We start from the raw sequence: 72,089 nt of genomic DNA on the forward strand, positions 1-72,089 counted from the left end.
AGATAGAGAAGTTGAAATTTCAAGATACTAAGTTGAAATTTCAAGATACTAAGTTGAAATTTCAAGATAGAGAAGTTGAAATTTCAAGATACTATCTTGAAATTTCAAGATAGTATCTTGAAATTTCAACTTAGTATCTTGAAATTTCAAGATAGTATCTTGAAATTTCAACTTCTCTATCTTGAAATTTCAACTTAGTATCTTGAAATTTCAACTTCTCTATCTTGAAATTTCAACTTAATATCTTGAAATTTCAAGATAGTATCGAAAAAAATTAAAAAAACAAATGGCCCTAAAAGGCTTCCGTACTATCCACTGACCGGAGTAATAATAAAATCTATCATAGTCTAAAGGCATTTGAGCAGTTCTTGTAAAGTAATATAATAATTATATAATACTATATTTTGTTTCTAAAACTGTTAGATTATCATGATTATAAACATGTTTACAGAGGACAATTTTAGACTTCAGGATCTATACAAGGAAAGGCCTTAGGCCACGGTAAGATAATTGTGAGTTAGTGAGTTGGGTTTAACGCCACTTTTGACAGTGAATCGCGGTGCCTTAGATGAGTGGGCCACCTGTGCCCCCTTAGGATAATGGGACAAGTAATGTGTTTAGGTATGTGTTGAGGATCGAGATACATTATATACACCGCAGTGATGGAGGTTTTAAATGTTTTACTCAATCAATGATACAGTTCTGACAAAAAATGAATAATTATTAGCAGGAATCTGGGATCCGAAGCCTAAACATGTAAAAGATAAACCTCATATTCTTAATGTCACTCTCAGATAAAACATTTCGATTTTCAAAAAAACGATGAATAGAACTTTCATTAAACAATACACATTGATATATATATTAGATATAGATGTAGATATAGATATATAAATCATTTGTACAAATTTGACAAAAACAAACATCTGCTCTAACAACCCTGTAGCTTCAGCTTGAAACATTAATCAGACCAAGCATAATAATTAACTTTCATCATACAAATTTCAGTGACCAGTGACTTATATTCTAACAGATCTGCAGGTGTTTTCTTTAACATCATAACACACATGATCTTGATGTTATCACCAGCTGTTTATGAACATCAACAGTCCTACTTTAATGATTCTTACTAGGAAATTCAGCCCTTGACAACTGATAAATAATGATGTGCACAAACAGTCACAATACAATTGTTTCATAATTTTTACAAATAAACTGGTAAAAATCACTTTTCATGCATAAAGTGTATCAATGTATATTAATGAAGGATTTAGATGCAAAACAACAATTGGACATTCAAGGATGTAAAGCTAAAAATAATAGTCTTGGTTCTCAGGCACCACCCACATCATCATAAAGTCTGCCCCACGTTTTGTTTTATTTCCATTTTAAAAAAATTATGAAAATCCTAATACTTGAACACAATGTTCAATAAAAAATTGAAAATGGAAACAAAAACAAAATGTGCAATGAACTTTATGATGATGTGGGCAGTGCCTGAGAACCAAGACTATTATTTTTTTCGCCAAAGAAGGGACACAACTCTGTACAGCAAAATAATGCACCTAAGATGACAGGCCACCCATACCCTCCATCCCCCAATTGTATCAAATAATGTTTCACAGGCTACTGGACCATTAAATAATAAGTTGATATTTGAATCATAAATAAAAAACGTTTCATATCATTGGCAGCCAAACATTTAATGGAGACATTGTCACCGATTTTCTACTCAAATATCAAACAATAACCACAAATATTGTCGGATAAATGATTATTCTACCCTGAATTTGGGAAATAGTTGATTCTGATTGGTCACACAGTGGTATCAAATCACAATAATCCCCCTCTGACTGAAACATCCAATTTTATGTCCATATCACTGCTGAAGCTTATATTTTGAGAATAGCACATCTTTTACAGTCATTTTCGGTTGGCAAATTATGGGCTACAAAATGTAAAGTTGTGGTTCCTGCAATATTCAAAGGATGGGTGACAAAACACATCGTGCAGAAAACATGATACAATCTACAAAAAGAATGTATTTCAAGGTTCGAGGAAAACAGAGCTTGCCATTTGGCGCTTTTCTACATACGACTGTGACGTCCTATCTTTTACATCACAATGAGTGATGTGACATGATAATGGTGATGTGTAGTATAGGATGAAAACTTGATTAGTTTTCTTTTTAAGTTGCCGAGCTACTTTTTTCAGCGCCTGTCATAAGTTCGAGTGAAGAATTACGGTGTAAACAAACTGCTTGAGCATATTTGGTTGAAAGCCTGTTGTCGGTGATTCCATAAATTCTCATCGGCAACCCACTCAGAACACTGAAATCAACAAATGCTGCTTCATTCAATATACCAAGTCATACGCGTTTTATTTGGTCATGGTAGAATGGACACCCTGTGTTTTCAATGTAGAGCTAGGTTACCGGTAGATTTAACCACGCTAAGTTGAACATATGAAAAACTGGCGCTGCATGTTCAGTACCAAATTCAACATGGTTAAATCTACAGTTAACCTAGCTCTACATTGTAAACACTGTATGTTTATTTCCTAAGCATGCATTGTGTACAATGTCATGAACACCTTGAGTGAGTGAGTTTGGTTCAACATCGCTTTGAACAGCATTTCAGTTACATGAACATGATGAAGGGCATCTGATTAATTTGGAAGGATGGACTGATGTAATGCAGGTCTAAGTGAGTGAGTTGGGTTTTACGCCGCCGCTTTTAACAGTATTCCAGTTATATCACGGCGTGTCAGCTTAATGTGGGAGGAAAGCCCGAAATGATGCAGGTCTCAGACGTTTACCACTTCGGTGAAACCCACGAGCACGGGTATGGTGCTGACAAATCTAGAAACATAACCAGGGCGAACCGGGATTCGAACCCACAATCATAGGTTTCTGGCGTGCCCAAGGGACGCAACTCTGCACAGTGAATCACGGCACCTTAGACGACTGGGCCACCCGTGCCCCTAATGCAGGTCTAAAGACATTTACCCCTTTGTGAAACCCATGAACAAACCTGAAAATATAATCAGCTCAAATCTGGCATTCAAACCCATGATCATAGGTTTCCGGCATGCCAAACATTTGCCTAAGGGACGCAACTCTGCACAAAAAATTATATTACCTTATATGATTTGACCATGAACATGAGTTTATTTTTGGATATAAATGACCTATGAAAAACATGGCATGTCAATTGTTTTAAACAGCAATCTCATTAAAATCAGATCTATGTTCTTTGTTGCCGCTAAATAAAGATCTGAGGACATCCCATTACGGGTCACGTCAGAACGACCTTTTACGAACTTTGACCGACCACTGAAATGACAAAGAAGAAGTTGACATCAGCCAATTAAAAAGCAGCTTTCTCGAGCTTTACGGCACTCGGTTCAACCTAGCGACATCCATTTCAGACTACGCTTGAAAAATATGTTGACACAGTTCTCGATTAAAATTTTGAAAACTGAACAAATGAACATTCCGGAATGTCTAATATATGGTTGCGATTGTATGGCAGTGCTTAGCATGTACTGTGCAACGCCTCCTCCGTTCAAATATTTATCCAACGAAAGCGAGAGATAGACGATAATTTTGACGGAATCAGTCGTACTGGCCGTAACTGTCGTTCGGAATACCCCATGTTAACGTTTTTGAGGCTGCATGATTAGAAAACACATTCTGACTGTCACTTTCATGATCTGGTAAGCGACGCTTTGATTGGTTGGATGAACGTGTCCTTCTGACGTGACCCATAATGGGATGACCTCAGATCTTTGTTTAGCGACAGCAAGAACTAAGATCTGATTATAATGAGATTGTTTAAACAGAGGCGCCTATCTCTAACATGTTGAGGAGAAAGGTTTTCATTACTTCACAACCAGTTGCAACCAAACCATGAGAATCACAGCAAATTTAGATTATCAGGCTGAAAACTGGACCCACACTCAAAAATACTCCTGCTACGTGACGGCAGTCAGTAAATATCCAATTCTTGACCAGACAATCCAGTGAATGACATCATTAGCATTGATGTAAGCAATGGGAATACAATGACTTACATCAACCAAGTCAGACAGCCTGATCACCCAATCATGTTAGTCGCATCCTACAACAAGCATGGGTTTCTGAAGACCAATTCTAACCTGAATCTTCACAGCATGGGACAAGCATGGGTTGGTGAAGACCAATTCTAACCTGGATCTTCACGGGGGACAAGCATGGGTTGGTGAAGACCAATTCTAACATTTTGTCTAACCTGGATCTTCACAGGGGACAAGCATGGGTTGGTGAAGACCAATTCTAACCTGGATCTTCACAAGGGTAATGTTCAGCTGATCATTTATGCCAAGGTGAGCACTGTCAGACCAACATACATTTTGTTCACAGACATTTTCATAAAGGTGCTATTTGTTTGAAATACCGTAAATGGTGTAATTCTTGTCCCAACTGTCGAGACAAAAGCCACATCTACAACACTGCAGGATACATTTCAAGTCACCATGGCTACACTCATCAACTATGACAAACAACACATTGAACATGGTTTTCAATAAAATATAACATGTAAGAAAAACTCACATTTGATTTTCTGCTTAACAAACAAAACCCTCACAAACAAACCATCCTGTCAGGTACTCATCGTTTGATACCCCAGGGTGGTGGTGGAGGCATCTGGGATTTTGTAAGGAGACTAGATATGTTTTCAGCTACAGATACAAAATCAGATATTTTTCGCATAATAACTAGGAGCCTAAATATATATAGTTTTTTAAATCTTTTGCAACAATGTATTTTTAGTGGCAGACAACAATCTGAAGCACAAATTTTATCCAAGGATTTTCTGGGACAATTTATTTTTTCGCTAAAATCACAGCCCAATCTCAAATTACCAACATTGCCCAAATGAGCATGATGAGATTATTGTTATAATATGATCATAACCAACTTGTTTTGTTTTTTCAAATGTGACTAGTATTTCTCCGGCAACAGACCTGATAAATATGAGAAATGGCTGTTTACTTCACCATGATTAACAAGGTTACTGAATGATCACAAAACTGTGGACAAAATAATGCATTTTCCCAATTTAAGTCTTAGCTTATCAACTGACGTTACAGACCAACTCAAGTGACTGAGTGAGTGAGTGAGGTATAACGCCGCTTTTAACAGTATTCCAGTTATATCACGGCATGTCAGCTTAGACGTTTATCACATTAGTGAAACCCACAAGCACGGGTATGATGCTGAAAATATTGAAACATAATCGAACTTAACCGGGATTCCAACCCTAAATCCTAGGTTACTGGCATGCCCAAGGGACACAACTCTGCAGTGACACATGTACACTGTAATACACTGGGTAAGCAAGGGCATATTGAGCTTTCTAGATCAAACAGAGCATGATTAGGCTTGCGCTTCTGACTAGTGGCGGAATCACAGACTGGATTTGGCTGTAGTTGGTTTTATTATTTTATTCTAATTAAAAATTGTTAAGGACATTCTAAAAGAAAAAAAGACTCTTTCAAACAAAAAAGTTTCATTCTGCACTTCTTCAATATTCATCGGCAGATCAGTGAATACCAAATATTATAAAAATGTCTACATTTAGTGGACAATGTTTTGATGGCGTTTCAACCTGTCTGAAATTCTTTGGCATTTCTTCATATTTACAAAACAAAGGAATGCCCAGCACTGAAAAAGGAATACCCTTCCTTAACCTTCCTAACATCCTGTTCCACAGGGAGACCCGCTCTGCAACAGGAATGCCCTACCCTAACAGTCTGGTCCACAGGGAGACAGGGCTCTGCAACAGGAATGCCCTACCCTAACCTTGCTAACAGTCTGTTCCACAGGGAGACCCGCTCTGCAACAGGCATGCCCTACCCTAACCTTGCTAACATCCTGTTCCACAGGGAGACAGGGCTCTGCAACAGGAATGCCCTACCCTAACCTTGCTAACAGTCTGTTCCACAGGGAGACCCGCTCTGCAACAGGAATGCCCTACCCTAACCTTGCTAACATCCTGTTCCACAGGGAGACCCGCTCTGCAACAGGAATGCCCTACCCTAACCTTGCTAACAGTCTGTTCCACAGGGAGACATGGCTCTGCAACAGGAATGCCCTACCTTAACAGTCTGTTCCAGAGGGAGACAGGGCTCTGCAACAGGAATGCCCTACCCTAACCTTGCTAACATCCTGTTCCACAGGGAGACCCGCTCTGCAACAGGAATGCCCTACCCTAACCTTGCTAACACCCTGTTCCACAGGGTGACATGGCTCTGCAACAGGAATGCCCTACCCTAACAGTCTGGTCCACAGGGAGACAGGGCTCTGCAACAGGAATGCCCTACCCTAACCTCGCTAACAGTCTGTTCCACAGGGAGACATGGCTCTGCAACAGGCATGCCCTACCCTAACCTCGCTAACATCCTGTTCCACAGGGAGACCCGCTCTGCAACAGGAATGCCCTACCCTAACCTTCCTAACAGTTTGTTCCACAGGGAGACCCGCTCTGCAACAGGAATGCCCTACCCTAACCTTGCTAACAGTCTGTTCCACAGGGAGACATGGCTCTGCAACAGGAATGCCCTACCCTAACCTTGCTAACAGTCTGTTCCACAGGGAGACATGGCTCTGCAACAGGAATGCCCTACCCTAACCTTGCTAACAGTCTGTTCCACAGGGAGACATGGCTCTGCAACAGGAATGCCCTACCCTAACAGTCTGTTCCACAGGGAGACAGGGCTCTGCAACAGGAATGCCCTACCCTAACCTTGCTAACAGTCTGTTCCACAGGGAGACATGGCTCTGCAACAGGAATGCCCTACCCTAACCTTGCTAACATCCTGTTCCACAGGGAGACCCGCTCTGCAACAGGAATGCCCTACCCTAACCTTGCTAACACGCTGTTCCACAGGGTGACATGGCTCTGCAACAGGAATGCCCTACCCTAACCTTGCTAACATCCTGTTCCACAGGGAGACCCGCTCTGCAACAGGAATGCCCTACCCTAACCTTGCTAACAGTCTGTTCCACAGGGAGACAGGGCTCTGCAACAGGAATGCCCTACCCTAACAGTCTGTTCCACAGGGAGACCCGCTCTGCAACAGGAATGCCCTACCCTAACCTTGCTAACAGTCTGTTCCACAGGGAGACATAGTTCTGTAACATGAATGACCTATCCTCTCCCTTCCTAACAGTCTGTTCAACATGGAGACCATCTCTGAAACAGGAATGCCCTACCATTCCTTTGTTAACAGTCTGTTTCCAAGACCGACAAAACACTGAAACACTGTTCCCAAGACAGACCAAACACTGCAACAGAAATGCTGCACCCCTACACAGCCTGTTCTTCATCATCGTCTTGATCATCGTCTAGGACAGATGTTTCGGGTTCTAAAGCCCAAGCGTGAGGAGCGCTGTCTGGATCGTAACCCTCATCTTCCTCTGTTTGGAAGTTTGCCTCTGATGGATCTGTTTCCAGGGATGCTGCAGCTGCATGTATCTCCTGGACATGCTGTAGGAGATTCAGACTGCCCAAACACCTCAACCCACAGATGTCACACTTCAACACCACATTAGTCCCATCTTTAGAGCTCCTGTTAACCTCAGTGTGGGTGTCAGGGGTGGGGTCCTCATCCATCTCAGCTATTTTCACCTTCAGTCTTTCCGTTTGTTCTTCAATCTGTTTTTGGTACTCTTCCTTGTGGACAGTCCGCATGTGTCGCTTCAGGCCGTGAGACCCCTTGAACTCCCTCTGACAAAGGGCACAGCTGAACACCTGATCTGTGTGGAGGATCATGTGCTTCTGTAGGTTTGACTTGTCAGAACAACCCTTCCCACACACTCCACATTTAAATGGTGTATTCCCGGTATGGATTATCATATGGCGATTTAGACGAGCTGGTTCAGTAAAACAACGCCCACATACGTCACACTTGAATGGGATAAAGCCTGTATGGGCAATCATATGATTTTTCAATGAAACCGCTGCTGCATACTCTTTCCCACAGAGGTCACACTTAAACTGCTTTGAGCCGTAATGTGCGTCTACATGTTTTTTGAGAGCTTGTGCTCCGGACATAACTTTACCACAAAGATCACAGGAATAATCTTTTCCACCTGAATGTACTTTATTTGTGTGATAATTCAAATCCGATCTGTCAATGAACTCCTTTCCACATTGCACACATTTAAAATCACGTTTCCCCGTGTGTGTGACCATGTGTCTTTGAAGATGGTCTGATCTTGTGAACTGCCGGCCACACTCGGAACATGTATGGGTCTTCTCCCCAGTGTGGTTCTTCACATGCCTTTGCAGGTGTGACGGACAGACGAATGCACGACCACAGTACTGGCACTTGTGCGAGCGCTCACCGGAGTGTATAAGCTGATGGGTTTTCAGGTGGGTTGGTGTCCGAAACCATTTTTCACAAACGTTGCACTGGAAAGGTCGTTCATCAGTGTGGATTTTCAGATGCATCTTCAAGGCATGATCTCGACTGAAATACTTCCCACAAAGTTCGCACTGATGATCTGTCTTATCTGCATGAACACACATATGCCGCTTCAACTCTGTCTTGTCGACAAAGCCCTTACCACAGATTCCACAGATGAATTCCTTCTCGGCCATATGGATCTTCTTGTGAACCTTTAGGCGCCAACTGAGAGCGAAATGTTTTCCGCATACATCACATTCCAGGTTGTCTCCCCCTGTGTGGCTCTTCCGATGAGCTTTTAGGTTCGATCGGTGACCAAATGTACGATCACAGATCTCACACGTGAAGGGTTTTTCACCTGTGTGGACCCTTAGATGAATCTTTAGATACTGAGCAGAATGCAGGACTTTTGCACATATACCACATTTATATACGCGCTCTTTCTTGGGATGAATGTTCATGTGCTTCTGCAAGGCTCTGAAACCTGGGAAGGATATATTGCAGTCACCACACATAAAAAGCACACGCTCAATCTGCTGGGTACTTGATCGAGACGTACCTTTCCGTCTTTGGCTAATTTTTGATTCAACGCTTGGCTCAACTTCAGCAAGTTCAGTTGCTGGTTTTGAGACGCAATCATTAACTTTCTCAGTCTTAATCGTAGAATCTGAAGAGTCAGAATCATTTCTTGTCACCACAATACTGTCATCATTGGACATAATGGCAGTAAAGTTAGCTCCATTGTCAGGAAAATCCAAATTGATACAAGCCCCATCTGTTTCGTCAGTTTCTTTCATGTTGACGGAAGTGCCTTCCATACTGTTAGAATCAGTGCTGTCAGTGGTGTCACTCTGGTTATCCTCCATATTGCCAGCCTACCTCCTTACCATAGACACGCCCATGCCATGAACAGAGTTGGACTCAGCAGGAAGCACCCTCATCCTAAAACACAAAGTATTCAACATAAACGCTGGGTTTGCGATGAACTCATTTTCTAGGACACTGGCAATCTCATTAAAATCAGATCTTAGTTCTCGCTACCACTAAACAAAGATCTGAAGACATCCCATTAGGGCTCACATCAGAACGACCTTTCATCCGACCAATCAGAGCGTCACTTACCAGATCATGAAAGTGATAGTCGGAATGTGATTTCAATCATACAACCTCGAAAACATTAACACGGGATATTCCGGATGATAGTTACGGGTTTAACGACTGAATCCGTACAATTTAGACCATCTATTAGGCATTTCAGAATGTTCTTTTGTTCTGGTTTCAAATATGTAATCGAGAATTTGTCTAAATATGTTTCAAAGCGTAGTTGCCAATTTGAAATTAGTGCCGTAAAGCACGAGAAAGCTGCCTTCTGATTGGTCATTCCATTGGTTGGTAAAAGTTTGCGCAAGGTCGGTCTGACGTGACCTGAAATGGGATGTCCTCAGATCTTTGTTTAGTGGTAGCGCGAACTAAGGTCTGATTTTATTGAGATTGGGACACTGGCTGATTAACGGAAGATTTTGTCTCAAATTTGGTATTTAAATGAGTGAGTACAGTTATATGCTGCTTTCAGCAATCTTCCAGCAATATCACAGCAAGGGTCAGCAGAAATGGGCTTCACACATTGTACAAATGTGGGGAATCGAACACAGTCTTCAGTGTGGTGAGCGAACACTTCAACCACTAGACTACCCCATCATCCCTAAATAGAAGGATGTCTTTTAAAAAATTGATAATATCAGTGTAAATGATCAGGTAACATGGGTAACCACTGGTAACAACATCTACGGTTACCTCATCCTCTCATTCATCATGAGTTGTTCTACCAAACAAACACTTCCGTCTTTTTTATTCGAGCTGGACTACTTATTTAAAGTTCACTTTTCAGGGATGCAACTTTACCCGAAACAATTCCTTGACTGAATAGTTAAAGTGTAGGGACACCCTCAAAATTTCACTTGGTTCCTGCTAGGATACCTTTTGACACTGATTTTGATTGTTTGGGTTTATTGGGGGGTTAGCTTGTACCAAGTTTCATGAGTGAGGTATATTTGAAGGTAAATGATTAAGATGATTGAGAATGGGATTGGTATTCAGGTTTTACAAATATTTTAGGATGTGCAGCCAGTTTGTTTATAGCTAAATCCTCAGCAAAACATCAACAAGCAAAAATGGCACCAACTGGCGAAAACAGAATCTCGCCTAAGCCAAACTGGCCACTATTGCTAGGCGAAAACGGCACCTTGTTATCTTATTTCAATTTCACTTTGTTTTTAAAAATAAGCAATAAATGAAATTAAACTCAAAGGTTACAAGGCAAACACAAATTGGTTATGAAACTGCGAAATGTTAATCGCCTTAAAACACATTTGCATTAAAAATTAGGCTCTACTCCAATTTACTCGCCAACACTTATTGGGAGGCGGAACTAAACATAATGCGAAAAACATCCCATACTTTGAAGTTTTAAATAGCTTCACTAAATTTTATGAACAGTAACTCAACGTGACGTCAAACTGAAACTGAATGTAAGACGAATGACAGTGCGCAGTGAGGTCACCATTCTTCGCAAAGTCATTAATTGTGTAATATCATGAATATGAGAGGGGACAGCCATAAAATGTTTGGTGAGAATGCAGTGAGAGAATCTGAGAAATGGCTTTATAACAGTAGTGTTGACAGTAGTATAGTGACAATGATAGACTTCAGCCATGCTGTCACTGCTGTGACAATGACAGAAATATGGTGACAATGATAGACTTCAGTCGTGCTGTCACTGCTGTGACAATGACAGAAATATGGTGACAATGATAGACTTCAGTCATGGTGTCACTGCTGTGACAATGACAGAAATATGGTGACAATGATAGACTTCAGTCGTGCTGTCACTGCTGTGACAATGACAGAAATATGGTGACAATGATAGACTTCAGTCGTGCTGTCACTGCTGTGACAATGACAGAAATATGGTGACAATGATAGACTTCAGTCGTGCTGTCACAGCTGTGACAATGATAGAAATATGGTGACAATGATAGACTTCAGTCGTGCTGTCACTGCTGTGACAATGACATAAATATGGTGACAATGATAGACTTCAGTCGTGCTGTCACTGCTGTGACAATGACAGAAATATGGTGACAATGATAGACTTCAGTCGTGCTGTCACTGCTGTGACAATGACAGAAATATGGTGACAATGATTGAGGCATATACTGCAACAAATCCTATCATTATTGCCAACATAAAGTGCCCTTTTTGCATGACCAGATGAAATGGTGCTCTTTTCACCAGATAATCGGTGACGCTTTGGTGAGGTGTTATTTTAGCCTTAGCCTAGTCAGTCAGGGTTGTAGAAGTATGTCTGTTTCTTGGTTGGTTAATGCTCCACTCAGCAATATTCCAGCTATATGACGGTGGTTTGTAAATAATTGAGTCTGGAACAGACAATCCAGTGACTGACATCATGAGCATTGACCTACGTCATTGGGATACGATAACATGCATCAACCAAGTCAGCAAGCCTGATCACCTGATCTCTTAGGTGCCTTTTACCACAAACAGAGTCGCCTCTTACTACAAGTAATTCTAACTAGAAGTGGCACACTTTTCTACAGGTGTATTTCTCCAAGGTTGTATAAGTCTGATGTATTTCTAAGGGGTTAGTGGTTGCTCCCAGTAGCCCACCTGCATGTGGATATTATGTGTGGTTTACCTCCTGGGTTAATGAGGCAACAAATGAACAATGTACTTTACCGGGCACAGCCCGAACTCTTCCATTCAGTCAATAACTGCGCTATAGTGCTACCGCTGTCTTGCTATACCGTTACTGTACCTCACGCTCCGGTGATTCTCGCTTCACAATCCAACACCCATTTTAGGTCTTAGGGAAACTTACACGTCTTTACGATCCAACACCCCTTTTCAGTCCTTAGGGTTAGCTTGCTTTGGGCAAGGGTTAGCCATAATTTCTTACCTTTTCAAGCATTAATCCAGTTAATCCGATTGGTCGGTCATGTTGACATAAACAATGGCGGGTGTGGTTTCAAGAATAAATGAATGGGAGAGCGGACAGTGACGTCCCACGCATGCGCAATTCATTGTTTTCTGAATTACGCATGCTTGTTAATGGGGTGCTAATGACCCGTGGAACGAGCACTGATTACATGTGATATCGCTCGTAGTCCAGTTGTAGAGAGTTTGCTAATTAACGCATTAATTAGTCAAGCCGGTGAGCCGGCGAAGCGCGTTCGACCCCCCACAGCGCTCATTGGATCTGAAAAAGTGCACCAGGTAAATGGCACTACTCCCGTTAATTACACAAATAATAAGCAACCACTGCGATTATCTTGTCAACATGAGCAAGTGTTACCAGTTTGTTACGTCTATATATACGATTGGGTATTGTTTTTCATTGGAAACTATTATAAATTACCAAATAGTCAGCGTATTTACCTCAAAAAGCTTCCTGAAATGGTTGAGATAATATATATATATGTACATTGAGATATATCAACGATACTGCGTGATCTTAATGCCCCCACCACTAACATCAACTAATATCAATATCGTAGCTATCACCATCATTGGCCTAATCATAACAAGGTTGCAACGGCCAGACAATGCACCGTATCTTTAACTACGTTATAAACAAGAGTATATGCAGTGCATAACAGCAAAGCAACAACTAAAATACCACGATCTAAATATATCATACCTCCAAAATGTTATGCATCCTGTTCAATAAATAGCTTTTATTGTGCGAGAAGATCGAGACTTTTATGGACGATTTCAGCAATCGGAGTTACTTCCCTTTACTGGTGGAAGTGTATAAAACTGTAACTCTTTTATTGTTCCCGTAAACGAATAATGATTAAGATTGATTGATTTTAGGTCTTTCTTGTCTTCCATTTAACGTAAGCATGCTGATTATGTTTACAATTATGTATATAGTTCTGTCAGAGAATGCCTCGCTACCTCTATTGTGTGAGTGTGTATGGATTTACAATGCTTTTAACAATATCCCAGCAATATCACGGCTGGGATCACCAGAATTTGGTTTTTCATATTGTATCCATGTGGGAAACGAACACGGGTCCTCGGAGTGACGAGCCAACACTTTAACCACTAGACTACCCCACATCCCCTGTTAAATTTGCTGTGGCATGAGACTATGTACACAGAATTTGATCTAATATCATTCTGAACCACTTAAAATAAGTTGACAACGGTCGTTCGAATCTGTAAAGAGGAAAATAATGAAGTGTCGCCTCCGTTCATTATAGATGAATCTCTCTCTCTCTCTCTCTCTCTCTCTCTCTCTCTCTCTCTCTCTCTCTCTCTCTCTCTCTGGCCTCACAGATTGGAGTACAGAAAACAACACTGTCTAATTTGCAACAATATATTTACTTATAAACAACCTTTGTTACACAAACATCCAACCAAATCAACAACATTGTCCTATCTACAACAATACATTTAGTTTTTAACAACATATGTCATGCAAAAATCCAACCAATCTCAACTACGATGTCTTATTAAGAACAGTACATTTATTTTTTAACAACATATATCATGCAAACATCCAACCAAATCAATAACAATGTCCTATCTACAACAATACATTAAGTTTTTAACAACATATGTCATGCAAACATCCAACCAAACTCTACAAAAATGTCATACTTATAAACAACATGTATTATGCAGACAAGGAAAAACTCAACAAGGAAAGAACGAGACGCAGTATATTGATTGCAGTATATTGTTCCCCTTCATGACCATCGCCAGGCTGGTGGTAACAAGAAGTGTCATCTTTTATCGTCTATGGTAAGACGCGGATGGGGATCGAACCACCGACCGACCGCTCTCCGGGCAGACTTTCTATACACTAGACCAGCAAGCGGTCACACAAACCGCAGTGATTCCTTTTGGTTCTTTTAACGGCTCTAATATTCATACAAATGGTGACATATATATTGGTCAAGATAAATGACACAATGGCATATATGCAGAAAAATCTGTTTGACTCGAAAGAGAGGGGGCACGGGTGGCCCAGTCGTCTAAGGCGCCGCGATTCGCTGTGCAGAGTTGCGTCCCTTGGGCACGCCAGAAACCTATGATTTCTAGGTTTGTCAGCACCATGAGACCTGCATCACTTCGGGCTTTCCTCCCACATTAAGCTGATACGCCGTGATATAACTGGAATACTGTTAAAAGCGGCGTTAAACCCAACTCACTCACTCATTCGAAAGAGAACATTTACAATGACCAATATCTAAAACTACGATAACAAGTGAAGGGATTCAATGAGGATGAATGTTCTTTCGGGTAACAAACAATTTTTATACTTTACTACTACTAAGTAAGTGAATGAGTGATGATGGGTTTACGCCGCTTTTAGCAATATGCGGGGAACACCGGAAAATGGGCTTCACACATTGTACCCATGTGGGTATCGAACCCGGGTCTTCGACGTGACGAGCCGACGCTTAAACCACTAGGCTACCCCACCGCACCACTTTACAAGTCTTGATCACAATGTACATTTACATTGATATCATGAACCGTGGCTTCAGTGATGTTTTAAAGACTCTTATTTTGGACCAAATTAGAAACTGGTCGAGAACAGTCTCTGATAACAGCCATTGCCTGTCAGGGTATAGGCAACATCTGAAGAGTCAATCTCGAAGACCAGCGAGAAGGTTCGCCCAGAACGCGTCTATGTTGACTAAGTCTGCAGACCACGTGAACACAGTCGTGCTCTGAAGGAAGAAGGACATTGTCGGGGACATGTACCTGTCTTCGATGTCCTCGAGGAGGACCACAACCAGAGAGTGAGGTTGGTCCTCGAAACGTTTCTGAACCAAGGACAGCTCAAACCGACACCCTCGGTTCTTACAGAAGCTGTTGGATATAACCACAAGGACTTTCTTACACCGATTGAGACTGTCCACAATGCTGTTGACAACGTGGTTCTTCTGAAAGAAGTCTCGTTGCCTGATAATGAGCCGGAGGGAGCCGTACTCCTCCATGTTTGGCATCACTTCATATCTAACCCAGGCATAATCCTCATCACAGTACACAACGTAAGCGTCTGTGTTAAGCAAAGGCGTACGTTCGCCTAAAGAGGAAGACATTCTTGTTTGTCTTTTCATGTAGTTGTAACGGATAGTCCATCTCCATCTGTACAACAAAGCCAAAATGATTAAGGAGCCGAACACGGAACATACTATACAGACAACGGCAATGAATGGAGAGTGTTTAAAGAGACATTCCTTATCAGTTAAATCACTCGTATCAACTATCCTCTTCCCTCTGTATTTATCCGGACCGCTACATGTGTAGTTCACCTCCTGGCCACTGAAAATCTTTTTGTCATCAAGGATCCAGTACTTGAGCCAGAGTAATTCACAACTACAATCAAAAGGGTTCTCTGCCAAGTTGACGAATGTCAGGTCATATCTTATTGAGCGACTGATACTGTTACTGTTAATGCTTCTAAGCCTATTCCTGTACAGAGAAATATTTCTTAAGTTTATGCTTTTGTCAAATGTATGATCAGGGATATCATCAATTTCATTTTTCCCAAGATCCAGACTGACAAGACTTGGCATCATGGATACAAAAGTTGGCATGGTTGTGAATCCACACATATTACAACGGAAGCTTTTTAATGTTAAGCCATGCACTAAAGAATTTAGATATGTCATGTATGACTCTTTCTGGGTGGTATTGGAGAGATCAAGATGTTTTAATGACGTACAGTTGTGAAATGATTTTTTGTCGACAAATGACAATTCGGAGGACGAAAGATTCAAATACATGAGTGTCGGGTTTTGGAATGTATGTCCATGGAGACTTAAATTACGCGCATTTCTTGAAATGTCTAAACTTTGTAAGTTGCTCAGGGTAGAAAAGGTTTCACTCCAAATATCAGAAAAAATGTTCCCTGAAAGATGCAGATATCGGAGTTCTGTGAGACAGTTGACATTACTGGAATTCAGAGAAGTAATTTTATTGTCCTGCAAACCAAGGGTCCATAATTGGGGGAACATGGCCTTGTTTCGGGGACACAAGTCTGGGAAGCTTGTCAAATTATTGGATGTTAACCACAGAACTCCGAGTTGACCCAGTGGAACCACTTCCAAACTACGGATATCATTAAATTTCAATGTGATAGTGGAGATATGTTTCAGCTGCTTGAACGGTGCCATGCTGACCTCTGTCAGTCTGTTGGAGGACAAGTGTATGCCCATGACCATGGTGAACTTAAGACCACTGAACAGAGTCGATGAGATGTTATACAGGTTCATGTGGTTTAAATACAAGTAGCTGAACTGACCTGGCAGTTGCCGCAAGGCAGTCTCGAGTGTCTTTGGAGGGATTGTGTTGTTACTGAGGTGAAGGGTCGTCATTCGTTTCAATGGAGAGAATCCGTTTTGGGCGATTGACCGAATCTCATTACCGCTTAAATCTAGTAATGTGATATGAAACTTCTTGACGGGTACAAATGTTTTTACGGTAATGCGAGGCAGGTAGTTATGGGTGAAGTAGAACCTGTGGATGTCTTTTGTGTTTATGTTCGGTATTATTTTAAGTAACCTTCCATTATCGCTACAGTTAGCGATCAAGTCTTGGCACCAACACATCTTTTCAAAGCATGGCCTGTATCTGTGTTCACACTGTGCATATAAACACGTGGAACTGATCACCGTTAGAAGAAGCAAACGCTCTATGGGTGACATGTTGAATTAAGTCTACTGTCAATCTCACTATGCACGGGAAGGCAGTTCGCGCTTCTCTTAATGAACGTATCCTAACCACTGGGGTACGGACAGTGTTAAAAGCTGTATCTTAAAGCCAGCGTTGTTGATATTTGTAAACATATCATAAGTAACGGGTGTATGCGATATGAAACAATCCTTCTTTAACTTCTCTCCACACGTAAGCACTCACAGTGTCCACTACTGAACTAGCAGATAATGCTGTGCCGTTGCGGGTTGGCCAAGGCGATAGCAGCTGTATACATTTTCAAAAACGATAAGATACTGAAAGGCATGCATTTGTCAAAGGTGAAAAGATCCACTATGTTACTGATGCTTTGCACCTAGGTCAAAGGGTGTCTACTTTTCAAAAGGATTAATTGTCATGCAAATGTTCAAAGCTTACTTAAAAGTAGGCCTTTTCTGTTACCGTTTTCTGTTACGTGTCCACGGCGATCCGTTGTCTTATACACGCGAAACAAACACAAACACAAACTTGTATGTAATCTGTCAATCGGGTGACAAGGCACAGCATGGGGTTACAAATATGGTGTTGTGGTCTAGCATCATCTAGGAGTCAACAGTTGTATTTTTATAACACCAACAAGTCAATCCACCTTTGACAGCAAGAGGAGGGCACGAATGACTCAGTCGTGTAAGGCGCCGGAATTCGCTGTGATGAGTTGCGTCTCCTAGTTGTACCAGGATCCTGTGAACGGCGGTTTATTTTATGATACCTATTTTGAGGACTAACACCTGTTCATGTTTCGTTCACATGGTAACAGGAAAGAAGCGGCGTTCAGGTGACGAGAATACTTGGACGTGTTTGTTGGCGGTGTTCAGGTGATGAGTATCCTTGAACGTGTTTGTTAGCGGTGTTCGGGTGATGAGAATCCTTGAACGTGTTTGTTGGCGGCGTTCAGGTGATGAGAATCCTTGAACGTGTTTGTTGGCGGCGTTCAGGTGATGAGAATCCTTGAACGTGTTTGTTGGCGGCGTTCAGTTGATGAGATTCATTGAACGTGTTTGTTGGCGGCGTTCAGGTGATGAGAATCTTTGAACGTGTTTGTTGGCGGTGTTCAAGTGATGAGAATCCTTGAACGTGCTTAGTGGCGGTGTTCAGGTGATGAGAATCCTTGAACGTGTTTGTTGGCGGCGTTCAGGTGATGAGAATCCTTGAACGTGTTTGTTGGCAGTGTTCAGGTCATGAGAATCCTTGAACGTGTTTGTTGGCGGTGTTCAGGGTATGAGAATCCTTGAACGTGTTTGTTGGCGGCGTTCAGGTGATTAGAATCCTTGAACGTGTTTGTTGGCGGTGTTCAGGTGATGAGAATCCTTGAACGTGTTTGTTGGCGGCGTTCAGGTGATGAGAATCCTTGAACGTGTTTGTTGGCGGCGTTCAGGTGATGAGAATCCTTGAACGTGTTTGTTGGCGGCGTTCAGGTGATGAGATTCCTTGAACGTGTTTGTTGGCGGCGTTCAGGTGATGAGAATCTTTGAACGTGTTTGTTGGCGGTGTTCAAGTGATGAGAATCCTTGAACGTGCTTAGTGGCGGTGTTCAGGTGATGAGAATCCTTGAACGTGTTTGTTGGCGGCGTTCAGGTGATGAGAATCCTTGAACGTGTTTGTTGGCGGCGTTCAGGTGATGAGAATCCTTGAACGTGTTTGTTGGCGGCGTTCAGGTGATGAGAATCCTTGAACGTGTTTGTTGGCGGCGTTCAGGTGATGAGAATCCTTGAACGTGTTTGTTGGCGGCGGTCAGGTGATGAGAATCATTGAACGTGTTTGTTGGCGGCGTTCAGGTGATGAGAATCCTTGAACGTATTTGTTGGCGGCGTTCAGGTGATGAGAATCCTTGAACGTGTTTGGCAGAAAACCTTACAAATCCATGAAGTCCAATGAGTAGCTGGCACACAGACGCTGACTGCCAATATGGACTAGAACGGCCAGTGAAGCATCTCAGGTAATTACAACGAAGAATGCAGAACATCGGTTGGATGATGCAGAACAGTGTAGGGGAATAACGCGGAACAGTTCACAGGTATAAAGTTGAACAGTTCACAGGTATAACGTTGAACAGTTCACAGGTATAAAGCTGAACAGTTCACAGGACTAAAGTTGATCAGTTCACAGGTATAAAGTTGATCAGTTCACAGGTATAAAGTTGAACAATTCACAGGTATAAAGTAGAACAGTTCACAGGTATAACATTGAACAGTTCACAGGTATAAAGTTGAACAGTTCACAGATATAACGTTGAACAATTCACAGGTATAAAGTAGAACAGTTCACAGGTATAACATTGAACAGTTCACAGGTATAAAGTTGAACAGTTCACAGGTATAAAGTTGAACTGTTCACAGGTATAACGTTGAACAGTTCACGGGAATGAAGCTGTTTAAGTCATGCGACTAATTCACAACTTTCCACGGGATTAACGCTGAACATCTCACAGGAATAACACTGAACAGTTCACAGAAATAACGCTGAGTAGTTCACGGGAATAACACTGAACATCTCACAGGAATAACACTGAACAGTTCACAGAAATAACGCTTAGTGGTTCACGGGAATAATGCTGAATAGACCACATAAATAACACTTAACAGTTGGCAGGTTAACACTTGAAGGCAGACCGAGTATGAAGCGAACTATTATCCAGGCTCGGCCGACCAGACATGGCAGTGCTGGGATGTGTGTAACAGAGTCGGGTAATAAAGTTCATGGTCTAGCTAGGACGAGTCACGAGCGTGGGACACTTGACATGTGCGCCAGTGTAAATAGTTGAAACACTTCCTCGTACGTACAATCTTCCTCCTTGCTTGCCGCACCACTATCACCGCTTTAGCGCTGTCTGGACGGTCACGTTACCACAGAGGATGTTTCGTTTGCCTGACTAATCAATTCAATATCCATCCATATTATTCTTGTTATATGGTCCAATTGGTCACGTTACTTTGAGTTGCCTGTGGGGGAATGTCCAACTACGTACTACAGTATCTAACATGGTTAACATGCAATTATATACGGTATCACAAATAATGGGTATTTCGTAAGTTCTCCATAGACCACATGGTTCCATGTTGATAATTTAACACCTCCAAAAATCGTTTACAAGCATAGACAGGAACAACCTCTTTCACATCCGACCCGTGAAGATCCGGGGGAGGACAGGTCTCCAGCAACCCATGCTTGCCTTAAAGGGCGACCATGCCTGTCAGGCTCGCTGACTTGGTTGATACATGTCATTGTATCCCAACAACGTGGATCGATGCTCATGATGTCAATCACTGGATTATCTGGTCCAGACTGGATTATTTACAGACCGCCGTCATATGGCTGGAATATTGCTGAGTGCGGCGTTAAATAACAAACAAACAAACAAACAATCTGTATTAAAATGATCTGTGACCCGTAAAACCACTCTCTAGATATCTAGAGTTGATGTCAATAACAAAACATACGATAATTATGCACCAGTGAAGAAAACGATGATTCTGAATTTATGAATTATTTGTTGTCCGCTGAAGAAACAATGCAAGGAATTGGAAAGGGCAATGGGCTGGGAGCGGTTACTGTAACACATTCAGCAGGAAATGATATTGAGTGATTGCGAAGTGACAATTCCGGTATTTAACCATAACCCGTGTTGTATTTAAAATGTAAGGCCACAAAATGTTATTGACGATTACAGTAAAATCAAACAATAAAGTAGCGACTACAGTATTAATCATTTTACAGAACACACAAACTTCTAATCATCGGGTTCATATCATTTCCATCTCAATTCGACGCCAGAGAATGAATAAATATATTTAAATGACAGACAGACAGGCAGACAGACAGACACGCATATTGTTTTCAGTATTTTTAGGTCACCGGCCTAAAATACATATTACAGTAGCTTAGTATGCATGCTTGGTAATGAAACAGCTATTATGGATTCGGTTTTATTTTTTACAAATTACAATCATGATAGTAATAATAGACGTTTGAATAAACATGCCATTTACAGAGATAATGGAAAAAATTGTATCTTTTGTACCTAACAAAGGCAACGCCCAAGACACAGCACCATGTCAATATCAGTTCAGCACCTTATTTGAATAGATGTTTTTTAATGTACGATATAACATACATAATACGGGAAGCAATCAAGTGGTACAGTTTCATACAGCTTACATGCCATTAAAACACGGAAGTTATCATCCTCGTGACATATGACACCAGCCGCGGCAGTTTATCAGTCATCCACGTGACGTCATTCGTCACCACTCGACCGTTTCCGTAACCTGCAAGAAGCTTGTCCCGGAATAACACGAGTTGGTCACGAATGACGTGACGTCTTAGTGGTTATCTCCCCTGGTAGTTCTAATCCGGGTACAATTCATGCCCCGTGTATTTTTCTTTATATATTTTATTGTCCAAAAAGACAAAGGGATTAGGCACAAGTGCACCACTGATTGCACGCTTGCCCTGTATAACAAATAAGACCATCCAATGGCTGTGAGAATGATGGCAAATCCCGTATCGCGAGGAAGAAAACTTACGCATTTTGGATAGTATACAGGTTTGAGTAACCAAGATGAATCCTTAACGGGTTGACTTATGTTTTTGTTTTTTAGTTAATTTGTGCTAATAAACATAACTATTCTCAATAATTTCTTTCAAGTTCACAAGCGACTCCACAAACATATAATTCGTGAAAAGTGGCCTACAAGGAAAAAGTTACTGTCATAACATCCAGGCAATGACAGACACAATCAATAACCAGTTTTGCACACGATACTCCTAATATTTTTCAACAACTTGACAAGCATGACAGTAATCAAAAGGCATGCATGCGTGAACCACGCCGATACGTGAAATCTATTTAGATAAAGCAGCTGTTTTGAAATGTTTGAACATTATAATCAGTAAATAAAAGTGTCTTGATATCACTCATTTACAGGAAGTTTCCTCTTGACCGATACATGGCAAGGTACTGATCCATGATTCAATGACACAATGATATCAATTCGCTCAATGTTTTCCTCCAGTCTGGTATCTACCGCAAGCTTAAGGTTCCGAGTGAGAATAGGTCTTCAGCAACCCATGCTTGTATAAGAGGCGACTAGCGGGATTGGTTGGTCAGGCTCGCTAACTTAATTGATACATGTCATTGTATCCCAATTGCGGAGATCAATGGGCATGGTATAAATCACTGAATTGTCTGGTCCAGATTTGATTTTTTACAGACCGCCGTCATACAGCAGGGATATTGCTAAATGCGGCGTTAAACAACAAATAAACAATTAAAAAATTTGTACCCATTGTCTCGTTTTTATAATAATTTGGTTTTATTAGCAACAAAGGATGGGTTGATAAAAAGTATAAGGAAATATTATTGTTTGTAAACTGAGCCCTTATAAATATTGTCGGTCACGTTTTGTTTGTTTGGTTGTTATTTATAACGTGAGGGGGCCGCTCTTAGCAATATTCCAGCTATAAGACGGCGGTCTGTATATAATCGAGTCTGGACCTGACAATCTAGTGTTTGAGATCTTGAGCATCAACGGAAGTATTTGTCACTATCATAAACGTGTCACTGTATTAAATTATATTGCGTTAGGTTCCTGACAACCTCGGATAAATGGAAGTATATCATTAACAAGCTCATCTTCAGGCGTCGGTTTTGAAATGGGTCACGTCTAAACCTGCTTTGAGGTTTTACATTTCAATAGTAATTTTGAGGTTTTACAATTGACGTTTTTTTCAACTGGCATTTTGATGGGAATATAATTATTTTTGATTGGTTAAACGTCCCATTTTATACATGAAACTTCCACGTGAATCGAACCTGCAATACCCACACATATCGTCAGTAGATTTGTAACCCATTATTATCCCCACTGAGCCACGGAGTAGGTGGTTAAAGGTTGTTCAATTTGACATGTCATGACTCCAGTTGGTCCATGCTGCACGTGTTGTTTTTTTTCTCTCGCACGGTTTATTGAATTCTTTCATACCGCGACACACCACATGTATTGTTCACTATGAGCTATCTCGATGTTTTCTTATTTTTTATGGTATTTCTTGCATTTGGACGGTTCATAAGTTGGATAAAACATTCCTGTGTTTTGGTTGAAAATGCAAAACCTCCCTTGCGGTTTTACATTTTCAACCAAAACCTCGGAGTCACGTTTAATCCTTTACATATAAAATTACAGTCGATGGGCAGAAAAATAACTATATTAATGTTACTCCACATTTTCTTAAATTTTGTGGTCGGCAGATCCCTAAATCAAGTTATTGAAAATATGACGGTTACAAAATGACCAGAAAGATATAATATTTTCGGCTGATTTATATTTGCTGCAAACGAAATTAATATTTAATTCAGTTTCGTGCTTTTACCTTTCCAATAGTCCAATAATTATCTATGCACCAATAAACAACACAATAATTAAACAATCTCCAAAATATGTACACAAAAAAGCAAAAAAACAATTGTCAAGCTTGGTGCCATTTTCAATGCCTAAATATTACTTCCGGATTTTTTAGTTTTAGGTACTCAAGGCATTATACGAAATTTTCTGTTTGGTTCGAGTTACGAACTCCTGGGGTTACGACGAGACTCGTGTATCGCGTCAAGCCTCCGTTCACACACAATGACGACGGTATACCTACAGGCCAACCACCATCTAAGGGTATGGGCTAGCAGTTTAGAGCGGTGATAGCAGTGGCGAGCTAAAGCCTCTCCCCGACCCTCCACACCACACTGGGGAACGCGCATAGCTTATGCAAGGGCGGTAACTCCTACAGCGCTAACCCAGCACAAAGCAACGGATTTCGCTATCGATTCCATATCCAGGCCACAATCAAAGCCCGGGGGTTGTCTCAGAGGGTTCAACTGTGCATATATTTCGGAGCGCTGGGTCATCTGATAACCGCTACAGATAGGAATATTCATGCTCTGACTATTAATATTATGTTAATATTAATTTATCATATCAACCAAGTAAAACTCTATATTCAGAAAACGCATTTATGAAAAAAACCCAACTTGTGCGGTGATCTAGGCTCAAGTGTGTGAAAATATCAGAACAGCGGTCCGCGCAGACTGATATAGATTACCTTTGCAGGTGTGGGCCTTCGATTTTCGACAGTCGATTGTTTGAAAATCAATTAGTTTATGGATACTAAATTAGCAGTCATCGTTGTCTTGCGTACAAGACTAGAATAAAGTCTACATCATCTGTTTTTACGCAATAATTATCGCTCTTCTAATTGTTTTTCTTCTAACGCCGATTTCATTTATGTGAAATACACCTAACCAGACTTGCCCTTTTTATAAGAAAATATGGTTTTGATGAAAATAAATACTGATACTCTAGAGACATGATGCAGGATTAGGGATATACAATTCATATTATGTAAATATTTCGTTGATATTGGCCATGTTGAAACGGTTTTATCTATATATGTATATTCTAAATATTACCCTGGCGTAGTATTTGTGAAGCAGTACGGTAGAGAACAGTCTTGCTTCTCTGGTGTTTTTTAATTTTAAAAAGTAGTTACTAATTAACTTTTTATTGTTGGAACTGGCCGATTTTGTTGATCCACACGCATAGTTTGAAGGATATGCCTGGCAGAGCGAACTTCTTTGTTAAAGAAATAAAAAAAATATATTTTATTAAGAAATCACCAACACATTAGATAATGTCGTCTACTGTTTCAAATGAATGATTCTAATCATCCGGAACAAGACATTAACATTCGAGATACAAGATGCAATGTTTATTTGTTCAACCGTTCAATGGCATGTCCCGAAGTAAGACATCATGTTGACCTCATTGTTCAATCTGATTAATCAATATTGAAATGTTGAGACGATCCCTGGAGTCATCAAGGGAGGTAACTCTCATACTCGTAGGTTACCGCCATGACGTTCTGAAACAGGTTCTGTAACTCGCTACTATCAATCACCGAATAGAAGCCTGATTGTGTAGTGTGTGGTATGTATGAACCCCTATCTCAGCCAAAGATTATAGGTATTCATTAGGAATGTGTCCTTGTTAACGCCGTTTCTTAAAAAACATATGCGAAGCGAAGTAAACACCACCAAAACGAATCATTCATGGCGGAAGCAAAATGAAACCGAGGCTGTAGACGCTCTAACATGTGTGTTGTAATGTTGGGTCAAAATCACAAGTTGTAGGCCTACATGTGTTTAGGTTTTCTTTTTAACCAGTAAGGGACACCAGTTGAGTTAAAACCTTGTCAGAAATATTTTAATATATTTGTGCTCCCATTTGTGAACAAAATGAATAACCTTTAGCTCATGACATTAAAAATTATTTGTTTTTTATCAGTGGATCATATTGCTCTTGTTCACTGAAATTGTACCATTTCTAATATTTATGATTGATGCTCATTACTTTGGTGATTGTAACTCAGTGATCATGAGATATTTCTTTACATTTCAATGGACATTTATAAGTACAGTCAACTACGTTTATAACGAACCGGCTTGAAACGAACTGACAGATATAATGAACTTTTTTGTGTCCTTGCTATTTGCTGTATATATGCTTATACAGCGGTAGAAACTAACAGTTTTAGTCCACGAGTCCTTATAATGATAACATATTGCAAAACCCTTAAAAAGGGCAAATTTCTACTACCAGTAGTCCTCATGATACCTTCCCCTATTGGCCACTTTGGCAAGGACTACAGGACTAGTGCCAATTTTTAACGCTGGCTTATAATGAACTTCGGTTATAATGAACTAAAATAAGCAGTCCCTTTTAGTTCATTTAGAACCGTAGTATACTGTATAAAGGTACAGCATATTGAAACAAATATGGTCATTTGTTTGGCAACAGGACACGCAACACTATAATCAGAAGGTGAAATTTAAGTTAATGGGGTCGTTGTTGCCCCACTCCTTTGTACCTGTCTCAAAACTTAACTGTACATGGCAATAACTTCTCACGAGATTTTTTAAAGGGGCACTGATCTAAAGCAATTCCCCGGGACTGGTTGTTGCCTTTGTTATTGTTTTTTCCCCTGTGAGTACCCGGATGATATAGCAAAAATGTAGACTAGTTCGCGACCTGTGCTGCGCAATTCGTAAGCGCATTTGTCACTTTTATTGATAGTATATGGGCGTATGGTCAAATTGATCAACAAAATGAAATACAGTTTTGGAAATAATAAGGAAATGAAGGTATCTATGTGGGTAGCATCAGTAATGGTGACAAAGTTTTAATAAGTCACTTGCTTGGTATTTGTGCAGTTTTTGGTTTTCACTATTTTGACTTGCAACACCAAGTAAATATTTCACCTGAGCATTGCTTATTTTATTGTGTATATTTTTACAGTCAAAATGTGTAAAAAAAAATTCAGTAAGAAATTTATTAAACACCTAGTTATTGTGACTGAAAATGTTAGGATTAAAAGTACATTTCTATATTGTTTGGCTTCTAATCCTAACATTAAATCTATTGTGATGTTTTTAAGCCCTATAGAACGTCTTAATCAATGGTGCTACCACTAATTATACCTGTAATAAATTCAGTAACTGAGCATCAAGTGAATGATAAAAAATACACAAGTGTAGGGGTTACACCAGAAAACATGGATGACTACAAGGGAGTAGTAATTGTATTATCCACGCAATCCGAAAATGCTTTCACTGCTGGGATGCTTTTTTTTAATTATTAAACTATAACCATATGGGATATTTCCAAATTGTTTAGGCTGAAGAAATTAATTAACATGCGCCCTTAGTCGAAGTTTTCATAGATCACGGGTAACCAATCAGTGTTCAAAAATGCGTAAAACAAATATTGCCTCCAAGTTTATGTAGCTGTCCTTGCAGACGGTATCCCAGTCTCTTGTCACGCTCAGTTGCGTTAGCGAACTAATCGACTCAGGCAGCTAGTGAACCCTAGCAGGCAGTGTTAGACAGCCGAGAAGAAGCCAGAGATTAGTGCCTCTTTTAGACATCACGAGGGAGTACAGTTAAAGGGGCACTGATCTACAGGAATCCCCCGTGACTGGGTGTTGCCCTTGTTATTGTTTTTTTTCCTGTGAGAACCCACATGATATCCCACGTATCTCAACTAGTTTGCGACCTGTACTGCACCAACAGTAAGCGAATTTGTCGCTTTTATTGACAGTATAAGGGTGTATCTTTAAATTGATCCACAAAATGTAATACTGTTTTGTCTTGGAAATACTAAGGAAATGAAGGTATCTTTTGGGGTAGCATCTGTAATAGTGATGAAGTTTTGATAAGTCACTTGCTTGGTATTGTGCGATTTTCGTTTACACAATTTTGACTTACATTTTTCACCTGAGCATTGTTTATGCCATTGTGTGTATACATATGTTATTGTCAATGTGTAAAATGACTAAAATTTTCACTTAGGCAATTTATTAAACTCCTAAATATTCAGTTATTTTACAAATTGACTGAAAAATCTGTCCATTTATTTTATTATGATAACAAATTCGAAATTTTTTATGTAGAATTTCATCACCCTGCGACTGAAAATGAATGAATGCGAAAGTGAAAATTATCCAAGCATAATAAGTCTATTGTGATGTATCCTTTTGAATGTCTTAAAAATGTTTAGTCAATCTGTAAAATGAATGGACAGATTTGTCTGTCATTTTATTAAATGACTGAAATATTTCAACATTTTATAAATTGCCTGGGTGAATCACATTTTACACATTAACTGTAATGTATACATGCCTACAACGAAAATGCTTGTGAAAACAACAACTTAATGTTAACTGTCTTGCATTGAAGAACTTCCTAACAAAAACGTAGAGGAACAAGACTTATTCTGTTCAATGCTACAGCAAATGAATGAAAACAAAATGCAAATATCTGAATTACAGCTGACCAAAGCTATATGTTTAATATTAGGCAATTACCTTGTTCGAGGAATGCATCAAGGAATATCCACATAAAGGGAAATATCCCGTACGTTTGCTTCTGTATAAAGACACTTGGTTTTTATATCACATTTAAACTTGGATTTAGATTGTAAATTTGAATAATTACCCCAGACACAAGAAATGCCAAATGGGAACCTTTATCAGGTAATCTGAGTGGTTCTACCACTAATTATACCTGTATTAAATTCATTAACGGAGCAAGTGAATGACGACAAATGCAGAGGTGTAGGGTTATACCAAAAAACATGGATGACAAGAAGGGAGTAGTAATCGTATTACCCACGCAATTCTAAATCCGAAAATGTTTTCACTGTATGGATACTTATTTTTATTAACCATCAGGGGTATTTCCAAATAACAACATCCGATGAACTTCCACTGTTCTTTTTGTCTGTTTAGGTTGAAGAAAATAATTAGCATGTGCCCTTTCTAATATCAAAATCATCATAGATCTAGGGTAACCAATCAGTGTTCAGAAATGCGTATAAATATTGCCTCAAAGTTTATTTTAGCTGTCCTTACAGACGGTAGCCCAGTCTCTTGTCATGCTCAGTGAGCAAATCGGCTCACGGCAGCTAGTGAGCCCTTGTAGGCAGTGTCAGACAACTGAGAAGAAGCCTGAGATTAGTGCCCCTTTAAGTGTGAAGGGATAGTTTTGAGACTATGGGTACGTTTGAGTATACTCCAAAACGTTGCTCTGGACATGGGACTTCTGGGGGTGGTTAACTGACACAGCTCAGGGGATGAACAATTAAGGCAATAAATGTCATACTATAAATAACAGTAATTAGCGGGAAGTGATATAGTAGCCAAGGTTGGCTGACAGTCAATATACAATGAAATGTGGGTGAGGATTAACTATGGGGATTAGCATCTCATAAATAATGGCAATTAAGTTATAGAGACATATACATGTCATGGCAGCAGGTTAATTAGCCTTTAGAATCAAATGTTCTTCAGACAATGGTTGCCCCAAATCAGTCGCTATGACACATTAAAAAAAATCAGCCCTAGACAATCAAGTGTATTTCTTGCCAGAATAGATGTAAAATGGATTTTATTGAATGTCATATCAGTGCACATGCTCAAATGCCAATTAAGAGTATTTCTTGCCAGAATAGAATTGTAATATTTAACATGCAGTCTTGTATTAATTATTCAAACAGCCATGCCTTTTAACTTCTCTCAGGACTCACAGTTTTAAGAGGGCACTGGTGGCCCAGTTGTCTCAGGGGCCTCGATTAGCTGTGCAGAGTTGCATCCCTTTTGGCACACCAGAAACCTATGATTGTGGGTTGGAATCCCGGTTCGCCCTGATTATGTTTCTAGGTTTGTCGGCACCATACCCGTGCTCGTGGGTTTCACTGAAGTGTTAAACGTCTGAGACCTGTATCACTTTGGGCTTTCCTCCGCATAAAGCTGACACGCCGCGATATAACTTGAATTTGTTATACCCAAATCTCACTTACTCACTCACCATGCTCACTCACTCACCATGCTCACTCACTCACTCACAGTTTTAATTATTTGCATCCATCCTCAATTTTTATGGTCTTATGGCTTAGTATCGATACACCACATAGGGATTCCAGATTAGAATAATTCCCCAGCCCTGGTCAAAACAGCCGACTAATTGGAATGGGGGGTCGGGCTTTTCAGGCTAACCTGATAATGTGGGATGTTGATTAAAACAATCACTGGTTTGTCTGGTCCAGATTCGATTAGTTACAGCCTGCCGTCCTTAATAGTGGTAGAAATTGGCACTAGTCCTGTAGTCCTTGCCAAACTTCCCAATAGTTAAGGTATCATAAGGACTAGTAGAAATTTGCCATTTTTAAGGGTTTTTCTATATGTTATCATTATAAGGTCTTGTGGACTGAGGGGGCACGGGTGGCCCAGTCGTCTAATGCACCGTGATTCGCTGTGCAGAGTTGCGTCCCTTTGGCACGCCAGAAACCTATGATTGTGGGTTCAAATCCCGGTTCGCCCCGATTATGTTTCTAGGTTTGTCAGCACCATACCCATGCTCGTGGGTTTCACCGAAGTGGTAAACGTCTGAGACCTGCATCACTTCGGGCTTTCCTCCCACATTAAGCTGACACGCCATGATATAACTGGAATACTGTTAAAAGTGGTGTTAAACCCAACTCACTCACTCACTCTTGTGGACTGAAACTTAGTTTCTACCACTGATTAAGCTTCAATAGTGTGGAGTGCATCATTAAACAACAAACATTGCTGCAGGATAAGATTCCAATAATCATGATTAGCTGTCTGATACTTTGTTAAATCATTACAGTACTTGTTTAATCTGTGACCGCCTCTGTGGTCTTGTGGATAGAGTGTTTGCTCGGAGAGTGGCAGGTCTGTGGTTCGAACCCCCAGGCCTTGTCATACCAAATGATGTGAAAAGTTGGTACATGTCAGTACTGTTTCTGGGGTGGGGTACTGAGTGGGGTATTAATGTTAAGCTGTGGCATAGTGTCTCAGAGGGCTAGCACTTTAAACTGGCATTAGTCATGCACTTGGTCATATAAATGCAATATTCTTGAATGCAACATGTCGTCTCACCTCATTAAATGAGCAGACCCGTAAAGATTCCGGGGTAAAATAGGTCTTCAGCAACCCATGCTTTCTGTAAAAGGTGACTCTGCTTGTCGTAAAAGGCGACTATCGGGAACGGGTGGTCAGGCTCGCTGACTTGGTTGATGCATGTCATCAATCCCAATCGCGTGGATCGATGCTCATGATATTAATCACTGGATTGTCTGGTCCAGACTCGATTATTAACAGACCGCCGTCATATAGCTGGAATATTGCTGAGTGCGGTGTTAACCAACAAACAAACAAACAAACAAACATTAAATGAGCAAAACTTTTCACTCATGTTATTGTATGTTCTAGGTGTCAAACTGAGGCAGTGGAGATGGAGAAAGTAAAGATCAAGCTGGAACCAGGATTGACGGACACCGGTCAAGATGCCAGCCAGTCAGGTGGGCCTTACGCCATGAAGCTGGAGACTGAAGAAGGGGAGGTAATTATTGTTAAGCAGGAAGAAGAAGATGACGAACTTGATGACATAAGCGAATCTCGGACAAGCTCATTAAACAAATCTGGCTTTGGCGGAAGTCGGGTCAAAATCAAGTCGGAAAAAGATGCAGGATCTTTACTCAGGTCCGCTTTGATTGGACTGTGTGATGAGGATGATGATGCTGAGACTTCTGAAAAATGTCACAGTTCCAAAGCTGTACCCCAAAAATTCTCTCTCAAGGTTAAGATTAAGGAGGAGAAAATTGCAGAAGGTGACAGTAGACCTACAACAGTAAGTGCTGGAGAAAGCACTAACAATGATTCTGAACAGATCCCTATCAAGGTAGAGAATTCAAGCAATTCTGATGAACCTGTTTCCAATGCCTCTGATAGGGTTGTCAGTAAAACTACGAATGGAAATGCGGATGAGGATCGTGAGAGGGCAAAGAACTTGGTGGTGTCTTCTGATGCTGCTAAAGCTTTGTTCAAAGCTGCAGCAGATATTGGCACCAAAGCAAAGGCAGAGAAATCAAGTACCATCAAGATAGTCTTCGATGTGGCGGGGAAACTGAAAGAGTGGCGGGTTGAATCCAAGTCGGCTGAAGGTGCCTTGCCAGCGTCAAATCTTGGTAAAATATTAATGTTTGCAAATATGATGAAAAATGGAGAGAGTTCGTCAGAGCAAGTGGCTAAAAGTGTGGAAGGGAAAAAAGATCAGGTTGAGAAAGTGGGAAAAGAAGTTGTAAAACCAAAAGAAAAGGTAGTTGCGGGTAAATCACAGCCTTCACTACCAAAAAACAGTGCACAGTCTGAGAGTGCTGAGCCCCCTGCAAAAAAGATCCGAATTTGTGAAGATGGCACATCAGGTATTGTTGATGCCGATTTTGAAGGCTTCAAGTGCAAGATGTGTGGCAAGGAGTATCTCCACAAGCATGCTCTGACAACTCACCTGAAGCTCCATCACCTGTCCCTCAGTGGGCTGCCTGGTAGCAGTGCTGATTATTCATCGCCCCAGGCTTCAGTAGTTAAAGTCAAACTCCCAGCTTCAGCCTTTGTTGCCACACCATCACGAACAAAATCAGCTAAGCCTGCAGCACCTTCGACGTCATCAGCTAAATCCCCATCATCTTCTACGTCATCAACATCTACATCAACATTTACTGCATCATCAAAGTCTACATTTTCCTCATCAGCAGCCACTCCACCATCCTCCAGAACTCGTTCTTCCAGTGAGAAAAATATTAAGTATGACACGACTTCTCCACCAAGACCTGTCACAATGGTGTCTGCCTCAACAATGTCAAAACTTGGCCCTGCAGTCCCCCAGTCCAAAACAATTCAGATCAAGCAGTTTGTTGCAGTGAACAAACCAGTCTTCACTGACAAACCAACAAATGCTCTGACTCTAGTTCCTGCTCCAGAGAAGACTGGTCAGGCATCTGAAGCTGCTTCTCAAACCAGTGTGAAGGTGGAAAGATCATCTTCCAAGTCCTCATCTACTCTCAGTCCCCCCAACGATGGACCCTACAGGTGCGACTTATGCCATGAGGAGTTTTCTCGCCAAGCTAGTTTACAGGGTCACGTAAAGTCCCACCACAAAGAGAAGCCTTTCATGTGTGGAATCTGTGACAACTCGTATCTTCGGTACACAGATTTGGAGTGCCACCTGCTCAACCACTCCGATCCAAATCCAAAGACCCAGGTGCTCTTCACTTGTAGCTTCTGTGAGGAAGAGTTTAAGGATGACAAAGGTCTAAAAGAACATCTCAAAACACATGGCGACATTGAGGCGGACACGGTGTTTGAATGTGGAATGTGTGGCGAAGAACTCAAAAGTCAAATTGAACTCGGACACCACATGAAAAGACATATGGGTGATCCCTTTGAGCCGTGCAAGTGTGGCATCTGTTTGTGTTCATTTTCTAAAGTTGCTGAGCTGAAGGTTCACCTTGCAGATAAGCATTTCACTAATGCCCAGTTTGTCTGCGACTTCTGTAAATGCCGTTTCCTGACAGCGCAAGCACTGAAAGCTCACATGCCTGTGCATGACAAACTGAAAGAGGCAAAGATCAAGATCGTCCATAGATGGAAGTGTAGGCAGTGTGCAAAAAGATATGAATACAAAGTAGATCTGGTCAATCACATGAAATATGAACACAAAGAGAAAGCCTCATTTGACTGTAGTTTCTGTGAGTCATCCTTCATAACAAAGGACGATCTCCTAGCCCATGTCAAAACACACAGTGTTGTGGCACATTTCTTGTAGATATACGGGGGCACGGGTGGCCCAGTCATCTAAGGTGCTGCGATTTGCTGTGCAGAGTTGCGTCCCTTGGGCATGCCAGTAACCTATGATTGTGGGTTCGAATCCCGGTTCGCCCCGATTATGTTTCTAGGTTTGTCAGCACCATACCCCTGCTCGTGGGTTTCACCGAAGTGGTAAACGTCTGAGACCTGCATCACTTCGGGCCGTGATATAACTGGAATACTGTTAAAAGTGGCGTTGAACCCAACTCACTCACTCTTGTAGATATACAGAGAGACACATTTCATAAATGCTTTACAAATCATAGGACTGTTATGATCCCTTTATTAAGAACTTACTTCAATAGTTTTTGCATTTATTGAGGTCTCAATGTAACAATTGGGGTGCACACTGTAAATATGCATAGCGGATTCACTCAAAATGTGCACTGAAAAAGAACTTTTGCAATTGACATGCATTCTTTCTTCAGAGGGGCATATAATACACGAGTGCATATAATAGACAAATAAATAAGTCGTGTGTACATTGATCAATCAGAAGGGGTGCTAATTAGGATTGTTCACTAGCCAATATATTAGCAAATATCTCTGTGGGCGCTTATTACGTCGAGTACGGTAGGTGCAATATATAGAAAATCTCATCCAAGTGTTATTTGATATCAAATATATCAACGAGTGTTGATATATTTGATATCAAAAGACATGAGGGTGAGATTTTATTTATCATCCAACCTTATCCTTCAAACCTTTACGGGGGGCAGCATTAGAAATTGGCACTAGTCCTGTAGTCCTTGCCAAACTGCCCAATAGTTAAGGTATCATAAGGACTAGAGGTAATTGGCCATTTTTAAGTTTTTTGAAAGATGGCATCATCATATAAACTAGTGGACTAAAAATGTTAGAAGACCCGGGTTCGATTCCCGACATGGGTACAATGTGTGAAGCCCATTTCTGGTGTCCCCTGCCATGATATTGCTGGAATATTGCTAAAAGCGGCGTAAAACCATACTCACTCACTCTTTCTTCAGATGAAACTGATGTGGTCTGTGCTGATGTAATATCATACCTACCAAAGAAAACAAGCAGAGAGTTACCAAACTTTTGTATATGTGCACACTAATAATAGAAATAGCTGCACAAATTGCAAAGACACAATTCCCGTAAAGATCTGATCCAGAACTTGCTGGATGTCAATAAACTTCTAGAAGGAACGAATACAGTGAGTGTCATTTATGACATTATTTTATAAGGTATGTTGAACTTGTGATAAATAACTGGGAAAAAAAACCCATCCACTGCATTTTTTTCTTCCAGATGCTTGTTGACAGCCAGCAAGTTCTGTAGCAGGTCTATGCATGAGTGGGGCCGTTGGGTAGCCTAGTGGTTAAAGCGTTCGCTCGTCACGCTGAAGACCCGGGTTCGATTCCTGACATGGGTACAATGTGTGAAGCCCATTTCTGGTGTTCCCCGCCGTAATATTGCTGGAATATTGCTTAAAGCGGCGTAAATCCACACTCACTCACTCACTCACTCATTCACTCACTCACTCACTCACTCACTCACTCACTCACTCGAGGCATGAGTAAGAAGTTTGTTGTGGTCTGCATAATTTACTGTGTTTGGTACCATTGAAAATGTGCTGGGTTCTGATCGTTACAATGCAAACTACGATGGGGATAATTTGTAATTGTGTGGCTATTTATCTTAAAAGTGTGTACACATTCTACAGTTTGTTAGCGCTCTGCTGGTTTTCATTGGTGGGCCTGATGTTGAGAGTTTGTTTTCAAGCATTTATGGTGCCCATTTTGACATATGTCAATTATCAGGAGACATTAGAGTTTGAAACCAATCGTTATGAATAGGACATACACTGTATTGCTTTAATGTCAACTGTAAATACTGTCTTATTGAGACTGTTTACATGAGTTCTAGCTCATTTCTTTTTGTGGTACAGCCATCTGGGTCCACATGTACGGAACCATCTTAGTGCTAACACTGTTGTTACTCCTACTTAAGATACGGGGAGGAATAGGTCTTCAGCAACCCATGCTTGCCGTAAAAGGTGACTATGCTTGTTGTAAGAGGCGACTAACGGGATTGGGAAGTCAGGTTCGCTGACTTGGTTGATGCATGTCACCGTGCCCCAATTGTATGGATCGATGCTCATGATATCAATCACTGGATTGTCTGGTCTAGACTGGATTATTTACAGACCGCCATCATATAGCTGGAATATTGCTAAGTGAGGCGTTAAACAAACAAACAAAACAAAACAAATCAGACTTGCAATAGCTGTAGCTATAAGATCACTTTGTGCAAGTGGGCCCTGGTATTAAACAATTTGCTGTGGAAGAGGCAGGTATTTTCCCTAACCCCATTTTAGTCAGAAATCATATACACACTTATTTTAAGTTTATTTTGATAGTGTTCTCATTTCACGCCAGGATGATGGAAAATTGTACATACTTATACTGTAACTTTGAGATTTGATATCTAATTTGTTCAAGTAGACAGTTAATGGATGCATATGGTTATATTTTGTAAGATCATAAACATGTTATATTTGTATTTCAACTTGTTTCAAGGCTGTTTTTGTGCTGGACAAGACTTGCAGCTGAAGTGGTTCTAAGACTGTGTAGAAAGTATGGGAGTTACAATCACCCTAGCGCTAAAATCGCTTTGTGGAATGGGACTTTGAACCATATCTTTACACGTTTAGCTCACAACAAATAATAATAGCCATATGCATGATATTACTTGTATTTCATAATATTGGGGACCAACCATTCGATATCCTCGAGTTGGCATGGGGGAGGGGGGGGTGTATGGCTTTTGTATAAATGTTAACTTGAAAAAAGTATGTCTTTCTTAAAGAATGTCTTATGTGTCAGCTAATAATATTCCACTTGATTCTACATTATGTTTTTTTCTATTTATGAGTGTATTTAAGATTGGTGGACAAGGGAAAAAAATAAATTCACTTATTCATCAAACATTCTTTATCTAGAAGGGTTTCACAAGAGTTGAATATTCAGCCATTGTGTACTGACGACCCATGTTTATTGTCAAGTATATGTTTTAAGTCTATCTGCTTCAATTTCAGTAAGGTGTTATGCTTGTATTCAGGCAGTAACAAATATCCATATTATTGGAAATTATTCTTCCAGTGTTTACTAGACAAGGTTCTACTGGTCAGTTTATGGTAAGTTATATTTCTTGAAAGGCCTGGAGCCAATATTCGGTATTGAATTGTTGTGTTAACTGTTTATCTCATGTTGACATTTTTCATTGTATATACCATAGTTTTGTCTTTTGTATATGTAGTTATTATACCCCTGTTGATGTAAGTATAACTTTCAGGTTTGGCTGATATGTCTTTTTTTACATTTTGACATATACTGATGGTAAAAAAATAAGCAACATATTAATTCTTAAGGTCAATATGATTGCTATGGCATATTATAGCTAAAGTGGATAACCGCATGTTATCAGAAATGAGCGGGCCACTGTAACTTGATAATGCCCTCATATTGTTTGATGACGGGCCATTATCACGCCCGTTGTTAGGTGACGTCATAGGATAGGGATAGGTGACGTCACGTTCAATAGTGACGTCATCTGGTTTCTTCTGAGACGTTTCCATATTTGTAAAAGTGGGTCAGTGACATTCATGTTGATTGCAATAAATGTTTCAAAACCGATATTGTTGTTTCTTTTTATTTGATAACAAATTACCTCCATTTTAGCTATAATAACGGTAATGCTATTTTTCAGGGCATTATCATTTGCAGAAGCCCTCGGTCTTTTCAACTGCCCTCCAGCGTCGGGCAGTTAATGGAAGACCTCAGGCTTCTGCAAATGATAATGCCCTGAAAAAATAGTGTTACCCTTATAATATCAGTAAAAGATCAATTTGAATTCTAAGATCTATAAATGAATATGATATCAAAATAAGATCATTTTGAAATCAGTGTAAAATCAATATAAGTGACGTAACATAGATAAATATGACATCAAGATCAGGTCAAAATGAGCACCATGGCATAAGCTCACATGAACCTTGGATTATCTATATTAAAAATGAAACAAAAATTGTAAAAAGCAGTGCTCATTGTGGCAATGTTGATGAAAAAGTAGTATATGATACAAAATGGCAAGTTGAAGCTTGATGGATGCATTAAACTCATTTTCTCCAGATATCCACAACACTGCCTGAAAATCCGATTCCACAGAAGGGTTGACATATATCCGTGGTCTTGTTGTAGAGCATCCACCCGGAGAGTGGAAGGTTCAGGGTTCGATCCCCGGCCATGTCATACCAAAAGACATTAAAAGATGGTACTTGTTGTTACCCTGTCTGGCACTCGGCTTTAAGGGGCTAAAACAATGACTGGTCGGCTCAGAGTCAGTATACTGTGTCTGAGTGGGGTATTCATTTGAAACTGCGGCATTGTATGAGTGAGCTAGCACTATAAATCGGCATTAGTCCGGACTAGTACAAGCAGCCACACACACACACACACACACACACACACACACACACACATGCATGCATGTCGCTATATAAGTGCAATAATCTTGGACGCGACCTTAAACCCAGTTTCACCTCACCTCACCTCACCCCAAACTATCAGGAGGTCATCATAACTTTGTGAATGATCACTGTGATCTAAGATTTGCGTCCCTTGGGCACCCCAGAAACCAATGGTTGTGGGTTTGATTCCCAGTTCACCCCGATTATGTTTCTAGGTTTGTCAGCACCCTACCTGTGCTCGTGGGTTTCACCGAATTGGTAAACGTCTGAGACCTGTACCACTTCGGGCTTTCCTCCCACATAAAGCTGACACGCCGCGATATAACTGGAATACTGTTAAAAGCGGCATTAAACACAACTCACTCACTCACTGTGATCTAAGGATACTTTTCAGTGTTGCAGAAACGTTAATTGGGATAGATATATATATGATCTTTGTATGTTACATATAATTTCCTTGGTATGGGAGGTCAAATCTGAGGCACTGCAATTCACTGTGCAGAGTTGCGCCCCTTGGGCATGCCAGAAACCTAGGATCTTCGTCCGAATCAAGGTTTGCCTTATCTTTCAAGGTTTTCAGCAGCATACCTGTGCTCAGCTAAGTAGTAAATGTCTCCGACCTGCATCACTTCAGGCTTTCTCCCACTTCAAGTGACACACAGTGATATAACTGAAATACTGTTCAAAGTGACGTTAACACCCAACTCACTCATTGACTTTCTATTTGGTGATTATGTTATAAGGTTGTTGAGCTTTTGACCACCAGTATCTATATTTCTTGTCAGAATAAACCTAATCGTGAACATTCATAAAGTTGTTGGTTGTCATTAGGAGGTAAGACAGTATTTTTCATCAAGTTTCCCTTCATATTGGTAACCCCATGGGATTCCAGGTTAAATAAGTTTGGTTTGTTTGCCGCACTCCAGCAGAATATAGCTATTCCAGCTATATGACGGTGGCCTGTAAATAATCGAATCTGGACCAGACAATCCAGTGTTTGACATCATGAGCATCGATCCACACAATTGGAATACGATGACATGCATCAACCAAATCAGCGAGTCTTACCACCCAATCCCGTAAGTCGCCTCTTACCGCAAGCAAGGGTTGATGAAGTCCTATTCTACCCTGGATCTTCAAGGGTCCTCTAAAAGGACAGCTTCTGTGTGTTAACCATAACACTCCATCCTCATCCATGAATCCTTGACTGCCTCCCAGAGAGGGGAAGGTCAGGGGTGTATCCTGGCCGCGTCATACCAAAAGACATTAAAAGATTTTACTTTTAACCCTGCCTGGCGCAGCATGAAGGGGCTAAAACAAGGACTTGTCGGCTCGGTATACTTTGTCTAAATGGGGTATTCATGTTACAAAACCCCATTTCACCTCACCTCACCTCCACGAAAAGATCCTCCTGGTGCCATTCCTAAACTAATGGGGTGGTGGAGTGATGTGTTACTTTAATATGTAGAAAATAGAATCTGTATGTACTGTCGAACACATAGGTTCCCAATATATCCCAGTTATTGCAGTGAAGTTTTTTGCCAGTGCACAGCCCCAGTAGACACCATGGGTCTTGTCCACTGGTCTGCAGCTCAGTTTGGACTAGTGGTTTAAGTAAAGTTACTGGATTTGAGGGGAAAACAACCAGTCACTCGAGATTTTCACTCATCTCAGATTAACAGACCAGTGCCTGTGTCAATCCCTGCTTCGGGTTTTCTGCCAACTCAAGGTCACACTGATATGACTGAAATAACCAAACTTGGACACTGCCTGCTATATGTGGGGGTATCAGAATCTGTGCCCTCACATACCAAGACTGACCTGTCATCAGTAATAACAGGATATTTCTTTTTTGCTCCAGAGGTGTCCCTTACAATTGTAAACATCCCAACAGAACTTTGGATTTGTTTGTGAAAATAATGCAATTTGTATCTCCAAAAATTACTTATAGTAATACTTTCAAATTCCACGTAAGCATCGGAATAACACATACAAGATTTAAGAATATCAATGAACACTTTTATTGAACAAGTAACATTTCAAATGTCAAGAAACACATGATATTTTAATTACAATAAAAACGATAATAAAAACTTGAAACATGAAAATAAAATGACCAATATAGGTCCATCCTCGCCACTTTTAAACGAAACTACCATTTTCCTCAGATATGAAGCTTTCCTCCCACAACAAACTGACACACTGTGATATAACTGCAATACTGGTCACAGAGGTATACACCAAACTCACTCAATATGTTTAACATGGGGGGGGGCTCATAATAGAGAAAATACGGTACTTTGAAACATGGCATGACTGTCTCGCCACCGTGGTCAAGTGGAAGGAGCGTATGCCTCGACAGCGAAAGGTCGTTGGTTTGACTTCCGGCCATGTCAAACCAAAATATGTTTAACGATTGTACTTGATGTTGCGGTGCGCCAGGCGAGAAAACTGGAGAAAAACTATGGACGGGTCGGCTTGGAGTCAGTATACTCCTTGTCAAACTGCGGCATGGTATCTTAGTGGGAAAGCACAATTATAACCGGCAATAGTCCAGACACACACGTGTGCATGAACATCGCTATTTATACCGTATTCGATGAAATAAGCGCCAAGGGCACTCTCAAAATTAGAAATAGAGGGCTCTTATTAGAATATTATTTTGGTGAAAAAAACAAACAGTTGAAAGTTGAAAGACCGTATATTTCGTGGTTAATGCTGACAGCCTGAAATGTTTAAATACGACAGATATATTTTTCCAGGATTTAATTGGCCGTAATTAAGAGACATATAACACACGAGTGCGTATAATACACGAACAAAGAAGTCGTATGTACATTGATCAATCGGAAGGGGTGCTAATTGGGATTGTTCACTAGCCAATATATTAGCAAATATCGCCATCGGCGCTTATTACATCGAGTACGGTAGGTGAAATATATAGAAAATCTCACCCAAGTGTCATTGGATATCAAATATATCAACGAGTGTTGATATATTTCATATAAAAAGACATGAGGGTGAGATTTTATTTATCAACCAACATTATTCTTCAAACCTTTATGGGGGGCAGCGTTAGAAATTGGCACTAGTCCTGTAGTCCTTGCCAAACTGCCCAATAGTTAAGGTATCATAAGGACTAGAGGTAATTGGCCATTTTTAAGTTTTTTGAAAGATGTCATCATCATAAAAACTAGTGGACTAAACATGTTGGTTTGTACCGCTGGGGTGGTCGGGTAGCCTAGTGGTTAAAGCGTTCGCTCGTCACGCCGAAGACCCAATTTCGATTCCCGACATGGGTACAATGTGTGAAATCCCTTTCTGGCGTCCCCTGCCATGATATTGCTGGAATATTGCTAAAAGCAGCGTAAAACCATACTCACTCGAACCTTTACCTTTACAGTAATAAGCAGCGTCTTAAGTGTAAAAAGTACTGATAAAAGCTTCAGCAGCAGTCATTAGTGATGTCATTTGATTGTGATGTCATGGTAACCAATGACGTCACAATGGTCTGCAAAGCATTGTGATGCAATTTCATTGCAGCGATACCTACAATGTAGATATTGCTTGATCTCACCCATGGATACCTCCTGTAGCGGCCAGTTTTGGATGATAAACCCCATTTCACCTCATATTACTTACAGTTTACATAATGGCTGAATCGATGAAAAGCACAAGTGCTGGTTCTGCTTTGTTAGACTGTTGTGAAATATTTTGAGAACCATTGTCAGTGTAACAAAAGTTTCGAGAACAAACATGTCTTCTCCCGAGATCCTTATGGGGAAAAAAAACCCCACAACTATGATTTGAATGCAAAGAAATACTATGGCTGCACTTTCATATGAACAAATATGCTGCGTTTCCTCTATCAGAGGCTGGACCTCCAATACATGCCAGACTCTAATTGACGCTGGGTCTAGTCTGTCATTCAGACCCTGAAACAAACATATCCTGAAACAAACATATCCAATACAGCCCATGCAAGTCTATAATATTTAGCAAGTCTCGATGATTGCAGCATCAGTAACAAACCTGCAGAGCCATAAATGCTTGAAATTTAAAAACACATGTACAGATTGCTATCACCCAACACTGACATGCTACGGAAGGTGGGACTTGAGTTGCCACTGTGCCAGCATTCAACAGAATAGACGCCGGGCCTCAAACAGATGCTGGGTTAGAGCCTTGCATGAAATCAATAGACACACAGACGCATCTAACAGAGGAAATATGGTAAAATTATTTTACTCTAGAAACCATAGTTTTTAGTGATCACTAACGAGTGAAAACAACATGATTAAAACCAAACAGGTTTCTTGAACAGAAACAATAAGAATGCTAACACATAAACAGTAACAAATTTCACACATCACATAGTTTGGCACTGAAAAGTCATCTAACCCCATTCGCTGCATGCATGCATGTATATATACAATAACATTCCTGACCCGTGAAGATTCCGGGGTAGAATAGGTCTTCAGCAACCCGTGCTTGCCGTAAAAGACAACTATGCTTGTCGTAAAAGGCGACTAACGGGATCGGCTGGTCAGGCTCGCTGACTTGGTTGATGCATGTCATCGATCCCAATTGCGAGGATCGATGCTCATGATGTCAATCACTGGATTGTCTGGTCCAGACTCGATTATTTACAGACCTCCGTCATATAGCTGGAATATTGCTGAGTGCGGCGTTAAACCACTAACCAACAACAATAACATTCCTGCTGATCCCATCACAATGTAGTATAAAGTTTACGTGTGTTACCTGTAGCACCTAACAACAGTGTTGTTTGTTGTTTGTTGTTTAACACAGCACACAGCAATATTTCAACTATCTGAGATGTTTACAGATGACTATGATGCCTCTTCCCATGGATGCCAGACAAACAGGTGACCGAAATCTCTGTTAACACAAAAATTATTAAGTCTTGCCATAAGATTGGTCGGTTGGTTTGTTGTTTAACACCACACTCAGCAATATTCTAGCTATACGGCGGTCTGTAAATAATCGAGTCCAGACCAGACAATCCAGTGATTAATATCATGAGCATCGATCTACGCAATTGGGATTGATGACATGCATCAACCATGTCAGCGAGCCTGACCACCCAATTCCATTAGTCGCCTCTTACGACATAATCAATCACGAAAGCGAATGACTAGGGATAATTTCAAAACATAAATATTTTGTAAACTTTAATTAACAAGATTAAGTCAATTAAAACAACAACAACTTGAAACGTCCTGTACCCACCGATGATTGAGATAGTACTAGTACTTCAAAACTCCTTTTCACACTGCAATATGTCCGCTTTCTAATAGAAATGTCTTGCTTTTTGAGTCTTAAAGCATCTTAATTCCTTGCAAAAACACCTATCAATGTGGCATCATAGACAAGATATTTAAGCAAAATAAATTTTGTTTTTTGACAATAACTTTACTCATGACGAGTTAAATCCATCATGCTCTTAAAAAATATTTTCAGAAGTGTCCGGTACATTCCTATTTTGGGAGAAAAGTGGTAATAAAACAAAAATACTTGACTTATCTTAGACTTGTGTTTGGAATCCTGTTTGTTTGTGGCCTCTTTGTAGCTAGTTAAGGTACTACTGGATTCAAAACTAAATTTCTTTTCTAACTTAAGCAGAAATAAAATCTGCCTTACAGAAATGGGAACCTAGAATATGATTAACAGTCCCAGTGAAAACAAATTACTGTATTCGACGTAATAAGTGCCCTGCTCTAATAAGCGTCCACAGCGATATTTGCTAATATATTGGCAAGTGAACAATCCCAATTAGCACCCCTTCCGATTGATCAATGTAAACTAGACTTAAATTAATTTGTGTATAATCATGCTCCTGTGTTATATGCAATGGGCAATAAAATTCTGGAAAAATATATTTGTTGTACATAAACATTTCAGGCTGTCAGCATAACCACGAAAATAACGGTCTTTCAACTCTGTTTTTTTCACCAAAATAATATTCTAATAATAGCCCCCTATTTCTAATTTTGAGATCGCCCTGTGCGCTTATTATGTAGAATACAGTATTTACTGTACTACTGGTATATGAGCTGTATAAGTACCATGGCTGCTTAGAAAAAAGGGTGCTTATTAAAACCATTAATGAGTTAAAATAATAGTCAGAGATGGAGGGATAGCACACAAACTTAGTTCCAGTGTTATAGAATGCTGTTTTTGTACATAATCTGCAAAATACACAAGAAATATGAACTGTTGTGTAAATAGTCGGTCTCACTAGGGGATGATTATAAATATTACTCGCACATTGGTCTAGAAGTTGGTCAGTAGGCACTCCATACACTAAATATAAGATGCAAAATATATTGTCTGTAGTAGTAGGGCTATCATTGAAACAACTTGACATTGGAATATCTGAGTCCTGTGTTTTGCTGTGAAAAGAGAACCTGTTATTCTGGTATTCAAATGATCAAATGCACACACCACACAAGTCCATTAACCTGTCTTGTATTAGGACAGACTTTTTAAAAACTTAAAAAACGAATCTGCTGACTCCCAAAAATTGAAATGTGAAAAATTATTTTAAAAATTAAAAGCATTATTTTGTTGTTGTTCTAACCAGAAATAAGTAAAATGTTAAAAGAAAATATATCATTTACAGGTTTAACAGGTTTTTAACATAGTATTTTTAATAATATATTTATATTGATATATAAATAAATTATATAAAATACTATGTTAAAACCTGTTTAAATGTATATTAATAACTTCAAAATTTAACAAATTAGGATAGGAAAATTTTTTTTTTTGAAATTGGAATTATTATCATGATTGTCATTTCCCCATCGGGCCATAAATCTATAAACAAAAAACAACAAAAAACAACAAAAACGTCTGGCCTAAGATGGGCCCAAGTTTTTCTTGTCCAAGTTCTGCTGCATCTCCCTCACAGGTACTGCACCATTACCACATGCGTTTTCATATGTGTTTTTAAATGTTCATCTCTGTGATAGACATTTCCACAAAAATGACATTCATACTTGTTGTGAACCATCATGTGGTTTTTCAGCTGCTGCAACCTATAAAATACACGGTCACACGTCTCACATATGTGCAGACAGGATTCCCTGTGCGTCCTGGCCATGTGTCCTTGTAGGTCCACCTTAGTTCGGAATCGGCACTCACACTGCTCACAAGGAAAGGGATTTACCCCAAAATGAAGCTCTGCATGTTTTGAAATCTCTACTGCAGTCTTAAAAGTTTTGTTACATTTGGTGCACACGTACTGTCCTTGTTCAAAGTGCAGTTTCAGATGAGATTCCAGTTCGGTGCATTCTGTGTACACCTTCAAGCAGACACCGCACCTCACCGACGCCTTGTTTGCATGGATTTGTAAATGATCCAAAAGATTGTCATCACTGTCATGCTTGAGACCACAGATCCCACAAGCAAGCAGCTCGGTTGGGTGATGGTTTGTCAAATGGGTAGCAAGTTTTTGCTCTGATCGGAAATATTCCTTGCAAACGCTACATGAATACTGCACTCGTTTCCAGTGGCTCTGGCTGAAGTGGTCGTCAAGATCTTTAAGGAAGTAGTAGTCATGATCACACATTCCACAGAGAAATGGTTTTCGTTCACAATGGGTTTTCATATGATGTCGGAGTCGAACAATCTGAGCAAATTTGCTCCCACAGAAGACACATCTTAATATACCATGTGTTGGTTTCAAGCTCTCAATAATGATAACCTTTGAATCGTCAGATGACTTTTGTTTGATTTTCTTTAATAACGGCTCATCTGATTGGTCAGTCTGTGAAGTGATTATTTGTGAAAACATCTGCCTGGCTGTGCTCACGTTTATTTCTGGGTCTATTGTTTCTGGTGTGATTACGACAACATTGGTAGAGGACAGCTTCTTTTCCTGAAGCTGGAAAGACAGCTGACCAGACTTTATTTCTCTAAGTGACGGTTTCCCTTTGTTAATCAGCTCTGTGAAGGGAGTTACTTCCATTGAAGGTAGTACAACTACAAAACTAGCATTCTCACCTTGATTAGTGTTCACGTCATGGAGATTGTCTGGAAAACATTTCATTGTTGTCTCCGATTGAAATGCCAAATCAGAACTAACTAAAACGTCACCTGAACTCAGTCTGTCACTTTTGTCACACAAACTGGCTTGTTCAGCTGTAATGGGTTCAGATTTTGCATTGTTTAAATATTCAGATTTTATCGTAATTTCCTTCTCAGCCATCAATGAATTGTGTGGCAATCTGGCACAATCTGTCGGACTTCTTGAGATGGTTTTCTCCTCTGGAAGACTGCTCCCCATCACAGATGATTGTTGGAAACTGACCGTGATCTGATTTGTTCTGTTCACTATGAATATTTGTCTGGTGGAGGGTGTATCCTTAACCTGTGCTTGACGATCTTGGAGAGGGCTTCTGGCTGTACCAATCTTCGTCTGGCCAATATTTCCTGCGTCTTTCATTGAATCATTTGATGAGCTGCTGCGGCCTGTTCCATCTGTTGTTTGTGTTTGTGTGCTTGCCATGTTGTCATGCACATGTTGCACTTCCTGTTTAATCTCCAGCTTGAAGTCGACACTGTCCACCATGCCGTATCTGGAACAGGAATCCATAGCAGATGACTAAATCCAGTCTGTGCCCAAAACTTTTGAGACTACTAATCTGAACTTGGCTCTGAGAATCATTTTCTGTAGAATTTAGTGTTATTATAGGGAATATTATTAGTTGACTTTACAAGCCGGAACAGAACTTTACTAGACTCTGTTTTGGGGCTAGTAGTTAAATCTGTTGTTAAATAAAAGTAACAGGAATTTATCTAGGAATCCAAACTAAGTGAGCTTGTCAGGCAAATTGTAATTTTTTTATTCCGTCCCGTGATGGGAATCGGGAACCACGGACCTTCTGATCAGAACTCGGATGTCTTGTCCATATGACCAAAGAGGTTAACCCGGTCAGCAAGCTGACAAGGTAAGGATGTCATCTGTGGGATGACTCCACGCCCTGCTACATTGGGAGTAATTTTAAAGTTTTTATTTTCTCAAATCCAGAGGTATTTTTACATTGTATTCAATGCCATAGTGTAAACCTATGCATTGAAGCCTCTGCCTCGTTATTGAAAGTCAAGTCACCTCTACAAATTTATAACACTAGTTGTAACCATATGAACATGAATTGCTGAATTCTATATTCTATATGTGTTTAGAGTTATCTGCCATGCTGTGAAAATCTAGAGAAAATTATCTAACATCAGAGCTACAGATAGGCTGTGTATTTGCGTAAAACACCCCCAAAAGTATTCAAAACCCAATTACTTTCAAACATCTTGCATACAGAAACGCATGCATTAAATGAAAAACTCAAATGTATAAAACAGCACGTGTAAATATCCAATGAAGCTTTTTCAGCATGCGTACAACGGAGTTAATTTCCGAAAGAGAATTACGAGCTAATTTACTTTCCGAGTCAAGCCTATATATTTAGAACAGTTATCATAGTTATGTACATCTAAAACATTATTTCAATTTTTTTAATCTTAAAGTGTGCACTCTTTTGGGGAAATACCCAATAGAGTGACAAATAGATGAGTTAAAAAATATTGGTTACCCAATGAAAAATGTAATAAACCAATTAAAATAGAAACCCTAGAGTAAAAACTCAATTGTTCAAAACGTTATCTGGAGCTCTGTAACATACATTCACTTAAGATCGGACCGCCTCACGCTAGGCACACCCATTACAATATGTTAAATATATACAAGCAGTTTGATTTGTGCCCAACTAGCCCGATGTTGGTGAAATATAAACTGTATTACAATCTATTATCATCCATTGATTGAGTTAAGCAGTTCAACTTGTTTCCAAATCTTGTACTGGTCTGCCACACCGAAATAAAAACCACCACCTGACAATCACAAGTTATCTCCCTTGCACATTTCTCTTGCAGTGTTCTTCGGACGCTATGGTAATGACAGTATAATTCTCTATTGAATTGTGCCATATAACTTGATATAATTTGAATATTTTCTCACTACATCTTTCACAAGAATACTATAATGAGACAGTACAATAATAAGAAGACACAATTTGACAAAGGTATATTCTGATGAATTGTCAATAACCATTAGGGGAATGCCTTTCCTTGACACTTAAAGAAATGACATAATTTTGAATATTCTAGTGAAGGAAAATCTCAATTAAGAAAAAATATATTGAAGTCCTAAAAAGAAAATTGTGTGTACATTATATTGAAATTAACTTGTTCAATGTTGAATATCAGCAGTCTATACAAGGGATCTGCTTGATTTAATTTCATTAATCAATGTATTCGTTGAAAGAAATTAACTGGATCTAGATTTATATTTGAATTGTATTATATGTAGCCAATATTTATAAATAAATGTGATTATTCTATTTCTGTTTATGTGAGATAAAATGCCACACTCAAAGAAAATACAAACTCATGAATATTCTAATCTGCACCGTGTTGTGGGTGTTAGACACCAGCTAAGCCATATTAGTAATTACCTCCCTTCATTAGACCACGATATGAACATTAACATCCGCTATCGTTTGATCGAAAGATTGCTATTAAAACTGCATGGCCCGTTACTTCTTACCTATCGTCAAAGAAATAAGACCTGCATAGTTAGACAGTTACCAGTAGACTGGCCAAGTATTAGACACTATGTTCTCTGCATGCAGAGAGTGACTCTGACAAAACAAGGGGCTGAACTTGATCGTGTCAAAAACGATAAAAAACATTTCTACCTTTGACACTCGAGTACTGTCATCGTACATATTCGCTAATATATTTGTTGCTCTATCAAATGCAATATTGAAAGAATAATTGTTCATAAAATGGAATCAGCAAATGAACCAAATAAGCAGGATAATAATTTTAGCAGACATATATACCCATAAGGATTGTCTCCCCTTCGCCATCTATCGACAAAATACTTGTTTCAAGGGAGGTAACACATAAACAACATTAGCGGGGTCATCTCAAAAGTAGATAATATTTATTTGTGAAAACAGAGTCGAACTGATCATCGCCTCTTAGGTCAAGAAAGGTTGGCGAAGAAGAGCTTTTTATGTGAATGAACACTCCGCGTGTTTCTTCTCTCGCAAGCTTAGATCGAATTCCTTTTATACCGCGACTCACTGTATTGTTTCACTATAAGGTATATCCATGTTTTCTTATCTTTTCTGGTATTTCTTGATTTAGACGGTTCATAACATGGATAAAACACGTCTCCTCGGTTTTGGTTGAAAATGTAAAATTTTCGAGCTGGTGGTCCCTCGGGCTTGGCTCTCCATCGCGGTTTTACATGTTCAGCCAGAACCTAGAAGGAGGGTTTTATATCCTTAACATATGTATACTTTTGAAAGAAACAGGCAAAATACATTTAAATTTAAAAAGAAGACCCAGTAACATGGGAGATTTAGAATCAGTGGGAAATCTAGACTTCCTTCATATAGATCTATAGCATTACAGTGAGGGCAGGGCGGAACGGAAAATACCATGGTTCATTGACTGTGCGACAGACTAAGAATGGATTACAAACCACGAGGAATTACGGGTTCACGGTGAGCCGACAATCCATGATATACCTGGAATACTGTTAAAAGTGGCGTTCAAGCCCTCACTCGTGGCATTTATCAACAGGAATCAGAGAGGTGTTTCATTCCGATACAAATTTATTTTCATTATTTTAATCTGAGCTTCAGATTCCTGTTGTCATGGTACTCTACCCCTGCTCTATGGCAACTTCGCGATGCAAAGGAGTTAACTGACTATATAAGTCAGGTCCAGTTAACACCCTTGCGACCCGTGAAGATCCGGGGTAGAATAAGTCTTCAGCAACCCATGCTTGCCATAAAAGGCGACTGTGCTTGCCGTAAGAGGCGACTAACGGGATCGGGTGTCATCGTATCCCAATTACGTGGATTGATGCTCACGATGTCAACCACTGGATTGTTTGTTCCAGACTCGATTATTTACAGACTCCGTCATATAGCTGGAATATTGCTGAGTGCGGCGTTTAACAACAAACAAACACCCTTGCATTCGGAAGATGGCGTTGTTGGGGTAAAAGGCTTGGCGCTCAACTCTGGAAGTTCTGTATCAATGGACTTGATGGATAGGACAGGCTGTGTGATTAAAGCGTTCGCCCCTCACGCCGAAGACTCAGGTTCGATTCTCCACATCGGTACAATGTGTGAAGCTCATTTCTTGTGTCTCCTGCTGTGATATTGTTGGAGTATTGCTAAAAGCGGCGTAAAACCATACTCACTCATTCTAGTCAAGGAGGTCAACTCCTATAGCAATGACCCCAATTGACAGGCATTACTTAGAAATTGACGGATGACAAGGTAGACAATTTTATGGATAACAACTTCTTTAATACTGTAAAAAGCGACGTTTCGGTATAGATCCTTATGTGTTATCCTTATTATCCACCTAATCTCGTCGACAAAGTTATCTCCTCTGTACTCCATCCCACACCCAGATCTGCGACCCTTTAACCCGAATCAGTGAACACTTGCAATAAAATAACCTTTACCCAGGTTATTTTAAAAGTTATGGTGAGACATTAGTATGAATTGTCTAGAACATATATATGCAAAGTTTATCACAACTATTGGGGGCTTATGATTGTTCAAATTCCTCCAAATAGAAAATATCTAAATTTGCTTGGGGGCAGGTAATCTCTCTCTCTCTCTCTCTCTCTCTCTCTCTCTCTCTCTCGGTTCGATCCCCGACCGCGTCATACCAAAAGACATTAAAAGATGGTACTTGTTGTTACCCTGTCTGACGCTCGGCATTAAGGGGCTAAAACAAGGACTGGTCGGCTCGGAGTCAGTATACTGTGTCTGAGTGGGGTATTCATGTTAAACTGCGGCATGGTATCTCAGCGGGCTAGCACTATAAATCGGCATCAGTCCGGACTAGTACAAACAGCCACACAAACACACACACGTACATGCACGTCGCTATATAAGTGCAATAATCTTGGACGCGACGTCAAACCCCATTTCACCTCACCTCACCTCTCTCTCTCTCGCTCACCTTGACTGGGCTCCTGTCTATAAACAGTGGAGCCAGTTATGGACCCGGAAATGCGAATTAAAATGGCGGGACCTTCAAGTCACTTTCACTGTTGTGTCCCTCAATGTTCAAGCGATTCGCGCTACGAAGCAAATATCAGCTTCCACGCTTTCCCAAAGGCAGAAGAGCGGCGGGGGAAATTGATTTTAGCCATCCGAAGAGAAGAGGGTCCGTTATTCAAGGTACATGAATACCCCCCTGACCCAGCTACGATTATATAATATGTAAGTCAATGCGGAAGTGTTTTTACTGTCCAAACGTCCAAGTGTATGTAGATCCAGTGGCTACATTGTCTTGCACTAAGAAACGTGGTTGAAGTGCATTTTTTCCTCTTGCAGATATCAAAATCCACTGTCGTTTGTGGCAAACATTTCAGACGGGAGGAGAAAAGGAAAACAATCTGTAAAACTCTCTTGAGACCAGGTAGTTATTTAAAATAGTAATCATAATGATGATGATTATCATGTGTGATTGTGTTCTACCAATAGCTACTAGTAAGCATGGTATTTAATTGCCAGTGTTATTTGTGTCTGTGAACAAAATATATATTTCAATTATTGAATATCAAACATATTTTTGTGGGAGAAATTAATGTTTCCTGTCCATGTCATGTACAAATGAATTTGTTTTACAATGTTAAAAAATGTTTTTACTGTTACTGTTTAGGTGTTGTGCCTTCTTTATTTGCGTGGCACAACCCACCTCCACAACGGAAACCACCTATGAGAAGGTCACGCCTGCAGTCCAGGAAAATCTTGGCAGATGTCCTTATTGATAGGTAATTACAATGATTTTCTCTATGGAGAAAAGAGTAGAACCCATCAGTTATTAATTTATTTTTAATGAAAACAAGTCAATATTATATTGGTATTTATTAGATAAACTTTCCCATAAAACTACAAATATGTTCTAAATATTGTTCTAACTTATTGGAGATAAAAATACTTGTCATTTCTGAGGTGTCACTGTGTGTTTATAACATTTGATATTTATTCAGAATATGTTTAATCACGTCCTTATTGCAGGCAAAATATTTCGATGGACCAGGATGAAGGAGAAGATGATGTTGACCAGGTAAATCAACTTCACATGAAACTTAATGTAACAGAGGAGCACATCACAAGAAAGAAGAGGAATGGTGTGAACTTAATAACAAAAATGTAGAACTTAAAGAATAGATTTTGAAAAGTCAGCCAAGTGCTTCTCACATGCCAAGTGCATCCCGTGTTCCAAGTGAAATTTTATTTCTTGCTGGATGACCAAGATCAATGCTGATCATAGATGAGAGTATCAAGTTCCACATCATTCATCACACCTCTTAGAACCATGGAACATATGGAGGTGGTCGGGTAGCCTAGTGGTTAAAGCGTTCGCTCGTCACGCCGAAGATCCGGGTTCGATTCCCGACATGGGTACAATGTATGAAGCCCATTTCTGGTGTTCCCCGCCGTGATATTGCTGGAACAGCGGCGTAAAAACATACTCACTCACTCACCCATTGAATATTTACTCACATGTATCCATTCACATTCATCTTCCCGAGGCAAGGGAGTTAACTGATGAAAAAAAACCTTTTACAGTCAGTTAACTCCCTTGACTCGGAAATGTTCACATTGGGTATTCATAGGTTTCATTGGGTATTTAATATATTTTAATTCATGGATCCAGTCTATTGGGTTAAAAAATTAAGTCTGCTCGAAATGTTGCTTCAGGCGACTTCTAATTTGTATCTATTCATGTGCAGCCTCAAGTGTGTAACATGTCGCAAACCTTACAACAGTGATATACATGTCGAATCAACAGTAAGCCAGGCGTAGCATGTTGTTTATGCATACTCAAGTAAAGTTCATGTATGTGTAATGCCTGCATTTGTCCAGTAAGTAAAGATGTGTAAAGAAATGGAGGTTCACAAGTTTAAAAGGCTACATTGGGTAATTATGTAGAGTGTCCTTATACTGATGGGGTTTTGAAAGTTGTCATGTGTTTTTGTACGCATACAACTTAAAATTCATTGCATATTTTACACAAATACGCAGCTTACCTAGAGTTCGGACAACTGTTTACTTGCAGCATATTTATTGTTTTAATAGTCTTATAATCATACAAACAATCACCAGCAACTTCAGGGATGGTGTAAGTGACTGAGTGAGTGAGTTTACGCTTTACATCACATCGGCAATATTTCAGCCATATCGTGACGATCAGGGACTGTGTAAATCCTGGCATTGTGGCATTGTGCAGCATACACCAAGTTAGCAGAGGTACTATAAGTTCCCTTGAACCCAAATAAGGTGGCTTTAATTTTGGGGGGCACGGGTGGCCCAGTCGTCTAAGGTGCTGCAATTGGTTGTGCAGAGTTGCGTCCCTTGGGCACGCGAGAAACCTATGATTGTGGGTTCGAGTCCCGGTTCGCCCCGATTATGTTTCTAGGTTTGTCAGCACAGTACCCGTGCTCGTGGGTTTCAGCGAAGTGGTAAACGTCTGAGACCTGCATCACTTTGGGCTTTCTTCATTAAGCTGACACGCCGTGATATAACTGGAATACTGTTAAAAGTGGCGTTAAACCCAGCTCACTTTAATTTGGTTGCTGATGATCTATAGCCTGTTTTTTTCTATTAAATTTTAACATCCTCTCAATCAGAGGATTAAAGTAACCGTCAGAATGCACATGATACATATTCTCAGTTTGTTTGAAAATGTTTGATAAAGAAATCAGACATCCATAACTTGACATGGATGTAAAAATAGTAGATTAAACAGTTGGGTTTCTTGCTTAAGACTTACACAAATAGTGTCGGTTGTAAACCCAGAAACTAACAAAATTCCAACAAATGCCTATTATTAGATAAAAAGATGATTTATTTATCATACAACAAGTGAACTAATTCTTTCACATGGAGACTCATTTCAAAACACATTGGACCCCCGGGGTACAGCGGATAGAGTGTATGCATGCAGAGAGGAAAGTCAGTGGTTCAATCCCCGGGCCCTGTCATACCAAAAGATGTTAAATGATGGTACTTGTTGTTAACCTCCTGGTACTAGGGATTAAGGGGATAAAACAAGGACTGGTTGGATGGAGTCAGTATGCTGTGTCTGAGTGGGGTATCCTTGTTATGCTGTGGTATGGTACTTCAGTGTGCTAGTTCTATGAAACCTGCATGTGTCCGGTCAAGGACAAGCGGTCACACTCACGCATGTCATTGTATAAGTGACATAATCTTGAACGCGATGTTAAACCCCATTTAACCTCACCTATTTCTTCATGAAACTTGGTATACACATCAGGCATATGCTGAACTGGTGCCCTTTGTTAATTATGATTATTTGTATTTTATATTTGTTGCGTTACCAATGGCAATACGTTGGACTTCAGTTCAAATGAAGGTTTCATTTGTCAGCATGACATCATTAACTGATAAACCATTCGGTACCTCTTGACACACGCACTGAATGCACATCAGTCTGCAAGTGCAATGATGTTGTTTTCTATTTTTACATTCTTATTTCACTTATTATTGCAATTTCAAGGTTTGTTTTTTTCTAAAAATTGCTTGACATTTTATTTTAACGGTTTTCAAGTACCATCAGTTTCATAAATGGATTTCATGGCATTTTTTTCAGTTTTCAGAATATTAGATTTTTTTTCTAGTTACTTTTCAGTTTATTTAAGTATTTGTTCACAATAGACGTATGGATTAGCTAGGTATTAACAAAAATATGAATTGGCATTGTCTCCTCAGATACATGGAACCACTAGTACAACATTGCCTTTCAAATCAGGCTTTTTGGATTTGCAATGAAAATCCAGGGTATTTTAAACACTGGTTTCACCATTTTTCGAAGGTTTTGGGACATGTTGCTGACTAGCACCAAAATTAATGAGCATAGGTCAACATGTTCACGTTTTAAAACCTATTAATATTTAGTGACATTACATATTTTGTTAATTTATCAATTTCCCCAATTTTATAAAATGTCAATTGAGATTGACATAAATTTAGTGCATCCTTGACCGCCAATATAAAACCACAAGTATATGTTGAACTTGAATATGCAGTCTTTCACGTCTGAATTTACAAAAAAAGGATTGCTAGATAGCTGTTTGTAAAAAGTCACAAAAAGGTACTTTTCCGAATAAAATAAAATAAAATCGTATTAGCATAAGCCAGTCCTGTCGTCTAAAGAAACGCGTGATGAGATCCAATTACACACAGTTCGAGGTTTGGTGTAAGGGAGGTAACTACGGAAATTCCAATTCCGAATTTGTCGGGCAACTCCGACTGAAGCCATGCCGTTGTGTACCAGTGAATGCAATGCGAAGGGCGTTCCGATTGAATTGAATCAAAATGGCGGAGAAGTTACCTTCTCAAACAAGGAAACCGCAAAAGATTAGAGTTTGCACCGTCTGTAAAGAACATGTCAAAGATAAAATGTATCGGTCATTGGTCTCCGAACCTTCCGAACCATATAGAAAGTATATTACTGAGATTGGAATTCCCGCAACAGGGCATTTATGTTATCCCTGTGTTAGCAAATTAAATCGCCTAGTGAAAATAGACAGGGACCTGTCAACCTTGTTGGACAAGCTCAAACAAAAAAGGGTTCATCTGATGTGTGAACTGAAGATGCTGTCAACTGGGATGGATCACGTGGATGCAAACTTTACTTCTAATATTCTTGGAATGACGCCGAAACTGGAGTCACCTCCCCCTAAGGCATGACAGATAATCCATAGTAGTCTACTGTATCTGCGTGGGGGATAACCCTAGCGCCTTGAGTATTCAGAATTTCAGTTAGCGTGACCTTCGATATAATATTATTTCAGTGTAGGAAAAATAATGGTGACATTTTTCATTTTAACAATGATTTGTGAAATTTGTCATGTACTGTTAAATATACTGTCTACTAAACTTTATTTTAGTAACATTATTTTTCATGTTTTGATGCAAACGAAAATATTCGGATGACATTTTTTTTAAAATCACTGGGTAGGGAGAGAGGATTTTTGTCTTTGTTTTATTTCATAAAAGGTTACAAATCTAGGAATCTGAGGTGAGGTGAAACTGGGTTTAACGTCGGGTCCAAGATTATTGCACTTATATAGTGCATGTACGTGTGTGTGTTTGTGTAGCTGCTTGTACTAGTACTGAGATACCATGCCGCAGTTTAACATGAATACCCCACTCAGACTCAGTATAATGACACCGAGCGTACCAGTATAATGACACCTTGTTTTAGCCCCACTGGATTGTCTGGACCAGACTTGATTATTTACGGACCGCCATTATATACCGTATTCGACGTAATAAGCCCCAGGGCTCTCTCAAAATTAGGAATAGGGGGCTCTTATTAGAATATTATTTTGGTGGAAAAAACAGAGTTGAAAGATAAATTTCGTGGTTTATGCTGACGGCCTGAACTGTTTATATACGACAGATATATTTTTCCAGAATTTAATTGCCCATAATTAAGGGTTCATATAACACACGAGTGTGTATTATACACGAATAAATAAGTCTTGTGTACTTTGATCAATCGGAAGGGATGGTAATTGGGATTGTTCACTTGCCAATATATTAGCAAATATCGCCGTGGGCGCGTCTTACGTCGAATACGGTAGCTGGAATATTGCTGAGTGCGGCGTTAAGCAACAAACTCACTCACTCACTCACTCGTACGAGGCGACTAACTTGATCGGGTGGTCAGACTCGCTGACTTGGTTGATCTATGTGATTGTATACCAGTGGTGTGGATCGATTCTCATAATAATTATTTTTAATCACTTGATTGTCTGGTCCAGAGTCGATTATTTACAAACTGCTATCATGTAGCTGGAATTTTGCTGAGTTTGGCGTTCTGGACCAGACAATTCAGTGATTGACATCATGATCATTGATCCATGCAATTGGGATACGATGACGAAGATGGCAAAGACCTTATCTACCCCGGATCTTCACGGGTCACTTGTCTAACTGACTAACAAAGCCCATGGAACCTCTTTACTGTCATAACCTCTTAAATGCCTTTTCAAAAGTGGCTTATATATTAGACCAATTAATAGTGCACCAATGGTAGTAATTACCCTGATTACCATTAGATAGGGGGCACAGGTGGCCCAGTTGTCTAAGGCGCTGTGATTTGCTGTGCAGAGTTGCGTCCCCTGGGCACGCCAGAAACCTATGATTGTGGGTTTTTAATCCCGGTTCACCTTGATTCTGTTTCTAGGTTTGTCAGCACCATACCCGTGCTCATGGGTTCACCGAAGTGGTAAACGTCTGAGACCTGCATCACTTGGGGCTTTCTTCCCACATTAAGCTGACACGCCGTGATATGACTGGAAAACTATTTAAAGCGGCGTTAAACCCAACTCACTCACTCACTACTATTAGTTAATAGTAAATTTTCAATCTTCAGTTTCATATCTTCATTTCAAACATTGTGCTTGGTTATCTTGATACATGAATATTTTTACCCAACAGTGATGGTAATGTCAGTTTTTTTATCTTCAGAAAAAGAAAGATGAGGATGAAATATCAACAGCACATTTTTCACGAATTCTTCCCAAAAAGCAGCCAGTATTGGTCATCCAGAATCCCGTGCCTAAATTACCACAAACTGTGGCACTTGGCAACGCACCCGTTATAGTACAGGCAGTGCAGGGACCTGACTCTGGTTGTGTTCCACGCACCGGAAAAGCAAAGACTCAACAGGTTTCTCATCTACCATTACAACCAACAAGGCCTGGTGTTGGTTTGGTGTCACTTCTTGGAAAACAAAAAACTAGGCCGGTTACTCATTCACCCACACAGCCATCAAAGCCAGGTGTTAGTTCGGTGTTGCATACTGGAAAGCCCGACACTCGTCAGGTTTCCCATCAACCATTACAACCGATCACCTCAATGATAAGGGAACTGCCGAAAATCTTACCTCGACCTTTCCAGGCCACTTTTGACTCGGGAAGCTCAGAGTCCGGAAGTGGTGAGAATGGTGTCTCTCTGCCATCAACAGCAGTGAGCAATGTGATTGTTCAGACAGGGGTTCCAGTTTCCTTCCACATGTCAACAGTACCAAGTGGTGCGATTGTTGATCCTGGGACACAGGGTGCAGAGACAGCTGTGAGGGGAGCTTTGGTGGCGAGACTTGTTCATGGAGGATGCTCAGATGTGGTGAAAGTCTTGAGCACGGATGACCAGAGCGATCAGCAAGGTCTTCCTCTCATTAAAAACGAACCAGGTGACCATTCTTTTGAAAATATGAACAGTTCACAAGAATACAACATGAGGGAGGAGGTTTGTTTAAAGAACGGGTTTGAGAGAATTGTTACAGAGTCGGGTGATGAATATAGCATTGTGAAACAGGAATTTTCAGATTCTGAGTCGTCTGATACTGATGTACCAATGTTTGGAATTGAGAGTTCTGGAGGAACTGATGGTGATAAGTCGTTTCCCCAGAGCATAGTCGTCAAGCCAGAGCCACAAGCTGGGCTTCACATGTTGGATGAACACGTCTCCACACACAATGTGGCAAGTCATCAAGAACATGTGAAACATGGTAGTGTTACAAGTGATAGTGGTATGTCAATATCCCAGAGTGTTACAATCAAGCAGGAACCAAATTCTAGTTTTGACACACCCGAGGAACATGTTCCTGTAGGTTGTCTGGATAATTGTGAAAAACATGGTAGTGTTACAAGTGATAGTGGTGTGTCAATATCCCAGAGTGTTGTCATCAAGCAGGAACCACACTCTGATTTTGACCCACCCAAGGGACATATTTCCGCTGGTGATTTGGATAATTGTAATGAACGAGTAAAATGTGATAGTGATGAAGTAGACACTGATCTGTCGTCATCTCAGTGTGATGTCAGTATCAAGAAAGAGCCACCAGACCACACTGACACTTTGAAAAATGTTACATGTGCTGATAATGTTGCTGACATTTTTCCGGAATCAGTTTCAGAACACTTTGTCAAATATGAGGTGACATGACCACCAATGTCAAGGCTGTTAGATAAACATCAGGGATATGATCTTCGCTAACTTTTTGGGAAGCAAGCATATGTAGGGATATGTTGAGACTGGATCTGATACCGATACTCATCCCCAAGTCTGCAGCAAATATCAGTAAATAATTCCAAACTGGAATTAAACGTTTCACAATTTCATGTTTATGTTATGGTTACAACTAGTGAGAAGACATGTTCGAGGTGACTTGTATTTCACTGATAACAGGAACACTTTAAAGAGAGAGGCTTTTATGCTTCGTTTTACATCATTGTATTGAGTGTGTTAAAATACAGTACTAAAATCAATCTGAATTTTAGAAAATATTATTTTATTTTTTTAGATTCCAACATCTCCAAAATTAAAAAATATCTCCAAAATTGTCTGCCAAATAAGGTTGGAATGCCTGAAAAATCCCTGATATGTGCCTGTGAATATCAACCTGTATTTGCCCAGGCCAGGTAACACTAGGTCCCAGCTCAGTTTTTAAAATAATAGTAAGACCCAACAAGACAGTGGGGCAGGGGACCCATAAGTGTTGCCTGCCCATCTTCAAAGTTACCTGCCCACATTCAGAGATCATAAATCACATCTTGATACAGTTGAAATAATGTTAACAATTACTTGAGAATCTGCAATGAGTTATGATAAAACTGAATACATAAGTAGGCTTAAAAGCATTTGCCAGACAGTTGGGCAGGTAGAGGAAACTTCATGCAGCCGGGCAGAAAAGTTACCAGCCACGGGCAGGTGCCCAGGCAGTTATTTCGGACACTGCCCCAGCTCTTGTTTAGTTTGTTGTAAGAGATGAACAAGTTGGATGGGGTGGTCAGGCTTGGTGTTTTGGACGCTTCTCATCTTGACCTATGGCCTACTCGTCTAAGGCGCCACAGTTTACACGCCAGAAACATATGATTGTGAGTTGAATCCTGGTTCATCCTTATTAAGTTGCCAGGTTTGTCAGCACCATACCCGTGCTTGTGAGTTTCACCAAAGTGGTAAACGTCTGAAACCTGCATCACTTCGGGCTTTCTTCCCACATTAAGCTGACACACCGTGATATAACTGGAATACTGTTCAAGTGGTGTTAACCCAACTCACTCACTCTTATCCCACTTTTATGGGACGTTGCTCATTATGTCAATTACTAGTTGGTCTGATTATTTACCTTCCTTTATGATGTGGCTGCTCCATAAAACAACAGCTGAGCAGCTTGTTTGTTTGTTTGTTGTTTAACACCGCACTCAGCAATATTCCAGCTATATGACGGCGGTCTGTAAATAGTTGAGTCTGGACCAGACAATCCAGTGATTGACATCATGAGCATTAATCCCCACAATTAGGGTACAATGACATGCATCAACCAAGTCAGTGAGCCTGACCACCCGATCCCGATAGTCGCCTCTTACAAGCGTGGGTTGCTGGTCAAATTTTGATTTTGATGACTTAGTTGATGCATGTCATCGTATCCCAATTTCATAGATAGATACTCATAATATCAATCAGTTGATTGTCTGGTCCAGACTTATTATTTACAGTTTGCTGACATATACATGATATAGCTTGAATATTTCTGAGTGCAGGTGAAAACAACAAACAAACATAAGAGGCATCTTAATGAATGTCTGGCTCCGTGACTTGGTTGATGGCCGATTGATACTCAATATCAATCACTGAACTTTCTGGTCCTGTTTTGATTATTTACAGGCTGATATCCTTTTGCCAAAATATTACTGAGTGTGGCATAAACAACAAACACACATACAAGCTTTAGGATGATCCCTTCTGCATACATTATGTTTGATTTTATGCACATACTTAAACAGGGCAGGGGATATAATTGACTTTGTCTATTGGTTCTTTCTAGCTATGTACCAAAATATTTGTCATAATTTATTACAGTTTGTTTACTGATGTATTTATTGTTATCATGGTTATTAAAACAAGGTTATTCATGTATTGCAGTTTAACTATATTTTGCTTTCTTATTTGTTATTAAGCAGTCATTGTCCGCTTCTAAAGCACTTATCTCATCAGATATTTACTTGATCAACCTGATCGTTGAATGTATTTTAGCAAGTTGTATCTTATTAGATGTCTCTGAAAGGTGAAGGCCATGATTTAGATCTTTATGAAGGTTATATAATGGGAGATAACTCTCTACTAGATTTGCACTTAAATCTTGTGAAACAACGTGAACATGATGAAGCATTATAAAATATCCGTGTTGTGTCGCCAATCGCTTGCAAGCGATGTACAGCAATTCGCCTCACAAGAGTGCGCTAACTTTCAGCCGCTTGCAAGCGAAACAATCGCTGGCTGAGGTCGCTTCATTTTCAAACCAAAATGGCGGCTGACTTTGACAGCCGAACAAGAAATTCTTGACTGGATCAACGAGGAAATGAACAAAGGCAGCTAACACCCAATCATCCTCAGTCTTCTCCGCATCTCCAAAGTAGTCATAAATTTCATCAGCTCGTCATCGAGCCTTTTCTATTCTTCATTACGTTAAGGCAGACCGCCTCCGTGGTCTAGTAGTGAGCATCCGCCCGGAGAGCGGAAGGTCCGGGGTTCGATCATCGGCCGCGTCATACCAAAAGACGTTAAACGATGGTACTTGTTGTTACCCTGTCTGGCGCTCGGCATTAAAGGGCTAAAACAAGGACTGGTCGGCTGGGGGTCAATATACTGTGTCTGAGTTGGGTATTCATGTTAAACTGCGGCATGGTATCTCAGTGAGCTAGCACTATAAATCGGCATCAGTCCGGATTAGTACAAGCAGCCACACACACACATACACGTGCATGCACGTCGCTATATAAGCGCAGTAATCTTGGACGCGACGTTAAACCCAATTTCACCTCACCTCACCTCACCTCACCTCACCTCACCTCACCTCACGTCAAGGCAACCAAGCGGTAGTTGCGCCTCCATTTTGGAAGTGAGCGATTGATTTGCTTTCTCTTAGCGATGCGGGGCGGTCGGGTAGCCTAGTGGTTAAAGCGTTCGCTCGTCACGCCGAAGACCCGGGTTCGATTCCCGACATGGGTACAATGCGTGAAGCCCATTTCTGGTGTCCCCCGCCGTGATATTGCTGGAATATTGCTAAAAGCGGCGTAAAACCATACTCACTCACTCACTCTAAGCGATTCGTGGCTTGCAACGCGCCCTGGTCTGACCTCTGGGTGTTGCATATTTAACTTGGTTTGAACATATTTATATTTCATCACATCTAGAATGAAATGGGGATTAGTAAACAAGCAACAATGCTTATATTGATACCGCTCCCAATGATTACATAGATACATATACAGTTTAAATACATAAATTAAATATATATAAAAAGTACAGATATCATGTGACAATATAAAAGAAGGTATGATTAATAAACAGCTCATGTACCACCAACATAGTTGCCATTACGATAAAAGACTAAGTGAAGGATTACTTCCATGAACACTTTCGCTGTTAACATACACACTGTTATAGAAGACTATACACCCACCCACCCCCCCCCCCCCCCACCCCCCCCACCCCACCCCCACCCCCACCCCCACCACCCCCCCCTCTGTCTGGGCTGCATGTAGAGGGAGCAATGGCCCTGAGCTGATGATGAGCCTAACCAGCCTGACTGTGCCAGGATTACCCAAACCCTCCCAAACGCATTTTTTATTTTAATCTGTAAATAATGATAATAATCAAGGTCATTTGTATTGCGCATATTTCCACACGACACAGGGGCATGTCCCGGTCAATTGATCAGGGTGTAGTCAACAATCATTCTCAGCTCCTTGGGGAATATACAACCCAAGCTGCCTACGAGGCGCTGGAAGGTTATCAACCACATTGCAATCTCATCCTACCCGGTACTCATACACTCCTGGATGAACAGAGGCACATTTCGAACAAAGTCACTTGCTCAAGGCGAAACCACACGTGTTACATATGCTTCAGTGAGGGCCTCTCATTACCCTTGTCTCAATCATAGACCGCCTCGTGGGATAGTGGATGGCGGTCTACCCGGAGAGCTGGAGTTCGATGGTTCGATCCCCGGCCGCGTCTTACTAAAAGATGTTAAAATATGGTACTTGTTGTTACCTTGCCTGACGTTCGGTATTAAGGGGATAGTCATCTTTGAGTTGGTATATTGCCTCTGAGGGGATATCTATGTTAAACTAACACATGTTAGTGCAATAATCTTTAATCATTAAGGGGCTAAAACAAGGAATGTTCGGCTCGGAATCAGTATACTATGTCTGAGTGACGTTAAACGCCATTTGGGGCGGTCGGGTAGCCTAGTGGTTAAAGCGTTCGCTCGTCACGCCGAAGATCCAGGTTCGATTCCCGACATGGGTACAATATGTGAAGCCCATTTCTGGTGTCCCCCGCCGTGATATTGCTGGAATATTGCTAAAGGCGGCGTAAAACCATACTCACTCACTAACTCACTTAAACGCCATTTCATCTCACCGACCTCTTATTAATGACGTCAATTCCTGATTAGAATAGATCCCTAGCAACCTATGCTGGTCGTAAGAGGCAAGTAAATGAACGAGGAAGTCTGGCTCCGTGACTTGGTTGATTCCGTGTCCTCGTACCCCGACAGCGTAAATCGTTGCTTATAATATCGATCATTGGTCGATTAGCTACAGACTGTCCTCATATAGCTGAAATAGTGCGGCGCTAAACAACAAATAAAATCGAGCCCTAAAGAAGGCCTTTCGCCTTTTTTCACTTTTTACGATTTATTTCAGAAACTTCGCCCGATTTGCTGTCCCAATCAACTGTGCAGTTGCTGCTAGGAGGCAGATAGTGGACTTGTGTCATGATTATAGAATTAAAGATAGCCAGTGTTTGTTCATTTATAGTAGAGATTTCTGTAGAGATCACTTTCGTTTTAGATTTATAATATTTCGATGGAATTGTCGATCATCTTCAATACTCCTCCGGACCGCCTCCGTGGTGTAGTGGAGAGATGCCCGGAGAGCGGAAGGGCATGGGTTCAAAAGACGTTAAAAGATGGTACTTGTTGTTACCCTGCCTGGCGCTTGGCATGAAGGGATAACACAAGGACTGGTCGGCTTGTAGTCAGTATACATGTGAGAATGTAGAAGAGTGCTCCGTATACCTGCATGAGAATACCGCAGAGTGTTCTCTATTCCTACACGTGAGAACTATTCAAGGGTAGACCTCTGTGAATGCTTCACAATTCTCATAGACCAATCTATAGCCTTTATGGTAGTGGGTGTGAATAAATGTTCTTTTCTTATTACTGTCTCGGCGTCGATTCGTTAAACTTATCCGCGAGAGTATAGTGAGTGAGTGAGTTGAGTTTTAACGCCGCTTTTAACGGTATTCCAGTTATATCGCGGCGTGTCAGCTTAATGTGGAAGGAAAGCCCGAAGTGATGCAGGTCTCAGACGTTTACCACTTCGGTGAAACCCACGAGCACGGGTATGATGCTGACAAACCTAGAAACATAATCGGGGCGAACCGGGATTCTAACCCACTATCATAGGTTTCTGGCGTGCCCATGGGACGCAACTCTGCACAGCGAATCGCGGCGCCTCATATTTTTTTTATATGCGTCGGCCTGGAAATAATCGATTCTGAACAAGACAATCCAGGGAGTGATATCATGAGCATCGATCCACTCAATTGGGATATCAACCAAGTCAACGCGTCAGACCACCCGATCCATTTATTTGCCTCTTACGACAAGCATATGTTGTTGGGGCCTGCAGATATTCGTACCCAGAGTCCTCACCAGAAAGAGACACGTGAAGATTCCGGGATAGAATAGGTCTTCAGCAACCCATACTTGCCGTAAAAGGCGACTATGCTAGTCGTAAAAGGCGACTAAGGGGATCGGGTGGTCAGGCTTCCTGACTTGGTTGATGCATGTCATCGATCCCAATTGCGTGGATCGATGCTCATGATGTCAATCACTGGATTGTCTGGTCCAGACTCGATTTTTTTGCAGACCGCCGTCATATAGCTGGAATATTGCTGAGTGCGGCGTTAAACAAAAAACCAACCAACCAACCACCAGAAAGAAACATGAAGATGCGGCAGCATCCACTGGGGCAGGTGAATGATGAAGGCCCGAGAAACAAACGTTTATATAGCCAATGTGGTCAAGGCATTAGAAGTTTAGAGTGAGTGAGTGAGTTGGGGTTTACTCCGCTTCGCCTAGTGTATCCATGTTGGGAACGGAAACCGGGCATGACGTGCGAACGCTTTAACCACAAAGCTACCCTACTGACCTTTAAAGGTTTAGAGGTGTACTGGCAATCGGTAAGTACTTTGACAATAACTCTTGTAGCGTAAGCTATTGCACAGACTTACAATATTTTCAAATTATTTTGAATCATCAGTGGTACAATTGATGATGCCGCCTTGCGCTGAAAACAGTTCATTCATTTCCCCATGTGTGAAACCCGTCCATCCATCTTCCGCTTTTAAATGGTAAAACGTAACAATAAATCTAACTTGGAACATCAATGGCGACCAAGGGCAATAGTGTGAGTGAGTGAGTGAGTGAGTTCGGTTTAACGCCGCTTTTAACAGTATTCCAGTTATATCACGGCGTGTCAGCTTAATGTGGGAGGAAAGCCCGAAGTGATGCAGGTCTCAGACGTTTACTACTTCGGTGAAACCCACGAGCATGGGTATGGTGCTGACAAACCTAGAAACATAGGAAATCTAGGAAATCCAGGGCAACCGCTCCCCTACCTACCGCCTACTCGCGGTGTCAGGGTGAATGTCAGATCACAAGAACCCACGGCATTGAAATATGATTATTCCAATTATTGCACGGCGTGAATGAATGAATGAGTGAGGTTCTGGGGAAGTGTATTTCTTATTATGTACGTTTTAGAATAAACTAAGTATTATTTAGTGTTGTAGATATTCTACTTAATACGACCGCCTCCGTGGTCTAGTGGTAGAGCGTCCGCCCGGAGAGCGGAAGATCCGGGGTTCGATCCCCGGCCGCGTCATACCAAAAAACATTAAAAGATGGTACTTGTTGTTACCCTGTCTTGCGCTCGGCATTAAGGGGTTAAAGCAAGGACTGGTCGGCTCGGAGTTAGTATACTGTGTCTGAGTGGGGTATTCATGTTAAACTGCGGCATGGTATCTCATTGGGCTAGCACTACAAATCGGCATCAGTCCAGTCTAGTACAAGCAGCCACACACACACGTGCATGCACGTCGCTATATACGAGGGGTGTTCATTAAAGATTTACCCTAAACCACTTAGGGTTATCATATTTGGTTGAAATTCCACATGTGTAATGATACATGTATCCATGGGTTATGTCTGAATTTGCAGCACCGACCTATTAATCTTTCCACTTTTACAGGTGTTATGATCGAGTAGGGTGTGACAATGGAGCCAGTAGAATACCGAGCAGTGATTAGGTTTTTATATTTGAAAGGTCGCACACCAAAAGAAACTTTCGATGAAATGAAAGCAACTTGTGGGGAAGATGCCCCATAATATGACGTTGTTAAACACTGGCATCGCCAGTTCAAGTGTGGTCGGACATCTGTGGAAACAGCTGCCATTCCTGGTCCAGAGAAGGCACGTGTCCAACCCTCTGCAGGCAAGGTCATGCTCACGGTGTTTTGGACCCAGCACGGAGTAGTGATGATGGATTTCTTGGCAAAGGGTACCACAATTACAGGAGCTTATTATGCTTCACTGCTGCGGAAATTGCGGGACGCTATCAAGCTTAAGAGGCGTGGCATGCTGACCAAGGGTGTCCGTCTCTTGCAAGACAATGCTCCAGTACACAACTCTCATGTTGCCCAGAGAGAAGCGCGGTCCTGTGGCTATGAAATCCTTCCACATCCTCCTTACTCTCCTGACCTTGCACCATCTGACTTCAACCTCTTTCCAACCATGAAGTCATTTTTGAAGGGAAAACGTTTCACAGTTGATGAAACACTGATTTCTGAAGTCAAGTCCTGGTTTGAGACGCAAAATGAGGGCTTTTACAAGCGAGGTCTCCATAGTTGTATAAAACGATGGGAGAAGTGTGTAACTCTTGGTGGTTCCTATGTGGAGAAAGACTAATACCTATGCCAAGTTTCATTCTCCTAGGTCCATCGGAAGTGAGTTAGGGGAAATCTTTAATGAACACCCCTCGTAAGTGCAATAATCGACGTTAAACCCAATTTCACCTCACCTCGCCTCCTACTTAATATGCCGACAGTCTCTGGCTATGTTTAGCAATGCACTGCCTATGAGTGTGTATGTATATATAAGGCTCATAGAGATTCTGAAGCGATAATATATAGGCATTGAAACAATTTCAGACAGATGTTTTTATGCAGCAAAATACAACAATTATAAACACTTAATAAAAAATAGAGTTTCAGAGGCGGTAATTCCGAAGAATCAATTGGCCATTCTATGATATTTGAAATAACGTGTACTTGACGTTATATAGCATTATAACCTTGATTAAATTTGCGTTAAGTGTAAATTATATAAGTTAACACATCATAATGTCAACCATGACAGCAATAGCCGGCTATGCGTTTGACCTTTCAGGTCGGTAATGGAGGTATAAAGACCGCTAGACACTGGGGACGTGAATAGGGAAGCGCCACAACAATGTTGCCAAACATTTTCCTGCTCGCCATTTCTGCATTGGGTGAGTTCAAGATTTATATTATTTTTAGACATCTTTTATTAGAAATATCGGACTGGTATGGGGCCTGATGCATCCCCAAATAACAATTTGAGAGAACTATTCCGAGTTTGCCTTTAACGGCAAGCATGTGTTGCTGCAGACCTATTCTAGCCCGGATCTTCACGGGGTTCCAAGTTTGTACAGATTATTTAGACATTCTAAGTCATTGGGCGTTATACAACATCAAAGTACAAATTGGATGGATTATATTTTTGTAAGTTTGTACACGTGATTAGGTCATTCCAACTCGGCCTGGGGCGTTACACATAATAAAACATACTCTGAGTGCAATGTGACCGCCTCCGTGGTCTAGTGGTAGAGCGTCCGCCCGGAGAGCGGAAGGTCCGGGGTTCGATTCGTTAAAATATGGTACTTGGTGTTACCCTGTCTGGCGCTCAGCATTAAGGGGCTAAAACAAGGACTGGTCGGCTCGGAGTCAGTATACTGTTGAGTGGAATATTCATGTTAAACTGCGGCATGGTATCTCAGTGAGCTAGCACTATAAATCGGCATCAGTCCGGACTAGTACAAGCAGCCACACAAACACACACACGTGCATGCACGTCGCTATATAAGTGCAATAATCTTGGACGCGACGTTAAACCCAATTTCACCTCACCTCACCTGAGTGTAATGTTCCAAGTTTGTTCACGTGATTTAATCAACAGCATTGAGCGTTTTCATTATCACATTACATATTTAGTGTGATTTTACAGGTTTTTACAGGTGAAATAGTTATAATCTGTCGATATGGAACGCTACATATAATCAAATACCACACTACACATGCATACCAAGGTATCTTTCGCTCACTACTAGAAACCCTGTCATGTGCAATAAATAAATTAACTCAATCTTAAGAAAGCCTGCCACTAATTCATTCAATTACATGACTGATTTCACTACAGTTCCAAAACCAAGTAAAGTATTGTGCAACAACTGGTTACGTTATCACTACAGTTCCAAAACCAAGTGAAGTATTGTGCAACAACTTGTTTCGTTATCAGTACAGTCAAAAACAAAGTTCACGCCGAAGACCCGGGTTCGATTCCCGACATGGGTACAATGTGTGAAGCCCATTTCTGGTGTCCCCCGCCGTGATATTGCTGGAATATTGCTAAAAGCGGCGTAAAACCATACTCGCTCGCTCGCTCGCTCGCTCGCTCAAAAACAAAGTGAAGTATTGTGCAACAACTGATTTCGTTATCACTACAGTTCCAAAATAAAGTTAAGCATTGTGCTACAACTGGTTTCGTTATCAGTACAGTTCCAAAACAAAGTGAAGTATTGTGCAACAACTGGTTTCGTTATCACTACAGTTCCAAAATAAAGTTAAGCATTGTGCAACAACTGGTTTCGTTATCACTACAGTTCAAAAACAAAGTGAAGCATTGTGCTACAACTGATTTCGTTATCAGTACAGTTCCAAAGAAAAGTGAAGTATTGTGCAATAACTAGTTTAATTTTCACTGCAGTTATAACATTACATGAGGTACTTTACAACATCAAGTTCAATTAGCATGGCAGCTAGATCATTAGTAATTCACTAGCCCATAAGGTCACACCAAGAAGGTTAACAACAGGAAGGGTGTGATTTTGTCGAAGTAATTACCTTGCTGAATTGTTTAGTATTTCAGAAATCCTGCATCAGATCCAGATCAAGATAGTTTATTGTATTCAAGGCCTCCGGACAATAGACAAGATATTATATACATGCATTCGTCAAATTGTACATACATGTGTGTCAATTTGAGGTCAACAATTATTTTCTCAATAGTAAGTTTGTGCAAAGAAGTTCCCATTGTAAGTAAATAGCAGAGATGTAATTTGTTCCTCAAATCATTGAAGAATTCACACAGAATCTTCTTTACCATACATACATGTCAGAATGATGAGATCTGATTTGTCCACGTGATCTTGATAAAATACTTGTATGCCGCCGCGAGTAATACAGGCTGCACGTGGATTTCTGAGAGGCAGAATGAATCCGTTATATCCAGCTTCGAAGCAAAAACCTGCAGGCTTGTTCTGAGTCAATGAAAGTCACTAATATAGCAAAAGCCGCTCAATCGCACTGCTGTTTTCTAGCAATTTTGACATTGTTATTTTACAACTTGGCTTCGGACATGTGCGGAATTTCAAGGTGCTTGTGATCCTCAATATTTAATAAGTGAGTTTATACTGAGGGTTATGCATTGTACAAACATGGTATTCTGAAGTGTCTGGATGCTCGAAATTAGAACTGTATTCATTATTTAAGACATCGTTATCATTGAACCGTATCTATTAAATGTATTACCCTTTTACTTATTGGAGAACTGGGAATTATGCATAACACAGAAAGGAGGGATGGCATCGATAAGACACTCCGGTTTTGTCCATTGTGCAAGTTAAGGGCAGTTGATTCATTCTTGTTTGCCCTATTTATGAAGATATATATTTCCCACATTTAGACTTTATTACTGTAATAATCTTAAAGACATACTGCTTAGAATGTTAAACTCTTCTGATGTAAACTGTCTTGAGAACTTAGCCAATTATGTTAAAGATGCTATCTGTCTTCGTTCTTCTTACCTGTAAATATTATTTCATGCAGCACTTGAGGCCTTATTACCGAATAATCTGATTGATTGATTGATTGACTGATTGATTAACTTTCCAGTGATAGCTCCTTCATGAAAAGACAAACAGATTGGTCTTCGCCACGTCAGCGTACACGTGATGACACACAAGCATATATTGTTTGTACCATTGTCAACCTGTTCACATTTAAGCCGACTCGCTGTAAACAGTGCCACATTTTTGGACTATTAACGGACTCGAACGCTCTCTGAAGTCGGCAAAGGCTGCAGAGATTTTACATTTTCTTCGGATACAATATTTTTTAATATAGGCCAAGGTATGATCTGCAGTGGATTAACCCCTTCTACACACTGCTTGTTTTCCTGTGTTTTATCGCGTATGTTCCCAGAGTGTTAACCAATCATTTAAAACAGGGGATATCAGATAGCCCTGTAATTGTCAAGTGGATTGACGCCACCCTTCTCACTGATTGCGAAATTACTGTTTTGATATTATTTAATGCACGAGACAATGGTAGCAGTAAGTCTTTAGATTACTTCATTCATCTCAACTAAGATGTGGTCTGGATAGTTTTTCGTACTATACGAGTCCATTCGGTATAATTGCACTATTGCCAGTTCATGTCCAGTCATTGTTAAGAATCAAACCCCAAAGCCTGAATCATTTGTTATTACTGTCAAACTAGACATCCAGGCAATTGCTTTGTGGCAGCTTAAGACGACTGTAACTCTCAGTATAACCGATATGATATTTGCGTTATTACAATTTGTATAAACCATAAGCTATTTGCGTTATTACAATTGGTATAAACCATAAGCTATTTGCGTTATTACAATTTGCATAAACCATAAGCTATTTGCGTTATTACAATTTGTATACACCATAAGCTATTTTCGTTATTACAATTTGTATACACCACGTGAATAGCCGATGTTCCTCTACCTTTGGTCAGGAAGCTGACACTGGGGACGTTGAGAATATACTCATTACGTTTATAACTCTTATATTTCTGGTGTCCCCCGCCGTGATATTGCTGGAATATTGCTAAGAGCGGCGTAAAACCATACTCACTCACTCACTATAACTGTTATGCTTTTAGAATTCCATATTATTTCTGCCCGTTGTAATTCATCCGTGATATTTTCTATCGATTCATACATATGTTGTGGTTATTGACAGAATAACTCTGTTTACCATGTGATTCGGACATACAAGAAACATGCCGCGTCACATTAATAGTTTCAGGTGTACACGTAGAAAGAGATCGCAACGAGATGATGATACATTTTCAATATTGTCGATAATCAATATGTTTGGGTGTTTTCGATGCAAATTTAACATTCAATATGGCATTGCATATTCATTAACACACGACAAACATTCAACATGTAATCCTTCGACTTTATTTAGGTTCGGGCGTGAAGAGAGACGTTTCCAGATCTGGATCATGTTCCCATGGTGATATCCAAAGAGTAGAGAGATGCTTAGAAGTTGTGTACTCCGTTTTGGACGAATCGCCTATAATATGCGGGTAAGTATCCAGACAATCTTGAAAAGCACGATATTATCACAAATACCTATGGTTCATTCTGGCGTCATTGTACCTTTCATGACGTCATCAAACAATGGGAAAGAAACGGGTGGTGCGTGTGAAAATATTGACACCCC

The 72,089-nt window shown here is 40.4% G+C and overlaps 7 protein-coding genes across 9 annotated transcripts in view; 4 read left to right on the plus strand and 3 right to left on the minus strand.

Annotated features, from left to right (window-relative positions):
• Positions 1 to 4,216: 4,216 nt before the first annotated feature.
• Positions 4,217 to 13,267, minus strand: LOC124133321 (gastrula zinc finger protein XlCGF57.1-like). 2 transcript variants are annotated; one of them, XM_048401178.1, is made up of 3 exons: positions 13,172 to 13,267; positions 6,194 to 9,396; positions 4,217 to 6,141 (listed from the first exon to the last, which is right to left on the minus strand). In XM_048401178.1, the coding sequence occupies exon 2, from the start codon at positions 9,318 to 9,320 to the stop codon at positions 7,353 to 7,355; it is 1,968 nt and encodes a 655-aa protein (XP_048257135.1). In that variant the 5' UTR covers positions 9,321 to 9,396; positions 13,172 to 13,267; the 3' UTR covers positions 4,217 to 6,141; positions 6,194 to 7,352. The 2 variants fall into 2 exon arrangements, with proteins under 2 accessions (XP_048257135.1, XP_048257136.1); XM_048401179.1 differs by lacking the exon at positions 13,172 to 13,267 and having other exon boundaries at positions 5,952 to 5,966; positions 6,789 to 9,396.
• A 574-nt stretch (positions 13,268 to 13,841) lies between these two features.
• Positions 13,842 to 20,007, minus strand: LOC124133320 (toll-like receptor 3). The gene has a single exon (XM_046497679.2). The coding sequence runs from the start codon at positions 17,199 to 17,201 to the stop codon at positions 15,135 to 15,137; it is 2,067 nt and encodes a 688-aa protein (XP_046353635.2). The 5' UTR covers positions 17,202 to 20,007; the 3' UTR covers positions 13,842 to 15,134.
• A 5,109-nt stretch (positions 20,008 to 25,116) lies between these two features.
• On the plus strand, positions 25,117 to 33,598 carry LOC124133318 (zinc finger protein 37 homolog). The gene is made up of 2 exons (XM_046497678.2): positions 25,117 to 25,220; positions 31,084 to 33,598. The coding sequence occupies exon 2, from the start codon at positions 31,106 to 31,108 to the stop codon at positions 33,473 to 33,475; it is 2,370 nt and encodes a 789-aa protein (XP_046353634.2). The 5' UTR covers positions 25,117 to 25,220; positions 31,084 to 31,105; the 3' UTR covers positions 33,476 to 33,598.
• An 11,124-nt stretch (positions 33,599 to 44,722) lies between these two features.
• On the minus strand, positions 44,723 to 48,942 carry LOC124133317 (zinc finger protein 883-like). Of its 2 annotated transcripts, none has more exons than XM_046497676.2 (2): positions 48,787 to 48,942; positions 44,723 to 46,614 (listed from the first exon to the last, which is right to left on the minus strand). In XM_046497676.2, exons 1-2 carry the CDS (start codon positions 48,807 to 48,809, stop codon positions 44,940 to 44,942), a joined length of 1,698 nt encoding a protein of 565 aa, XP_046353632.2. In that variant the 5' UTR covers positions 48,810 to 48,942; the 3' UTR covers positions 44,723 to 44,939. The 2 variants fall into 2 exon arrangements, with proteins under 2 accessions (XP_046353632.2, XP_046353633.2); XM_046497677.2 differs by having other exon boundaries at positions 48,636 to 48,942.
• Positions 48,943 to 51,150: 2,208 nt separating this feature from the next.
• On the plus strand, positions 51,151 to 52,476 carry LOC125382912 (THAP domain-containing protein 6-like). Its single transcript, XM_048401185.1, has 4 exons — positions 51,151 to 51,309; positions 51,466 to 51,550; positions 51,794 to 51,905; positions 52,236 to 52,476. Exons 1-4 carry the CDS (start codon positions 51,151 to 51,153, stop codon positions 52,303 to 52,305), a joined length of 426 nt encoding a protein of 141 aa, XP_048257142.1. The 3' UTR covers positions 52,306 to 52,476.
• A 2,290-nt stretch (positions 52,477 to 54,766) lies between these two features.
• Positions 54,767 to 60,463, plus strand: LOC124133316. The gene is made up of 2 exons (XM_046497674.2): positions 54,767 to 55,845; positions 57,640 to 60,463. The coding sequence occupies exons 1-2, from the start codon at positions 55,477 to 55,479 to the stop codon at positions 59,116 to 59,118; spliced, it is 1,848 nt and encodes a 615-aa protein (XP_046353630.2). The 5' UTR covers positions 54,767 to 55,476; the 3' UTR covers positions 59,119 to 60,463.
• A 7,234-nt stretch (positions 60,464 to 67,697) lies between these two features.
• The window catches only part of LOC124133315, an 18,719-nt gene continuing 14,327 nt past the window's right edge, over positions 67,698 to 72,089 (plus strand). Inside the window, exons 1-2 of the mRNA XM_046497673.2 lie at positions 67,698 to 67,799; positions 71,832 to 71,952. Coding sequence (XP_046353629.1) covers positions 67,760 to 67,799; positions 71,832 to 71,952 — 161 coding nt within the window. The 5' untranslated portion in view covers positions 67,698 to 67,759. The remainder of the gene's footprint in view (positions 67,800 to 71,831; positions 71,953 to 72,089) is intronic.

This window comes from Haliotis rufescens, unplaced genomic scaffold (genome assembly GCF_023055435.1).
Source record: "Haliotis rufescens isolate VD_foot unplaced genomic scaffold, xgHalRufe1.0.p SCAF_21, whole genome shotgun sequence".
In the NCBI taxonomy this organism is placed as follows: Eukaryota; Metazoa; Mollusca; class Gastropoda; order Lepetellida; family Haliotidae; genus Haliotis; species Haliotis rufescens.

What these genes read in the sequence shown, in the direction of transcription:
- LOC124133321 (XM_048401178.1), bottom strand. Translation starts at nt 9,320, where the DNA reads ATGGAGGATAACCAGAGTGACACCACTGACAGCACTGATTCTAACAGT.
- LOC124133320 (XM_046497679.2), bottom strand. Translation starts at nt 17,201, where the DNA reads ATGTCACCCATAGAGCGTTTGCTTCTTCTAACGGTGATCAGTTCCACG.
- LOC124133318 (XM_046497678.2), top strand. Translation starts at nt 31,106, where the DNA reads ATGGAGAAAGTAAAGATCAAGCTGGAACCAGGATTGACGGACACCGGT.
- LOC124133317 (XM_046497676.2), bottom strand. Translation starts at nt 48,809, where the DNA reads ATGACAGTACTCGAGTGTCAAAG. An exon ending in ACAGTACTCGAGTGTCAAAG is followed by an intron (nt 46,615 to 48,786) that starts GTAGAAATGTTT and finishes TTCCTGTTCCAG; the next exon opens with ATACGGCATGGTGGACAGTG.
- LOC125382912 (XM_048401185.1), top strand. Translation starts at nt 51,151, where the DNA reads ATGGCGGGACCTTCAAGTCACTTTCACTGTTGTGTCCCTCAATGTTCA. An exon ending in AAGAGGGTCCGTTATTCAAG is followed by an intron (nt 51,310 to 51,465) that starts GTACATGAATAC and finishes TTCCTCTTGCAG; the next exon opens with ATATCAAAATCCACTGTCGT. An exon ending in TAAAACTCTCTTGAGACCAG is followed by an intron (nt 51,551 to 51,793) that starts GTAGTTATTTAA and finishes GTTACTGTTTAG; the next exon opens with GTGTTGTGCCTTCTTTATTT.
- LOC124133316 (XM_046497674.2), top strand. Translation starts at nt 55,477, where the DNA reads ATGGCGGAGAAGTTACCTTCTCAAACAAGGAAACCGCAAAAGATTAGA. An exon ending in TGGAGTCACCTCCCCCTAAG is followed by an intron (nt 55,846 to 57,639) that starts GCATGACAGATA and finishes TTTTATCTTCAG; the next exon opens with AAAAAGAAAGATGAGGATGA.